This window comes from Brachyhypopomus gauderio, chromosome 1 (assembly GCF_052324685.1).
Source record: "Brachyhypopomus gauderio isolate BG-103 chromosome 1, BGAUD_0.2, whole genome shotgun sequence".
In the NCBI taxonomy this organism is placed as follows: Eukaryota; Metazoa; Chordata; class Actinopteri; order Gymnotiformes; family Hypopomidae; genus Brachyhypopomus; species Brachyhypopomus gauderio.
Window position 1 is genome coordinate 21369061 of NC_135211.1, and position 67891 is coordinate 21436951.

At 40.4% G+C, this 67891-nt stretch overlaps 2 protein-coding genes across 2 annotated transcripts; both read left to right on the forward strand.

Annotated features, from left to right (window-relative positions):
- Positions 1-25680: 25680 nt before the first annotated feature.
- On the forward strand, positions 25681-37368 carry LOC143512120 (myosin heavy chain, fast skeletal muscle-like). The gene is made up of 40 exons (XM_077002060.1): positions 25681-25816; positions 25928-26140; positions 26438-26581; positions 26677-26833; positions 26998-27025; positions 27815-27929; positions 28010-28102; positions 28199-28262; positions 28383-28481; positions 28594-28697; positions 28779-28917; positions 29019-29137; positions 29218-29367; positions 29476-29646; positions 29832-30138; positions 30583-30650; positions 30801-30888; positions 30961-31078; positions 31180-31303; positions 31633-31769; positions 31891-32146; positions 32220-32462; positions 32549-32725; positions 32833-32978; positions 33071-33161; positions 33249-33638; positions 33817-33943; positions 34024-34142; positions 34237-34433; positions 34542-34725; positions 34830-34995; positions 35078-35202; positions 35307-35615; positions 35698-35901; positions 36010-36135; positions 36232-36402; positions 36506-36610; positions 36691-36786; positions 36890-37021; positions 37250-37368. The coding sequence occupies exons 2-40, from the start codon at positions 25940-25942 to the stop codon at positions 37268-37270; spliced, it is 5811 nt and encodes a 1936-aa protein (XP_076858175.1). The 5' UTR covers positions 25681-25816; positions 25928-25939; the 3' UTR covers positions 37271-37368.
- A 7334-nt stretch (positions 37369-44702) lies between these two features.
- On the forward strand, positions 44703-60639 carry LOC143512109 (myosin heavy chain, fast skeletal muscle-like). Its single transcript, XM_077002037.1, has 40 exons — positions 44703-44833; positions 44937-45149; positions 45696-45839; positions 45928-46084; positions 46698-46725; positions 47052-47169; positions 47237-47329; positions 47418-47481; positions 47829-47927; positions 48019-48122; positions 48237-48375; positions 48474-48592; positions 48672-48821; positions 48904-49074; positions 49174-49480; positions 49946-50013; positions 50119-50206; positions 50373-50490; positions 50587-50710; positions 54661-54797; positions 54924-55179; positions 55256-55498; positions 55595-55771; positions 55893-56038; positions 56131-56221; positions 56309-56698; positions 56889-57015; positions 57105-57223; positions 57318-57514; positions 57621-57804; positions 57904-58069; positions 58169-58293; positions 58545-58853; positions 58932-59135; positions 59244-59369; positions 59466-59636; positions 59775-59879; positions 59961-60056; positions 60197-60328; positions 60501-60639. Exons 2-40 carry the CDS (start codon positions 44949-44951, stop codon positions 60519-60521), a joined length of 5814 nt encoding a protein of 1937 aa, XP_076858152.1. The 5' UTR covers positions 44703-44833; positions 44937-44948; the 3' UTR covers positions 60522-60639.
- Positions 60640-67891: the final 7252 nt, after the last annotated feature.

Genomic DNA, 67891 nt, shown 5'->3' on the forward strand with positions numbered 1-67891 from the left:
AGCCAAAACGGTTTTCCTCCATATACCCTCACTAATACTCTGGTTCTGATAGATTGAAGAGACATTGTTCTGTGGGACGGTGCCTTACGATGCTGGCTGGTTGCTGAAGACATCCAAACGGACACGTGAGGATTCGCTGTTGCTATTTTTTTTCTTGCCTTGTTCAGAAGGATCCAAGTAAGAGAGAGAGTGTTTCATACTCTTAATTTTTTTTAGTTTTTTTTTTTTCTGCAGGTATATATATTTTTTAAAGGCCTAAGGACTGCAATTTTTATTGATCACAGTAAAAAGAAAAGAGGGACTTCGCCAAGGTGACTCGTCTGAATACAACTTAATGCTCATTTCACAGACAAGACTGTAGGGAGAAGGGGTTTATTTTTTTTTGTATTGTTACATTGAGAGTAAAAAAAAATAATAATAATAATAATTCCTACCACGGTATGCTCGGGCCTGATAATTCTTTATTCAGAGTCTAAGGTAGTACATTGCTACCTGACCCACCTAAACAAATTTCTCCTTTCCCTTTGTTGTTTACACAAGATGCTTTCAGTGTTCCTTGTGTACTAGGTTACAATTCCACGAAGCGAGTTTATGAAAGCGGTGCTTATTAGAGTGAGCCTCGCTTGAGTTAGCCAAACAATTAACTTCCATCTAGTTCCGTTCCACTAACGAAATTCAGACGCAACCTGTTCCCGCTAATTCAAGCCAGGCTTTTGTAATCAGCGATCATGCGCGTGCACACAGTATTTACACAGCCTCACTAATCGATATTCGAAAAGGCAAGAAAATGTCAAAAGAGCTGAAAGAACGAGCAGCTTTTTTTTCTTCTGCTCAACAGGAGCTACTTATACGTCTTTTTGAGGAATATAAAGACGTTATTATGAAGAAAGGCAACACGTCCTGAATTAATAAAGCCAGAGAATGGCATAATATTGCAGACAGATTAAATGCGTGAGCATATAATTTAATCCATTCATTGGCATTTAAAAAGTGTTATTGTGACGTTCGTGGGTCGGCGAAGGATGAGACACAGAATCCTCTTTGGACTGACGTCACTTTGTTTATTTACAAAGATTGCGCAATAGCGCACGAGCAACATGCAACTCTCACACACACAGCAAAGTGTAAACTTAGACAACGACGAGCACAGGACACTGCGCGAGCGCACATTAAATAGACAGACCACATTAGCCCCACGTGATTACGAGACGATTCACAGGTGAGACAGATTATCACGCGACATAGCCCTCACCACCGGAGTTCCACAGACGCAGACAAAGCACGTGGACTACGTATACACACGCCCAAAAGGGAGGGGCCGGGGTCCTCAACGTGACAGACGCCCCCTCCAAGGGCACTACCCGTCCCGGGGTGCCAACAGGACCGAGTGCCCCGAACCCACGACGATGGGCGGATCCGATGCGCTCAGTCCTGCGTCTGGGAGGTGACTGCCCTCTGTGAAGCGTCCGCCACGGACCGCCTAGAACACCCTCCCTGGGAACACAGGGGAAAAGACGTTAGACAACGGCACGGTCACAAACACACAAACAGGCACACTTACACACATAGACACAAACGGGAAGAGGGGATTAGGTACACATACAGGTAGACTTACGAACACAGGCACACACACACACGAAACAGGCGCCAGGCTGCGCGCCAGGAGGAGAGCGATGAGGGGAGTGAGATCGGGAGCCACTGGTGCTGCAGGCGCTGCGATGGGCGGTGCTCCTCCTGCCCTTGCTGCAAACCCTCCACCGGGCGCAGCACGGCTGGCGAACGCGCCAGGTGCAGCGCGGTTGGCCGACGCGCCAGGTGCAGCGCGGTTGGCCGACGCGCCAGGTGCAGTGCGGTTGGCCCCTCCCCTCAGTGGGCCGTACGGGAAACCCTCTTCGCCCGAGGATCTCCCTCCGGACCTGGCAGTGGGAGTGGTTTCCTCCGCTTCCATCTCCTCCTCACTGCCACGGCTCCAGCTCATGGGCTGCCCCGAGCTGCCACCCCGGGAACAGTCCATGTCGCTGGCTGGGGAGCGCTCGGGGGATGAGCCCGCCTCTGGACTCCTCCTCCTCTTCACCGTCTCGACTGACAGTTCCGAGGGGGGAGGGCTCTCCTCCTCGGTAAAGGAGCCCTCGGACAGAGGGTAATCCCTGTTTTCCTCTTCCTCCCCACCGTCCTCCTCGGGGTAAGCAGAGCACTCCGACGGGGGGTACTCCTCCTCGCCATACTCTTGCTCCTCGCCTTCCTCCACGGTGGTAGAGGGACCTACGGGCGGAGGGAGGTAGTCCTCTTCCTCGGACTCCTCCTCCTCTTCCCCGTAGTCCACCGTGGAGGCGTCATATAACGACGGAGGGTAAGCTTCCTCCTCGTCCTCTTGCTCCTCCTCCTCGCCTGAGGAATCCCCCTCCCCAAACTCACTCTCGGGGGTCCTTTCCACCCCGCAGAGCGCGAAGGAGCCTACCCGCAGGGGTGAGGGCTCCCTGGATGTAGAGGGGTTGTACTCCCTCCAAAGCCGCACCGCCTCCTGGCGGAGCTTCTCCGCGGCCTCGGGGTCGTGGTGCACCCGCGCCTGTCGCAGCAGGGACGCACAGACCGGGTCTGTCTCCAGCTGCTCCTGCGTGGGTCCGATCTTGTGGCGCGGGGAGGAGTCCCCCTCGGACTCGCCCTTTGGTGTCATCCCTGTCCCGTATAGCTCGGGGACGTTAACCCGTATGGGCGAGAGCTCCCGTGGAGGCGCGGAGTGTCTCTCTTGCCACACCCGCGCCGCTGTCTTGCGGTACTCCTCCGCCAACTCTGGTATGGAGGTCTCCCGAGCCGCGCACAGTAGGTAGGCGCACTCGGGGTCCCGCTTCAGCTGCGCCAGAGTTGGTGTAGAGTCGCGGCGCGGGGGGGAGGACGAAACGCGGTGACGCCGCTTACTCGGGCGAGTTGCCTTCTTCGGCCGGGTTGCGTAGCCCGGCATGGTCCTGGTGTCTCTGGTCGGCTCGTCATTCTGTGACGTTCGTGGGTCGGCGAAGGACGAGACACAGAATCCTCTTTGGACTGACGTCCATATATAAGCATTTAGTTCATTTAGTTTAATCAATATCACTATCACTTTTTATTCAGTGGCTGATAAAATTGCCACAAAAAAAAACCTCCTGGGCCTGAACTCAGCTGACATGCTGAAAGCTTTGTGCTACCCCAGAGTGAAGGTTGGAAATGAGTTTGTGACCAAAGGCCAAACTGTACCACAGGTAATGGGTTAATATTTACCAGAGGAAATAATGTTTGAATTATGAACAGAGGACCACAAAACTGTATACATTTTGCAGGTCAATAATTCTGTCAACGCTCTTTGCAAGTCTATCTATGAGAAAATGTTCTTGTGGATGGTCATCCAAATCAATGAGATGTTGGACACAAAGCTGCAAAGGCAGTTCTTCATTGGTGTGTTGGACATCGCTGGATTTGAGATGTTTGATGTAAGTATATGTGAATTTTACACTTAGCATTACATAATATATTCACAGTGTAATATTATCATCCATGTTTTAAAACAGTTCAACACCTTGGAGCAGCTCTGCATTAACTTCACAAATGAGAAACTGCAACAGTTCTTCAACCACCACATGTTTGTGCTGGAACAAGAGGAGTACAAGAAAGAAGGAATTGACTGGGAGTTCATTGACTTTGGTATGGACCTAGCTGCCTGCATTGAGCTTATTGAGAAGGTAAGGGGTGAAAAGACCAATATCTGCACCACTAAGGCTCAGGGGTGGGTTTCCCGAAACGTTCGTAACGCTAAGTACTTCTAAACCTCGTACGTTTCATAAGAGGTTACGAAGTACTTAGTGCTATGAACGTTTCGGGAAACCCACCCCAGATTTACTGTTAAACAAACTGCAGATTATACAAAGGAGTGTGTACTATGACAATGTTCCTGAAATATGAGGACATGCACATATTCACTGGTTAAGTCAACAACCATTTATACAAGTACTATTGAAGTGATGTCAAAATCTGTCACCAACAGCCAATGGGCATCTTCTCCATCCTTGAAGAGGAGTGCATGTTCCCCAAGGCTACAGACACATCTTTCAAGAACAAGTTGTATGACCAGCATCTTGGCAAATGCAATGCTTTCCAAAAGCCAAGACCAAGTAAAGGCAAAGCTGAGGCCCACTTCTCCCTGGTGCACTATGCTGGCACTGTGGACTACAACATTGCTGGCTGGCTGGACAAGAACAAGGACCCCCTGAATGAGTCTGTTGTGGGGCTTTATCAAAAGGCAGCAAACAAACTTTTGTCCTTCTTGTATGCAGCCCATCCTGGTGCTGAAGGTAAGATTAAATCATTGTTACTGTTTTTCTATTTTTTATTTCACTCAGCTTTTTGTTATTCAGAGGGAACTGAAAAGTCTAACCTTTTGAGGTAATTTCTCAAGTTCAGCACAACTGCTCTAGTAATAGTGGACAGACAGGTTACTGGACTGTTGGTCAGTGTCAGCCAATATTCAAGGAATTGTCATTTAATTAGATATTTCTGGTCATTATACTTTGTGATTTTTAATACATTTTAAATAATTAAATTTGTGATTTATTAATGTAACATGAGTTCTCAAGCAAATATATCAGAGTTTTATACTCCAAATAAAAATAATTATATATTTGGATACTAATGCAAACCAACCTAAAACAACGATATTAAATACATCATTCTGATTGTCAGCAGATGCTAAATGCCACTGTATGACATGTTGACATGTAGTAAATATGATACTTCTGGTCTGAAATGCATAATTAATTTGAAACATGAGTGACATCAATTAATTTTAACTCTCTTCACCAAACAGCTGAAGGTGCTAAGAAGGGTGGTAAGAAGAAGGGTGGTTCATTCCAGACTGTGTCTGCTCTGTTCAGGGTAAGAACAATTTTACACAAAAATCTGAAACGCATAAGGCTACATTCACCTTGGAAAGTTGGGCCAGCAGTAAGCACTGCAATATGCATAAACTAATCTATGCAACAAATTATATCTTAAATAAGTGTACGACAATGTCAAACTCCACAGGAGAACTTGGGCAAGCTGATGACCAACTTGAGGAGCACGCACCGTCATTTTGTGCGTTGCTTGATTCCAAATGAGTCCAAAACTCCAGGTCCGTATACTTCTGATTTCTATAAATTATAATTTTACTGCAGACATTGTAATATTACAATGGCCATTGTAGGTCTGATGGAGAACTTCCTGGTAATCCACCAGCTGAGGTGTAATGGTGTGCTGGAGGGTATCAGAATCTGCAGAAAGGGATTCCCCAGCAGAATCCTCTATGCTGACTTCAAGCAAAGGTAATTTCTTTAGTTTCAGAATTCCAGATTCTGTGATTAATTCAATATTGTTATGAATACAGTAAGCTACCACTTAGACTTCACTATCGATTTATAAACAGGTACAAAGTCTTGAATGCCAGTGTCATCCCAGAGGGACAGTTCATTGACAACAAGAAAGCTTCAGAGAAACTCTTGGGCTCCATTGATGTGGACCACACCCAGTACAAGTTTGGACAAACAAAGGTGATCACAACCATCATCTTGATCATCATTATTATTATTCCTCTGAAGGAGAACAATACATTTTTAAAAAACATACTGCTTCATGTTTCACTGAACAGTGTAGTGTAGTGGCAACATAATGTGGATTAAAACATGGCTCTCAATTTTTTTAGTTCCCTTTCTGTGAGTAATATTGTAATAAACCTCTTTTATACCTTTCATACATATTTCATAAGCACTTCTCAAAATTGACATAAAAGGAGAAATGTAAGGAAAAAAGATAAGAACTAGATAAAATTAATTATTTTTGAACGTGTAGATAATTTAAGTCTTTACTAAGTGTGAATGCAGTGAAACCATCCTATTTGGTTTAAATTATATTTTAATAATTATATTTTATTTTGTATTTTAAATTTTATTTTTAATTTATTATTATTTTGGAAGGTGTTGTTACGGTGACAGTCCCGGACCATTCCCTGTGGGCGTGCCGCTACGTTGTCTGCGTGTTGTTATGTCCATATTAGTACTTCCGTGGGTGTGGGTTGTCCGTGAGCGTGTTCGTAGTATCATCTGTGCCTTGTCTCGAGATCACAAGGGTCTGTGTTAGTCACCTATTTAATGTGCGTTTGCGCAGTGTCTTGTGCTCGTCTTTGTCTAAAGTTCATGCCCGTGTAAGCATCTGCGTCAGCGGATACACCACCATGGCTCTTCCCCAGTCCTGCGCCACGAGGTCTCCGTCACCGAGCAGTAGTTGAGGCAGGACCCGTTCTGCACTTACCTGCTCTGCGCCGCTCGCGAGACAGAGGCGAGACAGAGGCGGCGGCGGAACATTTCCGCCGATCCGCGGTACGCGCATGGGAGGAGAGACACCCCCACGCGTTCCTGGAGCTGCCACCCATGGCTGTGGGTAGCAGTATTGAGGAGGAAGACAGCGCACCGCTCCTGGTACTTCCTGGATGAGGAGGAGATCAATGCTGAGCTGACTGCCAAGAAGAGGAAACTGGAGGATGAATGTTCTGAGCTGAAGAAGGACATTGATGATCTGGAGCTCACCTTGGCTAAAGTGGAGAAGGAGAAACATGCCACTGAGAACAAGGTTTGAACATATTATATGATTACTTGTTAATTTTGTCCCTTTTACACATCGACAAAGATTGTGTTGAAATGCTTTTCCACAGGTCAAGAACTTGACTGAGGAGATGGCCTCTCAGGATGAAAGCATTGCCAAGCTTACTAAGGAGAAGAAAGCCCTTCAAGAATCACACCAGCAGACCCATGATGATCTCCAAGCAGAGGAAGACAAAGTCAACACTCTGACCAAAGCCAAGACCAAGCTTGAACAACAAGTGGATGATGTAAGAATTTAAAAAGTAGAATCTGTGCTATATGTTCATGATATTGGAATATTTCAGCAAATATCAGGTGTGATGATCCTAATTGCGCTGGTTCCCATAAAATGTAGCTTGAAGGCTCACTGGAACAAGAGAAGAAACTTCGCATGGACCTTGAGAGAGCAAAGAGGAAGCTTGAGGGTGACCTGAAACTGGCCCAGGAGTCCATAATGGATCTGGAGAATGACAAGCAGCAGTCTGATGAGAAGATCAAAAAGTACAAATAACCTCACATTACAACTGGCACCAAATCTAATCACTTTGCATATTTTAAAATAAAAGTATCTAATTATTGCACATACTGTCATAATATAACAGGAAGGACTTTGAAACAAGCCTGTAGTGGAGACAGCTAAACGCCATTTCACTGTGACACCCAAAATGGAATCCTTTCCCACTGAACTGAGAAACTGACTCACATCTCTTTGGTTGCATGTAAATTTAAAGACTGATTCTTTACACAGCAACAGGCCCCAAAGGACCCACATCCATAGTGGTGTTTACCTCCCAAAAGCCTACAATGCTGACTTTATGATCTCCTGAGCTTGGGAGAGAGGCCATCTAAGAGAGGCTGATCAAAACCAACCTTCGTCGATGGACACTGGGACCACAGTCAGGAAGGACCATAAAACTCTAAATTCCAACCTTATCTGATCACCCACAGTTTAAACCCACTCTATGTCCTGTGTTATAATCCAGAGCTGAAGATACAAATATTTCAGAGATCTCTGTAACTCCAAATCTGATCTGTACACAGAATTGGGCTTCAGCCTACAGGAACCAGCTCGGCGAATGCAGTCTAGAGACACCGAACTTGACTACCTTCCATACAAGGAAAGATTAATTATTCTTGAAACCAGTATTCAGCATTCCAGCCTTAAGAACAAAGGACCACAAGACCATTTAAATGTGAACACTGTGCCATGTGGTTGATATAAAGACACAACTTATGATCTTTCATGTATTCAGTATTAAGTGATCTTATTAGAATACGTGTTACTGTATAAACACACCACATTGATGCATATCTATGTATTAGTTTGTATGTTACTCATCGAATGTAATCATTCTCATGTGTACGTATGTGACCTCACATTTATGCCTGTCTGTGCATTATGTCATTTGTTGTCCAAAAGTGGAAATTGAGAATGGTTCAATGTGTAGACTAATAGAACCAAATTAGTTCTTGTTTAGGCAGAGTATGTAAGACAATTTATTTAGGATTAGTTTACTTTGTCTTCGAATTGTGTTAATCTGTCTTCTTTGGTTAAGTCATTAACTAGACCTGGAAAGACGGGCACTCCTCGCTCTCCCCCTCTCTCTCTCTCTCTTTCTCTCCCCTGTCTGGGCAGAGGTCATGAATATTCATTAATAAAGGCCAATGGTCAATGGCCTGATGAACACGAAAGCGCCTTACAATTACGCCCCTAAAACTTGTTTTAAAAGCCCTAGCTCGAAGCGAAACAAAGAGCTTGGCAGCCTGGTAATTTGGGAAGATTTGGAGAACTTCGCCAGAGTCGCCGAGACTCAAAGACTCGAACACGCCAAACCATCGCGACTGTTCGCTGGACTCACGCCGAACACCGCAGTGTCCAGAAGAGCGATGCCAAGAAACCGCAACTAACGCTCTCACCGAGTCCAACAGAAGATTCTTCTTTATTTTATTTTATTTTCTTTATTCTACGTTTCGTCGTCAAAAGTACTTTTATTTCGTCTAGTCGTTCAAGTCAAGCTCATCATCTTTCTCAGTCAAGTCATCTGCACAAGTTTGTCTGCGCCCTCAAGCTTCGACTGTGACGTCACCGCTAAGCCTCCGCGACCCGAGCCGTCTCACGTGACCTGCTCCGCAGACCTTAGCCGCCTCAAGAAACGAACCGTGAACGCGCACCGGTTGGTCCGCGTAACCACGTCTCTCCTTCGAAGTAAGACGCTCAGTTCATATGCTGTTTTGGGGTTGCCAGCTGCTATTTCTCCCGGAATCCAAAATAGTAAATACTGTTACCATTAACCTGCCCAAACTTCCTCTTTCTTCTTTTCTATTCTCTCTCTAAAGACCTCGTGTCCGTCCCTGGGTCCTACGCTAGTTAGGCAAGCCTTAGGATAGTTAAATAAATAAATCTCATGATCCGACAGTTGTTTATCATTCGCTATTGTTGTTTAATTTTATATTCTTTGTTGTTCACTATTATATCCCTGGTTTAAATTAGTAGATTCACATATAGGTTTAGTTTCAATTTGAGCCAAATCATTCATATGCTTTGTATCAATTGTAATATTAACCATTTAATAAATGTGGACATTTATTCATCTGGTCACGGTGGTAAATGCATATTTTGGTCGATGGTATTAGGTCACTGCGCGGAACCAGAACTTAACCCTTTAGTAATGAGACTGATCAAACCATATTCCACTTAACTCCGTTATCACAATACTGGTTCCTGAGCAATCAGGATGGTGCCCCGTTCATAATCCATAAACTAACATATGTATCCGCTACAAGCCAATTATTAAGCAAGATAAAAGATGAACAGTCAATGGGTGCCCAGCTTCAGAAGAAGATTAAAGAACTCCAGGTGATTCATCAATACAAAATAATGGAATTTCATTAAAAATAATCCAGCAATAAAGAAATCTCTAAAATGTAAAATCATATCCTCTAGGCTCGCATTGAGGAGCTGGAGGAAGAAATTGAGGCTGAGCGTGCAGCTCGTGCTAAAGTTGAGAAGCAGAGAGCTGATCTCTCCAGAGAACTTGAGGAGATCAGTGAGAGGCTTGAGGAAGCTGGTGGTGCTACTGCTGCTCAGATTGAGATGAACAAGAAGCGTGAGGCCGAGTTCCAGAAGCTGCGTCGTGATCTGGAAGAGTCCACTCTGCAGCATGAAGCTACAGCTGCTGCCCTCCGCAAGAAACAAGCTGACAATGTTGCTGAGCTTGGAGAGCAGATCGACAACCTTCAGAGGGTCAAACAGAAACTGGAGAAGGAGAAGAGTGAATATATAATGGAGATTGATGACCTCTACAGCAACATGGAGGCTGTTGCCAAATCAAAGGTGTTTTTAATTCACATTAAGACAAACAAAAAATGTGTTTAGAAAATAACATTCTGATTCATCCAAAAAGTTCTGCTTTATCCACATGACAAATCCAAATGGGCGTGAAATATTGAAAATATGTTACATATATAAATGTTTTGTCCTCTGGTGTACCTACGTATTTAGCTTCACTTGAAGATAACAATTTACTTGTTTGTACTTTATTGTCATGTACTGTATATATTTCTAGGCAAATCTAGAGATGATGTGTCGTACCCTTGAAGATCAGCTGAGTGAAATCAAAGCTAAAGGCGATGAACATGTCCGTCAACTGAATGACATCAGTGCACAAAGAGCACGACTTCAGACTGAGAATGGTAACTAGTCAAAGCAAATCAAGAGATTAAAATGTTGATTTGCTTGACTAATGTAACCAGAATGACCTCTTTTTAAAGGTGAATTTAGCCGTCAGTTGGAGGAGAAGGAAGCACTTGTTTCCCAGTTAACTCGGGGAAAACAAGCATACACACAGCAGATTGAAGAGCTCAAGAGACAAATTGAAGAGGAAGTAAAGGTACTATAAGGACTACATTACTAAATACCATTGGAATACATTTCTTTTCACAACTGAGCAGCAATCCAGTAACAAGTACACTGACATTTGCTAGGCCAAGAACGCCCTGGCTCATGCTGTCCAATCAGCTCGTCATGACTGTGACCTGCTCAGAGAGCAGTTTGAGGAAGAGCAGGAGGCAAAGGGTGAACTCCAGCGTGGAATGTCCAAGGCCAACAGTGGGGTGGCTCAGTGGAGATCTAAATATGAGACCGATGCCATCCAACGTACTGAGGAGCTTGAGGAGGCCAAGTAATTGAATTCAATTAACAGTACACTACACTACAGAGTCAGCAAAACTGAACTAATGATCAAACCTTTTTAGAAAAGCATGTAATAACATCATCAAAATTTCCATAGGAAAATCTCGCCCAGCATCTCCAAGATGCAGAGGAATCTATTGAAGCAGTGAACACTAAATGTGCTTCTCTGGAGAAAACCAAGCAGAGACTACAGGGTGAAGTGGAGGACCTTATGATCGATGTTGAGAGAGCCAATGCATTAGCTGGCAACCTGGACAAAAAACAGAGGAACTTTGATAAGGTCAAATATCTGCCATCGAAAAATGGTCTATGAAATATGAAACCATTAGTTATCATGGTAAGCATGAATATGAAATAATATCTGATGTTCCCTCTACATTTCAGGTCTTGGTAGAGTGGAAGCAGAAGTATGAGGAAGGCCAGGCTGAACTGGAAGGAGCTCAGAAAGAGGCTCGCTCTCTCAGCACTGAGCTCTTTAAGATGAAGAACTCATATGAGGAAGCTCTAGACCATCTGGAGACCCTGAATAGAGAGAACAAGAATCTGCAGCGTATGTTACAAGGACACTTGTTTCAATAACAAGAACACTCAAGAGAAGTGTATAAACAAGCACATTTAATTGAACATCTATTTTCCCCTCAGAGGAGATCTCTGACCTCACCGAACAGATCGGGGAGACTGGAAAGACCATCCATGAGTTGGAGAAAGCAAAGAAGACAGTGGAGACTGAGAAATCGGAAATCCAGACTGCTCTTGAGGAAGCAGAGGTATAAGCCTACATAATGATACCAAATTTGAAAGCAGGATTCGGTCTGTCCTACACTTGTTAATACAACCAATATCATTCTACAGGGCACACTCGAACATGAATCCATGAGTCCAAGATTCTTTGTGTCCAGCTTGAGCTTGGTCAAGTTAAGGGTGAGATTGACAGGAAAATCGCTGAGAAGGATGAGGAGATTGAACAGATCAAGAGGAACAGCCAGAGGGTGATTGAGTCCATGCAGAGCACTCTGGACTCTGAGGTTAGGAGCAGGAACGATGCCCTCAGAATCAAGAAGAAGATGGAGGGAGACCTGAATGAGATGGAGATTCAGCTGAGCCATGCCAACCGCCAGGCTGCTGAGGCCCAGAAACAGCTCAGGAATGTCCAGGGACAGCTCAAGGTAGGACTTGTTTGTATTGGGGGGGTTGTCCAGTGAATGTAGCTTGAGTCATTATTGGGTCATAATTACAGCCCTAATCCCTTTCAACATCAGGATGCCCAACTCCACCATGATGAGGCTGTCAGAGGACAAGAAGACATGAAGGAGCAGGTTGCCATGGTGGAGCGCAGGAATAATCTGATGCTGGCAGAGATTGAGGAGCTGAGATCTGGGCTGGAACAGACAGAGAGAGGACGCAAAGTGGCTGAACAGGAGCTGGTTGATGCCAGTGAGCGTGTGGCACTGCTGCACTCTCAGGTTGGTTATTTCAGCTTGAAACACTGGAGCTCCTTTGAAGGTAGCTGGTAACCAGTCATAATGGCTTTTTTGTTTTGCCTGTTAATAGAATACCAGTCTAATAAACACCAAAAAGAAGCTTGAAGCTGTCCTGGTGCAGATCCAAGGTGAGGTGGATGACACAGTCCAGGAGGCAAGAAATGCTGAGGATAAGGCCAAGAAAGCAATTACTGATGTGAGTGTTAAATACCCACACTGTTTTACCCACTCAAACTATGAATTATAACCATTTACATGATTCATATATGCCTTCAAATTTTGTATGAGTGTGGATCACTACATAGAAACAAAAAATCATGACATTGCTCACACACTAGGCTGCGATGATGGCAGAGGAGCTGAAGAAAGAGCAGGACACCAGTGCTCATCTGGAGAGGATGAAGAAGAACCTTGAGGTTACGGTCAAAGATCTTCAGCACCGCCTGGATGAGGCTGAGAGTCTTGCCATGAAAGGCAGAAAGATGCAGCTCCAGAAACTGGAGTCTAGAGTATGTTACACTCTTTATATTTAGTAAAAATGCAGAACCCCTGGATTTTTTTCTGTAGTTTTGTTTACTAATTCAAATTGTATACATGAAATATGATCCATAGGTGCGTGAGTTGGAGACTAAAGCCTGCTTCACACTACACGACTTTTCAGTCGTCAGGTTTTTGTGCCGTCCGCACTACACGACTGGTTGTGCTGTAATCGCGAGTCTCTCAGTTGTTGTGGCTTTCACACTACATGACTGATCGGCGACGCGGGCTCACGAATTAAACGACTGGGGAGTCGCCGACTCATCTGGCTGCCGTCCAAAAACGCGAGAACACGAAACGAAACTCTCGCGAGAACCAGCAACACCACGTAGACATAAACGTAAAAACAATGTACATGTGCTCCACATTTTCGTTATTATTATTTTTTTTACCGTTTAAACACTCCATAGTCCCAAGTGAACATAAATATAATCAATCGCACTATTTCTCCAGTGCTGTCACAATAACTTAAAACACAGTGTTGTAGTAAAGTTGTAAGAAAGGTGAGGATTTTGTGTGTTTGTTGGGTTACTGTTTTGAAAGTATTCTTGAAAGTTTTTTACATTCTTCAGATATATCTTCAGCGGTGCCGCGGTTCTCTCTCCGCGTTCCCATTGGCTGTAGCTAGACGCTGCTGCCGACTCACAGTCGCCGACTGCTAGATATTAAACATGCTAGATATCTGCCAGTCGTCTGCGACCAGTCGGCGACGGCTCGGTGAGCGTCTTTCAGCAGTTCACACTACACGACTGAGCGAGCGACGAGTGATCGCCGATTCGACTCCGACCACAGTTTTTGTCGGCGATCAGTCGGCAACTGAAAAACCAGCCTAAAATTGTGTAATGTGAACCAGGCTTAAGGTTGAGACTGAGGTTGAGGCTGAGCAGAGACGTAGTGGTGATGCTGTTAAAGGAGTCCGCAAATATGAAAGGAGAGTAAAGGAGCTGACCTATCAGGTACTGCATGAACTCAGTAAATACACAGACCATGTTTCTGTACAAATCAAATTAAAACTAAATCAAAGCCAATATTTGCAGACTGAGGAGGACAAGAAGAATGTGATCAGACTGCAGGATCTTGTGGACAAGCTACAGTTGAAAGTGAAGGCCTACAAGAGACAGGCTGAGGAAGCTGTACGTTTGCCCCTGGGCAACATGCACATGTGCATTTAGTATATGCACAGCATTACATTTAATTGCCACCTGATAATATCAATCAATATTTTACACCATATCACCAACTCTAACTGGGGTCATGACTGATTCTTTACCAGGAGGAGCAGGCCAACACTCACCTGTCCAGGTACAGGAAGGTGCAACATGAGATGGAGGAAGCCCAGGAACGTGCTGACATTGCTGAGTCCCAGGTCAACAAGCTCAGAGCCAAGAGCGGAGATGCTGGAAAGGTAAATTAAACAGCAAATTTTGTTATGCAATTTACCATTATCTTCCAGAGACATACCACTTTTCTTTGTATCACTAAGAAGAGGATACAAATAATTATTACTAGTATTATTAGTACAAGTAGTGCTAACAATACATTTATTCATTATAGGCCAAAGAAGAATAAGAGACAAAGATCCCCCCCCCCCAAGCAATAATAACATGTACTGTATGTACTGTTGAACAAGTGCAATTAAATAAAACTGCAAAGTTACTACAGTGTTTGCATTTTATTCATCTTGCCAAAAGGCACTCTGTAGCAGACATACATTTTGTTAAAATATAATAGAAATGTATTTTTAAATAACATATTGGTGGCATGTTATTTTTCATATTATATTGTTCATACTAAAAAAGACAGACACTGTATGAGCCATTGTACGATAAAGACGTGGCTTACTAATTTTTAATGTATACATCAAGTTTAGGGCAAGGGGTTGGCTGAATAAAATATGAAGACCACCAGGGACACTAACAAGCAGTGGTGTGGATTTCTTGTTAAATGCACATGCACAAATTCAATTTAATAAACTGCTGCAAAAAATATTACAATGTGTATATTTCTTCTACGTCATGAAAATCTGAAAAAGACAAGTTCAGAAAACACAAGCTGTAGCATGAGAATCTGAAGGCATCTTCACCAGTGAGAATGTTTGTCATCTTAACATGAACATTTAACACTAGAGCTCCTGAGAATTCAGATAGATAGATAGATAGATAGATAGATAGATAGATAGATAGATAGATAGATAGATAGATAGATAGATAGATAGATAGATAGATAGATAGATAGATAGATAGATAGATAGATAGATAGATAGATAGATAGATAGAGAGCACGAATTTGTTTTCCTGTCTTTTCCTCTCCTTTTCCAGCCTGCTGTTTAGATCACAACATTTATCAGTGATGCAACGCGACCATGCTAATTTTCGCTAGCAATGATATGGGATTTCCTATATAACATTAGCATCAAGCTAATTGCGCCATATAATTTCTTAGCTTTTCAAACGCGGAAACAGAAAGTGTTTGATTACAACAAATATTATATGGTATAGTATATGAAATATACAAAGAGCAAGATTCAAACAATTTTATTTATTTTTATTGTTTGACGGGACTCATTAGAGAAACTCGTCTCTACGTGCGATTGAATTGTAACTTTTGAAACTCGAGTCTACAAATTTTCCGCTGTTTGTTGTAGTATCGGTAACATACAGTCTGTTTGTAACTTCAACTTTTTCGTGAAGTATCACGTTTGGTTTTTTGGTCATATGAGCTTGGGGGTGAGCCAGCTTGTGCTTTGGCAGGCGTATGAGCTTGGGGGTGAGCCAGCTTGTTTTTGATCATCATACTTACTTTTTTTTTCCTTTCTTACTTTTTGAATAAACCCACTTTTGCATCACTACCCCTCTAATCCACAACATGGGTCAAAAATGACCCGCATATCTTGTTTTCGTTTAGCACAAATCTTCATCTTTATTTTCCTTTCTTACATTATGAAGTAGCACAGCTTTTTTATTTCTACATCAAGTTTACACACATTGGTCAGACACAACCCACATGCATTTACTATTTCATAGCTCAGCACAGCTCCCATCACACAAGTTTTGTTTTTTCAATTGTTCTATTTGATGACCGTTGTGAAAGATAACTGTGCATACTGTAATATTTGTTTAGGTTTAGGTTACCTTGAGAGTGTGTACATTACTTGTCAGAAAGTTACAAGTAATTATTATTTGCTAGCTAACTGCTGAACCTCGAGGAGGCCAGTGGTTCTCTGGTACAACATGCTGGTGTTTCCATCCTCAATGCCTACAACAACTTCACCTGAACAACACCCTGATAAAATGGGTGGTGTGAATGCTCCATGCTGGCTTTTCTTCAAGGAGCTGGGTAAAGAGCCACATACGAAGAGCCACATACAGTGGGGAAAATAAGTATTTAGTCAGTCAACAATTGTGCAAGTTCTCCCACTTAAAAATATGAGAGAGGCCTGTAATTGACATCATAGGTAGACCTCAACTATGAGAGACAAAATGTGAAAAAAAATTGAGAAAATCATTTTGTCTGACTTTTAAAGAATTTATTTGCAAATAATGGTGGAAAATAAGTATTTGGTCAATAACAAAATTTCATCTCAATACTTTGTTGTATATCCTCTGTTGGCAATGACAGAGGTCAAACGTTTTCTGTAAGTCTTCACAAGGTTGGCACACACTGTTGCTGGTATGTTGGCCCATTCCTCCATGCAGATCTGATTTGACTGCTGTTCCAGCACACCATGGGCGTGTCTTGCGTCCAGCTTAATAAACGTAGCCTTTATTTGGACGCACCTCGTCTTTGTATCCTCGACTCCCTCGCGCCCGTTACACATATTTATACAAATACACATATACTCTAAATTATTCCAAATAATTTGCTTTTTATATTTTATGCAGCACGTCATGAACATAATTAGGTTAGTTAGTTAAGACGACTAACCTAACTAGCGCTTATTGACAGCTCAAGCTGGTGTGTCTTCTTTGCGTTACATTTGCTTACCTTGATGTGTTTCTTCATGTTCAATATTTCACCCTCTTTAGGGAGGCAGAGATGGCACTTCATCCTATGGATCACTCGATGTTGAAGGTGTGGAAGGTGCCAATATACAGGCCCGTAGCCAGGGGGGATCGAAGGGTTCGTTCGATCCCCCTCCCCCGCACCCTCCCTCCGTACACACATGCCCCTCAAGATCAGGCCCGTAGCCAGGGGGGATCGAAGGGTTCGTTCGATCCCCCCCCCCCGCACCCTCCCTCCGTACACACATGCCCCTCAAGATAGGTAGGCTATTCAATGAATGAATTGTTAATCTCCGGTGAATATATAGACGAACAAATAAGGACAGCAACAACAGACTCACAACAAACTTATAACCGTGTTGCCAACTCTCACGCAATGAGCGTAAGACACACGCATTTGACCGTTTTCACATGCTCACACGCCATACATCCGATTTCTCACGCTGAAAAAAAAATCTAGTTTATTTATCTCCGATCTACATCTATGATTCAATGAGTTACTATTTCGCTCTGGCGCCAACCACCGGCGATCGATCGCTTTAAGCCAGGTTCACACTACACGACTTTTCAGTCGTCAGGTTCAGTCGCCGACTGCTAGATATTAAACATGCTAGATATCTGCCGGTCGTCCGCGATGAGTCGGCGACGGCTCGGCGAGCGTCTTTCAGCAGTTCACACTACACGAAATGAGCGAGCGACGAGTGATCGCCGATTTGCCTCCGCCGATTTGCCTCCGACCACAGTTTCTGTGGTCTACAAAAAACAGTCGGCGACTGAAAAACCAGCCTAAAATCGTGTAGTGTGAACCGGGCATTAGGCGCAGCATAGACGAAACATATAAGACAACACCCCCGCCAACGTTTGACACACACACCACACCACCCACCCCCGCCCCCAAATCAAATCTCAGTCCTAGTGATTTTGAAAAGTTGGCAACCTTGCTTATAATGAATAAAATATGTGTAAATTAAAAGGTTTGAAGTGTGCTCGTGTATTTAAGGAGCATTGGAGTAGAGAGCATTAAGTCCACGTTTGGGGGGAAAAAGATCCCCCCCATCAGAATGCTGGCTACAGGCCTGCAATATATGTACATTAAAAAGTCAACAAGCTTATTATGCAGCACTTACACTGCTCTTCTGTGGTTATCAAACACGGTACCATCTTTAAATTAGATAAAAAGCGAATTATTTGGAATAATTTTGAGTAGGGGGAGACCGGGGATGGTTGTAACACTTTTTGCTTCAGCACCTGTAACTCACTGAATTTTTGAGCTAGACTTCTCAAACTTTTATACAAAGTACGCCCATTTGTTTACTACAAATGGCACCAATTCAAACTTCAATTGAAATATCACAGCCGTCATGAGTTGATGTCAAATACAAGGTGTTCCCTTGTTACAACCTACCCCACTAGCGGGGTAGGTTGTAACACATGCTGGGGTAAGTTGTAACAATTAGACAAAAGAAGCAAAAACAGAGGCCATACCATGCAAAAATATATATTTTTTAATAAAATAACAATCCAGAACAATGTATCTCTCTCTGTGACTGACCATAACTCATATTCACTTTCTGTTTTACTCAGAAGTGTGTGGGTGTGGGTGTGTAAATTAGTGTACTAGAACAAACGTATTTAACAATATGTATGCTTAATGAACACTAATACAATGTACCTGTGTAAAGAACATGTAGGTCAAATAATAACCAATGTCTGTGTGTGTTACATGGCAGATACCATGTGCCTTTGCAACTGATCTGACTGACTTGCCCTTATTTGTGACCTCATCAGATGCTTCTTTTAAAAACATTTGCAGGCACACCTCTGTCAGTCTTTCTCAAAAATTATAAAAAATCAATAAAGTTTTCTTAGTTGTATGTAAGGTTATGGCTGTAACACGTTTTAAAGCTGTGTTACAACCATCCCCACCCCTGTTAGCCAGTGTTTAACTAGCTGTATTAGCAAGGTGATTTGAAATTAACAGGGGAAAAATGCATCACAATTTACATGAGAAACTACAGTTTAATGTAATATAATTCATATGGTTTTATCTGCAATAGTATAAGTACTAAACAAAATATAGTCTTGATTCAGAAATTTACTTTCTCACCTCAAAAAAAAAAGTTTTTTCACGATGGAATCTGCATATGCCTGTTTACAGCCTTGATATTCACCATGTAGGATCAGGGAGGAATTGGCTAAATACTGAAATGATCAAATGATCCTAACTTATCCGTGATCGGTGGAACTGATGGTGTTACAACCATCCCCGGTCTCCCCTATATGTGTATTTGTATAAATATGTCAATTAAGCTGAAGGTGCTGGAAAATACTGAAGAGACCTTCAAAGTGCTGTATAAGTGCATGAATTCCACCTTGTAACTTCGCACGAACAAAAATCGAGAGGTGCACGACCTCGCGACGCAACCCGCGCGGGGGGCCAACGCCCATGGTCGGAGCCACCGCGATTGTGTCATTTTTGCCGCACAGACCCTTGCGCCAGTTGTGACGTGTCAAGTATACCTAGCTTACGAAGCTCAAGTGTTCAGGGAAGCTGGGCAGCAGAGTGAACGGGATGTGCAGTTTTCTCATAAGCTAACGTGTTATAATTGTAACGAGTAACTATACAGCACGTAAAAAATGTAACGGAGTAAAAGTATAAAACTAATGGAAAATATGTAGTGAAGTAAAAGTGGAAGTAGGAGAAAGAAATAATCTTTACTCCAGTAAAGTACAGACATAGCATTTTAGTACTTAAGTACAGTAGTGAAGAAGTTCTACTTCGTTACTATACATCTCTGCTCCTGACCCAGAGAGGTCACACCACCCTTATCTGACTGAGTTCCATCGTCTCAGTTGTAGAGGTGCTGATTCTCATCCTGTCTTGTGGTATTGTTTGTTCATCCCTGCCTCCTAGTGTTTTCCCCACCAATCTGTGTTCTGCTCACACCCCTCACCTGAGCATCTCCTCCCTCTTTTCATCAGTTCCTCATGCCCTGTTTGTCTGTTTGTATTCAAGTCATGTTTTCTTTTCAGTCTTTGTTGCTCCACACTAAGTCTTGCTGTATTGTAGTCATCATAGTCATAATCTTAGAGCGTACTCACACTAGGCACGGTTTGCTGGTTCCGTGCTGGGGCCCGGTTATCCCCCCTCCCCACTCCCCCTCCGGCCTGCACTCACACTGGCTTCATCAACCCGGCCCGAGCACGCTTACGTCACCACAACGTGACTTTATTTGGAAAAAAAGCGCGCTCGCACAACACTGGAGTTCACGATTCTCTTTTTATTGTATTTTTGAAGTCGTTTTGGGAGTGCAGAAACACGGTGCAAGCACAGATTTTTCGATAATTTAACACAACGATTGTCTGCTAATCGCTTTGCCGCTATGACTGTTTAACGTGAGCGTCGCATCACTAACGTCATGTTTGAGTTCCAGCGAAATGAACCAATCAGACGAGGCACCAAGCGGGCCCGGGCACGGATAGCGCTCACACTAGAAGCGAACCGTGCCCGAGTCCACATGAATCGTGCCCTGGCCCACCTCTTCAAGCGGGCCCGAGCACGGTTAACTGATCCGGGCCCGGGCACGTTTGGAGCGCTCACACTAGCCAAACGAACCGTGCTTCGGCAGGCAACCGTGCCCGGGCCCGGATCACAGAGCCTAGTGTGAGTACACCCTTAAAGTCTTGTCCTTTCCTGATTTCCCTATTTGTCTTGTGCTTCCATTTTCTGTTTTTGGATCTTGCCTATACACTTTATTGGTAATATTGAAGATGATTCATTTAAATTTCCTCTGCCTTTGATGTTGTCACGTTGAGGACCCCGGCCCCTCCCTTTTGGGCGTGTGTCAACGTTGTCCACGTGCTTTGTCTGCGTCAGTGGATATCCGTGGTTAGGGTTATGTCGTGTGATTACTAAGTCTCACCTGTGAATCGTCTCGTGATCACGTGGGGCTAATGTGGTTTGTCTATTTAATGTGCGCTCGCGCAGTGTCCTGTGCTCGTCGTTGTCAAAGGTTTACACGTTGTTGTGTGAATGAGTACATGTTCTTCGTGCGCTATATGTGCTTATCTGTTAATAAAATTAACCGTGATGTCAGTCAGCAAGGATTCCCGTGTCTCGTCCTTCGCCCTGTCCGCACGTCACAGAACGACGAGCCGACAAGAGACACCAGGAAGATGCCAGGCTATACGACTCGGCCAAAAAAGAGTCAGCACCCCAGTAAGCGGCATCACCGCGCTTCTTCCCCTCCACCGCGCCGAGACGCCGTCCCTACACCGGAGCAGCTGGAGTCAGACCGCGTGTGCGCATTCATGCTACGCGGGGTTCGAGTGACCGAGGATCCCGCGTTACAAGAGGAGCTCTACCAGGGGGTGGTGCGCATGTGGAGGAAGCGAAACCCCTCTCCTTCCCGCGCCCTCTTGCCTCAGAGGGTAGGCGCCTGCACCGTCAGCGCCACCGCGTCGACCCCGGAGGAGGAGTTTGGAGAGGGGGAGTCCGAGGAGGAGTCAGAGGAAGAGGAGTACCCCCCTCTACCTGTATGCCCTTCTCCCAGCGCGGGCTACGAGGAGGAGGGGGAGGAAGAAGAGGATTACTCTCCGTCCGTTTACTCCGCTCCCACCATTGACTATGTTGGGGAGGGGGAGGAGGATGAGGAGTACCCTCCGTCCATCTGCGACGACACCACCGTGGACTACGGTGAAGAGGAGGAGGAGGAGGAGTCCGAAGAGGAGGACTACCTCCCTCCGCCTGTAGGTCCCTCTCCTACGGTACCGGAGGACTATTCACCGTCCGTGGGGTCTGGTGTCTCGGAGAGTGACCCCTACACGGAGGATGAGGAAGAGAGCCTTCCCTCCTCCATGGGGATTGTAAAGGGGCAGAGGACTCTGGGGGAGAACGCGTCCTCCAGGTCTTCCAGGGCCAGCCCCATGGACTGTTCCCGGGGTGAGAGCCCGGCGGAGTCCATGGAGGGGATCCTGGAGGGTGAGGAGGAGAATATGGACACGGCAGAGGAGCTCCCTCGCGCTGCACCTGGCGCGTACGACAGCCGCGCTGCACCGGGCGCGTACGACAGCCGCGCTGCACCGGGCGCGTCCGCCCGCCGCGCTGCACCCGGTGGAGGGTTCGCAGCGAAGGCAGGAGGGGGACTGCCCAATGCAGCGCCAGCAGCACCGGATCTCTCTCCCCTACTCGCTCTCCTCCTGGCGCGAAGCCTGGCGCCCATGTCGTGTGTATGTGTTCCAGTGTTTGTCAGTCTTCCCCTTTGTGTACCTAACCCATTTTTCCCTCTTGTGCCACTATGTGTAAGCGTGCCTGTGTGTGTGTTTGTGAATGTTCCGTTTAGTGTGTCTAACGTCTTTTCCCCTGTCTTCCCAGGGAGGGTGTGCTAGGCGATTCGTAACGGACGCTTCGCCAAGGGCAGTCACCTCCCAGACGCAGGACTGAGCGCGTCGGATCCGCTCATCGTCGTGGGTTCGGGGCACTCGGTCCTGTTGGCACCCCGGGATGGGTAGTACCCTTGGAGGGGGCGTCTGTCACGTTGAGGGCCCGCCCTCCCTTTTGGGCCTGTGTCAACGTTGTCCACGTGCTTTGTTTGCGTCAGTGGATATCCGTGGTTAGGGTTATGTCTTGTGATTAATAAGTCTCACCTGTGAATCGTCTCGTGATCACGTGGGGCTAATGTGGTTTGTCTATTTAATGTGCGCTCGCGCAGTGTCCTGTGCTCGTCGTTGTCTAAGGTTTACACGTTGTTGTGTGAATGAGTACATGTTCTTCGTGCGCTATATGCGCTTATCTGTTAATAAAATTAACCGTGACGTCAGTCAGCAAGGATTCCCGTGTCTCGTCCTTCGCCCTGCCCGCACGTCACAGATGTTTGCATTTGCACTCTGAACATTGTGTGTGTGATAAAATGACAAATATTTTGCAAAAACTAAAGTTACTAAAGTAACTACTTAAAACTAATTATTATAGTATTACCTTACTTTATTTTATATCACACTTGGATGAAGTGTGTAAATTCGATGTTCTATTATAAAAACTATTTTTGTTCATAAAATATTAAAGTAAAAATGAAAATAATGATAATAGATTTCAAAAGACAGAACATAGAAAAACCCTGCCAGCATTACATAACACTGGAAATGAATGCGGATTAATTTTGACCCATGTTGTGCATTAGAGGGGGTACGCATATGTTGCACATCAAACTGTTAAGAGGAAAGCTGACTGAAGACGAGGAGACACACCTCCTTTCTTGGAGGAGGGTGGGGCCCTTGGGTGGGGGCTCAGTCATGGTAGGCCGGGTCAGCCCCACAGGGGCCCACTTCACATTCCACACATTCATCAACATAGCCACTCCAATTCACCCTCATACACATTAATCACGGGCTCCTGTTCCTCATCACCCTCACTCCCTACTTCAGCCCACAGGTCCAGCCAGTCTTCGCTGTGCATTCCTTGAGCCTATAGGAGTGAGCGTGTGTGCATCTTCATCTGTTGCCGTCCTCCGAGTCACGGACTCTGCACCTACTGCGCTTTGCTTTGTTGTGCCTTTCGCTGTGTGCATCTGGCTTTGCTCTCTTTCTTTGAGTGTTATTGTCATTGTTGTGCTATGGACATTAAAGATTCCATGGCACCATACTCCACATCTGCTGCTTCTGTTGCCCCATTACAAGTACAGTAGCTGGACCACAATCTTAGCAAGGCAAAGACCCAGATACCACTAAAGAAAATAAATAAAAAAATTACACTGATTACACATCTATCACACCCTTCTATCCTGTCTTTCATGGATAAGTATCCCTAACTAAACAACACTGATTCTCTCTGAACTCTTTGAATTTCAGAGTTTAACCAACCAACTTGGCATAAGATCCAAAAAAAAGATCCAAAAACATGAACAACCACTGCATACCAGAAGCATTCCTCCATCTAGTATGCCTGCCTTTGTTCAGCCTTCTATTAACTATTATCCTACTCCTATTATGAAATGGAATATGTTGAGAAAAAAATTCAACATCATGGCCAGCGGGAGAACATAAAAACAATGAGAAACACAACTATAAAATGTTCAGCAACAGCAGTCAATTATTTTGAGCTTACTCATTACAGTTCAAAAAAATTCAAGAAAAGCATGGAAACAAACCGTGATGATCACACATTTATCTTCTGTATCTTTTCTTCAATCATCTATCCTCACAAGAGAAACCTGTAATAAATACTGTACTGCACTTCATCTTGTTTTGTCTTTCTATTCTTAAAGAAAAAACTACTGGTTTTGGTTAGTTACATGTGCTCTGACTGGAATACTAATATTGTAAAATAATGGTACACTAAAATATTTTCATGTTTAAAAGGGCATAACTTTAAATTAACAAAACGTTCACATTTAAATGACAATATATCCAATATCAATAAAGTACATCATACTATAGGACTATTTATTGTTGGAGAAGTGTCATAATACATGCACAAAAGTATAGAAAAGACTTACTTCAGAGACTGCCCTTATAAGCATCTGGAAAACTCTTTGTGGAGCTGGCTATACTTTTATATTGCCTCTAGAAGTGGACTAAAATTCTCAACCTCTGACAGCATGGTAGAATCGTTTCTATATTTGCACTAATTCCAAATAGGAAGATTATGCGATGATATTGTGTTTCAGAATTTCAGTTTATGAATGTAGCTCATCATGGGCATCAGCATTTGTGCTTTTATTGCCAACAAATCATCTGCCAAGAGTATATTATCTTTCATTTGGAAATAAAGGTTAGAATCTTGCATTAATAATAAATCTTAATCTTTGCATTATACTCTGCTTGCCAAAACAAAGAGAACCCAGTGGAGTAAAATATCTGAGTATTTCAGATGGGTTACCTTATTCTAGCTTTTTTGTCTTTAAATAAAACGCTTTAAATAAAACACTATGGACCTGCTTAAATTCTATTATTGTACACATCTAAGATGAGAGCTGAAGGCAGTAATAGAGATGATGTATTACACACTGTATGTATTTGTCGTGCTTCTAGATTTTGTTGCTAGCAGTTTATTTTATTTTCATTTTTATATTTGACAGTTTATTTTGACATGTGCCCAAAAGGCTGATTCTTGTATTTGTCAAAAATATCACAGGAATATATGAAAGGGTTGCTTTTTTAAAGGTACAGCATGAAAAGGTTGCAGTGACATGATATGCAGTAACAGAACCCCCATGACATAAAACTATCGATTTTTATTCAGAGCATTGATACATAGAAAATAAAACACTTCTTGTGATGTTTTAGAAATGCAAGATAAACAATCTTTTCAAATTTGTAATACACACAAACTTAAAAATAACACTAACTCATATACTTGTCATAACAATTACTTTTTACTCTGATATGGAAATGTGTGGAAATTTTAAAACTGACCAAAAACATTGACACGTTTTGCTTACATATAATGTTTAATTATTAAAAATTTTATTTTGATACTCAAAATTCTACTTATTTTCAGAACCACAAAACCTGTGAGAACGATAGAGTGGACAACGATAGACGATAGAGTGATACCTGAGAATATTGTGATGATGTCCAATTAGGGAGGAAATACATGAAGACATGAATGTGTGTCCAAATATAGCCTGATGCTTCTGCTGAGTGAACAGTAATAGTACTATATAAGCTTCCCCAAGCACTAAGACTACCACAGACACCCTGCAGAGGTGAGGAAAATTTGCCGATCCTTTTGAAATGTTGTTTTTCCAAATCCTTAACTACTATTGAAAATGACTGACTAGATGTAATTAGTGAATGAAGATTCTATTCACATGGGAAACAAAGTTAATTTGTTGCAAACTTTTATTCCTCAATCAATACTGATCTCTTTAATTCTAACTTAATTTCCACACAGTGTCTTAACTATTTTTCTTCTTTTGTAGTAATCTCAAACTACCAGCCCTTTTCTGCCTGCAGTTTCCTAGATTCGTAAGATGTTACTATTTCTCTTGTGCATACAAATCGAGTTACATTAAATATTTAAAATAAAAAATGTATGACATTTACAATCACTGACAAGAATGTCATTTGACTCCATAGTAAAACACCACCATGGGGGATGGAGAGATGGAGTGTTTTGGGCCAGCGGCCATTTACCTCCGCAAGCCAGAAAGGGAGAGGATTGAGGCCCAGAACAAACCTTTTGATGCCAAATCAGCAGTGTTTGTGTGTGAACCCAAGGAGATGTACCTCAAGGGTACACTAAAGAGTAAAGAGGGGGGCAAAGCCACTGTTGAAACACTGTGTGGTAAAGTAAGTGGAAAAAAAAACACTTGAGCACTGCTCAACTATTTATTATTTAATTATTTATATTGTGATAGTTGTCAAAAGGTTGTGCACATCAAATGTAAATATTCAAATGTAAACCAATGGTTTTTATTTGTACAACTTTAAATTCAAGAATTTCAATGTTCTAAATGATCATGTCCATTTAATGTCAGTCTTTAGCTTTTGCTGTGCAGTTCTATGTAATAAACAGTTCTGAATCTCAGGGAGCCAGTAGAGCAGCAATAATTTCAAAGTGAACTGCACTATTGTGTAATTTCACAGACTCTCACAGTAAAGGAAGATGAAATCTTCCCCATGAACCCTCCCAAATTTGACAAAATGGAGGACATGGCCATGATGACCCACCTCAACGAACCTGCTGTGCTGTTTAACCTCAAAGAGCGTTATGCAGCATGGATGATCTATGTAAGCTGAACAAAGACTCACTTAATTACACATTAAACAGATCAAAAAAATTCATCATCAAAATAATGTCTAAAAATATCTCTTAAACCCTCTAGACCTACTCAGGGTTGTTCTGTGTCACTGTGAACCCCTACAAGTGGCTCCCAGTATATGATGCAATTGTTGTGGCTGGATACAGAGGCAAAAAGAGAATTGAAGCCCCGCCCCACATCTTCTCCATCTCTGATAACGGCTATCAGTTCATGCTCACTGGTAAGATACAGTTTGATAATTTCATGGAACAAGCCTTGCAGCATTTCTTAAAGGATTTACATAAAACAATAAATTAATTAAATAAGACTGCCAGTCTATCACAGAGACTGAACAAAATTTTATGAATAATTTATCATATTTAACAATTCTCACTTTTCCTTTAGATCGTGAAAACCAGTCTGTCCTGATCACGTAAGTCCTGACTCACATCACTGGGGAATTTAATTTTACATTAGTTTACCTTTTACAATAGTTTATGTCTTAAGTTTCTAAGCTGTATTTGTCAAATTCACCAAAACCTTAATGTGAAATAAATGTCTTCCACCATAGCAATTACCTATGCTTGAGTAAAATCCTGGAAAGGAGTTTTACTCTCTGAACCTGCAATGCCCACCTCTGCTCACAAGTCAGATTATTGAGATGCTCCAGTTAAAGAATAATTTCATCACAGCTTGCTCTCGCCCAATGTATGCGACCGTTGTTTACTTACCTCAGTTTCTAGTGTTGCCTCTGCATTTCAGCAAGATGGATTCTCTTCCTGTTTTTATCACAATTTTAATTCCCGTGATACATAAACTACTTGTTGAGCTAAGAAATGTGTTAGCTCAGTAGCTGGCTAAACACAACAATAGCTTGAGGATTCAAAGTCCGCTGGCATAAATGCTAGTCTACTTCACTGGTACTGACTTTTTAGAGAACAAGTCAGCCTTTTGCTATTTGCTATGTATCTTTTCGGTTTACATTTTAATAGCTGTAAGTCTACATTTAATATATGCAAGACTTTTGGTATGGAGGAAAAGAACATTATGTTATTTGAGGAGTATTATTATTTAATATATGGCAATAGTTATTTTTCAGCAATTTGTAATGTACATCTAAAGTTGAATGCTATTAGTGCCTGTGTGACATTTCGGACATTTGGTAATTGCCGAGCAGTTGTACCTATATGCTAAGATATGTGCCCATTGTTTCTACCACCAGTGGAGAATCTGGTGCAGGAAAGACTGTGAACACCAAACGTGTCATCCAGTACTTTGCGATGGTTGGCATGACTAGTGGAGCAAAGAAGGCAGAGCCAGCTGCTGGTAAAATGCAGGTACCTGAACAGTGTACAGTGTGTACAGAGGAACAATCTGTGATCAAAGTCCTCTCATTAACATCTCTTATTGTCCACAGGGTTCGCTGGAAGACCAAATTGTAGCGGCCAACCCCCTACTAGAAGCTTATGGTAATGCCAAAACTGTGAGAAATGACAACTCCTCTCGTTTTGTAAGTACACAATAGTATACAAAAGTTTTAACAATGCAATTAAAAAAAAGATTAACATTTAAATTCAGGTATATTAAACATTTCTTGAATTTCCAGGGTAAATTCATCCGAATTCATTTTGGTCAAACTGGCAAGTTGGCCTCAGCTGATATTGAAACCTGTAAGTTTTAGTCATAATGAGTGCATCCAATAGGTTAAAAAATGAAAAAATTAAAAAAAAAATTCTGTATCAGAATTAGTGGCATTGAGATGACAAGTTGTATTGCAAATGAAACAACAGATCTGCTGGAGAAGTCAAGAGTCACTTTCCAGCTGTCTGCTGAGAGGAGCTACCACATCTTCTACCAGCTCATGACTGGACACAAACCAGAGCTGCTTGGTATGATTTTACTCAACCATATTGCTAAGTAGTTATGCTATCCCAATTCTGCCCAAATAGAAAAATTTTAATAACATATATTTCTAAATGTTTAATTTTTCAATTCATGCAGAGGCCCTGCTCATCACCACCAACCCATTTGACTACCCTATGATCAGCCAGGGTGAAGTCACAGTTAAAAGCATCAACGATGTAGAAGAATTCATTGCCACAGATGTAAGTACAGCTAAAACTATGAGAAGAAGTTTGAAAATATGTCTCACTTTCATTTGTCATCCACTCCTTTTCACCACACAGACTGCTATTGACATTCTTGGCTTCAGTGCTGAAGAGAAAATAGGCATCTACAAGCTGACTGGAGCTGTGATGCACCATGGGAACATGAAGTTCAAGCAGAAGCAGAGAGAGGAGCAGGCTGAGCCTGATGGCACTGAGGGTAAATATCACAACTCGTCACCAGATTTGTTCAATTCCATTATAAGTAACATATATAAGCATTTAGTTTAATCAATATCACTATTACTTTTTACAATTCAGTGGCTGATAAAATCGCCTACCTCCTGGGTCTAAACTCAGCTGACATGTTGAAAGCTTTGTGCTACCCCAGAGTGAAGGTTGGAAATGAGTTTGTGACCAAAGGCCAAACTGTACCACAGGTAATGTAATATTTGCCAACATCGGAGATACTTTTTCAATAACCTCCTGCAGATCAAAAGTCTATGTATGAATTTTCCAGGTCAATAATTCTGTCAGCGCTCTTTGCAAGTCTATCTATGAGAAAATGTTCTTGTGGATGGTCATCCGAATCAATGAGATGTTGGACACAAAGCAGCAAAGGCAGTTCTTCATTGGTGTGTTGGACATCGCTGGATTTGAGATCTTTGATGTGAATATTTGCTGATTTTACACACTTTTACATTACATATTGTAAAATGTATATAATATACCATGCATCAATAAGTACATTAATATTAAAATCCATGTTCTAAAACAGTTCAACACCTTGGAGCAGCTCTGCATTAACTTCACAAATGAGAAACTGCAACAGTTCTTCAACCACCACATGTTTGTGCTGGAACAAGAGGAGTACAAGAAAGAAGGAATTGAATGGGAGTTCATTGACTTTGGTATGGACCTGGCTGCCTGCATTGAGCTTATTGAGAAGGTAAGGGGTGAAAAGACATTAAGACTTGGACCAACTGGATTGACTGTTAAACAAACTCCAGAAAGGAGTATGTACTATGACAATGTTCCTGAAATATGAGGACATGCACATATTCACTAGTTAAGTCAGACAACAACCACTTATACAAGTACTATTGAAGTGATTCCAAAATCTGTCACCTACAGCCATTGGGCATCTTCTCCATCCTTGAAGAGGAGTGCATGTTCCCCAAGGCTACAGACACATCCTTCAAGAACAAGTTGTATGACCAGCATCTTGGCAAAACTAATGCTTTCCAAAAGCCAAGACCAAGTAAAGGCAAAGCTGAGGCCCACTTCTCCCTGGTGCACTATGCTGGCACTGTGGACTACAACATTGGTGGCTGGCTGGACAAGAACAAGGACCCCCTGAATGATTCTGTTGTACAGCTGTACCAGAAGGCAGCAAACAAACTTCTGTCCTTCCTGTATGCAGCCCATCCTGGTGCTGAAGGTAAGGTCACAGTTGGGGGAAGGGATTCAATTAAGGCTATGTACCTAATAAGGCCACATTTCTGCTTTATTTTGAAATAAATACAAAGAATCACAGATAGCTATTTGCTGTTGATGTTGTATTACATCGTATTTACAGCTGATAAATAAATGTGAACTCTGTAACTAACACCTTTAACACCATCAGGATAATATTTCAAACACCTTCATTATCACAATGTAATTCTGGTACATTATTTTGCTGCCAGTCCATTAAGTATATGATGGCTAAACAGTGTTTGTATTTTTTCAGGTATGACAGGGAAATAAAATCCCTAATAAAACTAAACTGGATAATTACTAACAATATAAAATAATAATTGAATGAATTGCATTGTCAGAATATGATGTTTACTGACTATCAACACAAGCATGTCTGTAGATGTGTAATTATTAAAACCTACAGCTGAAGGTGGAGGAAAGAAGGGTAAGAAGAAGGGTGGTTCCTTCCAGACTGTGTCTGCTCTGTTCAGGGTAAGAACAATTTTACACAAAAATCTGAAATGCATAAGTCTACATTCACCTTGGAAAGTTGGGCCAGCAGTAAGCACTGCAATATGCATAAACTAATCTATGCAACAAATTATATCTTAAATAAGTGGACGACAATGTCAAACTCCACAGGAGAACTTGGGCAAGCTGATGACCAACTTGAGGAGCACGCACCCTCATTTTGTGCGTTGCTTGATTCCAAATGAGTCCAAAACTCCAGGTCCGTATTCTTCTGATTTCTATAAATTATAATTTTACTGCAGACATTGTAATATTACAATGGCCATTGTAGGTCTGATGGAGAACTTCCTGGTAATCCACCAGCTGAGGTGTAATGGTGTGCTAGAGGGTATCAGAATCTGCAGAAAGGGATTCCCCAGCAGAATCCTCTATGCTGACTTCAAGCAAAGGTAATTTCTTTAGTTTCAGGATTCCAGATTCTGTGATTAATTCAATATTGTTATGAATACAGTAAGCTACCACTTAGACTTCACTATTGATTTATAAACAGGTACAAAGTCTTGAATGCCAGTGTCATCCCAGAGGGACAGTTCATTGACAACAAGAAAGCTTCAGAGAAACTCTTGGGCTCCATTGATGTGGACCACACCCAGTACAAGTTTGGACACACAAAGGTGATCATAACCATCATCTTGATCATCATTATTATTATTCCTCTGAATGAGAGCAATACATTAAAAAAAAACATACTGCTTCATGTTTCACTGAACAGTGTAGTATAGTGGCAGAATAATGTGGATCATAACATAGATCTCAGTTGTTTTAGTTCCCTTTCTGTGAGTAATATTGTAATATGCCTATTTTATACCTTTCATACATATTTCATAAGCACTTCTCAAAATTGACATAAAAGTCTATAAAAATAGAAACATGTAAAGTCTTAGCTAAGTGTGAATGCACTAAAAGCATCCTATTTGGTTTAAAAGACATATTATTTTGGAAGGTGTTCTTCAAAGCTGGACTGCTGGGTACCCTTGAAGAGATGCGAGATGAGAAACTGGCTAATTTAGTGACTATGACTCAGGCTCTGTGCCGAGGCTACCTCATGAGGAGGGAGTTTGTCAAGATGATGGAAAGGAGGTAAAGAATATGAGCATAGAATATGCGGTATCATATACAACACAAAATTAAATATTTATGTTGACATGAATAAAACATAATAGATACAAATGGAACTTAACTGGTTCAATTTGAATTCTAGAGAGTCCATCTACTCTATCCAATACAACATCCGCTCATTCATGAATGTGAAACACTGGCCATGGATGAAGCTGTACTTCAAGATCAAGCCTCTACTGAAGAGTGCAGAGACAGAGAAGGAAATGGCTGCTATGAAAGATAATTTTGAGAAGATGAAGGAGGATCTGGCAAAGGCACTGGCCAAGAAGAAAGAGCTTGAGGAGAAGATGGTTTCTCTTCTGCAGGAGAAAAATGACCTACAACTGCAAGTGACATCTGTAAGTACATAAGACAAGTACATATGTCTCTGCAGATGTTGCAAAAAATTAAACAATCCATTAAAATAAACAGGAAACAGAGAACCTCGTTGATGCAGAAGAAAGATGTGAGGGGCTGATCAAGAGCAAGATCCAGCTTGAGGCCAAACTCAAAGAGACAAATGAGAGACTGGAGGATGAGGAGGAGATCAATGCTGAGCTGACTGCCAAGAAGAGGAAACTGGAGGATGAATGTTCTGAGCTGAAGAAGGACATTGATGATCTGGAGCTCACCTTGGCTAAAGTGGAAAAGGAGAAACATGCCACTGAGAACAAGGTTTGTACGTCATAGTACATGTATTACTGATTAATTCTGTCCCTTTTACATAACTACAGAGAATGCTTTGAAATGCTTTTCCCCAGGTCAAGAACTTGACTGAGGAGATGGCCTCTCAAGATGAAACCATTGCCAAGCTCACTAAGGAGAAAAAAGCCCTCCAAGAATCACACCAGCAGACCCTTGATGATCTCCAAGCAGAGGAAGACAAAGTCAACACTCTGACCAAAGCCAAGACCAAGCTTGAACAACAAGTGGATGATGTAAGAATTTAAAAAGTAGAATCTGTGGTATAAGTTCATAATATTTGAATATTTCAGCAAATATCTAGTGTGATGTTCCTAACTGCACTGGTTCCCATAAAATATAGCTTGAAGGTTCACTGGAACAAGAGAAAAAACTTCGCATGGACCTTGAGAGAGCTAAGAGGAAGCTTGAGGGTGACCTGAAACTGGCCCAGGAGTCCATAATGGATCTGGAGAATGACAAGCAGCAATCAGATGAGAAGATCAAAAAGTATGATGAATTTCACAATATAAACTAAAATAAAATCTACTTTACATTTGAGTACAAATCTAAGTCTAAATGTGTAATGTATTATACAACAGGAAGGATTTTGAAACAAGCCAATTATTAAGCAAGATAGAAGATGAACAGACAATGGGTGCCCAGCTTCAGAAGAAGATTAAAGAACTCCAGGTGATTCATCAACACAAAATAATGGAATTTCATTTAAAATAATCCAGCAATAAAGAAATCTCTAAAATGTAAAAACTTATTTTTCAGGCTCGCATTGAGGAGCTGGAGGAGGAAATTGAGGCTGAGCGTGCAGCTCGTGCTAAAGTTGAGAAGCAGAGAGCTGATCTCTCCAGAGAACTTGAGGAGATCAGTGAGAGGCTTGAGGAAGCTGGTGGTGCTACTGCTGCTCAGATTGAGATGAACAAGAAGCGTGAGGCGGAGTTCCAGAAGCTGCGTCGTGATCTGGAAGAGTCCACTCTGCAGCATGAAGCTACAGCTGCTGCCCTCCGCAAGAAACAAGCTGACAGTGTTGCTGAGCTTGGAGAGCAGATCGACAACCTTCAAAGGGTCAAACAGAAGCTGGAGAAGGAGAAGAGTGAATATAAAATGGAGATTGATGACCTGTCCAGTAACATGGAGGCAGTTGCTAAATCAAAGGTGTGTTAATTTCATGTTAAGACAAAACATTATTTTGCATATAACAAGGATTTTATTTAAGTCAAATGTTGCTCTATATCCATTTATATGCTATAAAACATTCTGCTCTCATCTACATATTCACCAACTTCATAGCAAGGTAACAATTAGTATTTTATTGTCATGTATGTATTTCTAGGCAAATCTAGAGAAGATGTGTCGGACCATTGAAGACCAGCTGGGTGAAGTCAAAGCTAAAAGTGATGAACATGTCCGCCAACTGAATGATTTAAGTGCACATAAAGCACGACTTCAGACTGAGAATGGTAATTAATCAAAGCAACTAAAGAGATCAAATAGTTGAAACTTTGCTTGACTACTGTAACTAGAATTACCTTTTTTAAAGGTGAATATAGCCGTCAGCTGGAGGAGAAGGAAGCACTTGTTTCCCAGTTAACTCGGGGAAAACAAGCATACACACAGCAGATTGAAGAGCTCAAGAGACAAATTGAAGAGGAAGTCAAGGTACTATTAATATTACATTACTAAATACCAATGGGATACATTTCTTTTCACAACTGAGCAGCAATCCAGTAACAAGTATATTGATATATGCTAGGCCAAGAATGCCCTGGCTCATGCTGTCCAATCAGCCCGTCATGACTGTGACCTGCTCAGAGAGCAGTTTGAGGAAGAGCAGGAGGCAAAGGGTGAACTCCAGCGTGGAATGTCCAAGGCCAACAGTGAGGTGGCTCAGTGGAGATCTAAATATGAGACCGATGCCATCCAACGTACTGAGGAGCTTGAGGAGGCCAAGTAATTGAATTAAATTAACAGTACACTACACTACAGAGACTGCAAAACTTAACTAATGATCAACCCGTTTTAGAAAAGCATGTAATAACATTATCAACATTTCCATAGGAAAAAACTCGCCCAGCGTCTCCAAGATGCAGAGGAATCTATTGAAGCAGTGAACTCTAAATGTGCTTCTCTGGAGAAAACCAAGCAGAGACTACAGGGTGAAGTGGAGGACCTCATGATTGATGTTGAGAGAGCCAATGCATTAGCTGCCAACCTCGACAAAAAACAGAGGAACTTTGATAAGGTCAAATATCTGCCATCGAAAAATGGTCTATGAAATATGAAACCATGAGTTATCATGGTAAGCATAAATATGAAATAATATCTGATGTTCCCTCTACATTTCAGGTCTTGGCAGAGTGGAAGCAGAAGTATGAGGAAGGCCAGGCTGAACTGGAAGGAGCTCAGAAAGAGGCTCGCTCTCTCAGCACTGAGCTCTTTAAGATGAAGAACTCATATGAGGAAGCTCTAGACCATCTGGAGACCCTGAAGAGAGAGAACAAGAATCTGCAGCGTATGTTACAAGGACATTTATTTAAATAACCAGAACACTCAAAAATGAATCCCATTTAACTGAACTTCTATTTTCCCCTCAGAGGAGATCTCTGACCTCACTGAACAAATCGGAGAGACTGGAAAGACCATCCATGAGTTGGAGAAAGCAAAGAAGACAGTGGAGACTGAGAAATCAGAAATCCAGACGGCTCTTGAAGAAGCAGAGGTATAACTATACACAACGACATTACATAATGTTATGATATTTCAAGGCACAATTAGGTCTGCCCTAAACTGCTTAACAATGAATATCCCAATAACGTTCTTCAGGGCACACTTGAACATGAAGAGTCAAAGATTCTTCGTATCCAGCTTGAACTCAATCAGGTTAAGGGTGAGATCGACAGGAAACTGGCTGAAAAAGATGAGGAGATTGAACAGATTAAGAGAAATAGCCAGAGGGTGATTGAGTCCATGCAAAGCACCCTGGACTCTGAGGTTAGGAGCAGGAATGATGCTCTTAGAATCAAGAAGAAGATGGAGGGAGACCTGAATGAGATGGAGATCCAGTTGAGCCATGCCAACCGCCAGGCTGCCGAGTCCCAGAAACAGCTCAGGAACGTCCAAGGACAGCTCAAGGTAGGACTTGTTTATTTCTTGAGGAACTGTCAATTGAATGTAGCTTCAATCACCCAATTACAGACATCAATTTCAACATCAGGACGCCCAACTGCACCTTGATGAGGCTGTCAGAGGACAAGAAGACATGAAGGAACAGGTTGCCATGGTGGAGCGCAGGAATAATCTGATGCTGGCAGAGATTGAGGAGCTGAGATCTGCCCTGGAACAGACAGAGAGAGGACGTAAAGTGGCTGAACAGGAGCTGGTTGATGCCAGTGAGCGTGTGACACTGCTGCACTCTCAGGTTGGTTATTTCAGCTTGAAACACTTGAGCACCTTTGATAATATCTGCCGATCAATCAATCATGATGGCTTTATTGGCTTTCGTTTGTTTTCTTTTGCCTGTCAACAGAATACCAGTTTAATCAACACCAAGAAAAAGCTTGAAGCTGACTTGGTACAGGTTCAAGGTGAGGTGGAAGATACAGTCCAAGAGGCAAGAAATGCTGAGGAGAAGGCCAAGAAGGCAATTACTGATGTAAGCGTTACATTAAATAAATATACCGGTAATCGCTTTACCCACTTAAACCATGACTGATTGTAGACATAACAAATTACCTGATTCACACACTAGGCCGCCATGATGGCAGAGGAGCTGAAGAAAGAGCAGGACACCAGTGCTCATCTGGAGAGGATGAAGAAGAACCTTGAGGTCACGGTCAAAGATCTGCAGCACCGCCTGGATGAGGCTGAGAGTCTTGCCATGAAGGGTGGAAAAAAGCAGCTCCAGAAACTGGAGTCTAGAGTATGTTACACTCTTTATATTTAGTAAAAATGCAGAACCCCTGGATTTTTTTCTGTAGTTTTGTTTACTAATTCAAATTGTATACATGAAATATGATCCATAGGTGCGTGAGTTGGAGTCTGAAGTTGAGGCTGAGCAGAGACGCAGTGCTGATGCTGTTAAAGGAGTCCGCAAATATGAAAGGAGAGTAAAGGAGCTGACCTATCAGGTACTGCATATGCTAATTAATACAGAGATTATAACTGCATACAAATCAAATCTAATCTAAATGAATGCCAATCTGTTCAGACTGAGGAGGACAAGAAGAACGTGATAAGACTGCAAGACCTTGTGGACAAGCTGCAGTTGAAAGTGAAGGCCTACAAGAGACAGGCTGAGGAAGCAGTAAGCTATAAACCTCACACTTAATGGCTTTTTCTAGCCTATTTTGCTCCTATTTTCACTAATATTCATTCATTAATTGGAGTGACGACTGACATTCTCACAGGAGGAGCAGGCCAACACTCACCTGTCCAGGTACAGGAAGGTGCAACATGAGATGGAGGAAGCCCAGGAACGTGCTGACATTGCTGAGTCCCAGGTCAACAAGCTCAGAGCCAAGAGCAGAGATGCTGGAAAGGTACATTCCATTTTTGATTTTTTCAAATGGATATTTTCTTTGACATCCTACAAATAAATCCTAGTTGTACAGATCTCTTATTTCAAATTACTTTGTATTCAAAATATATCAATGCCACTTGCACACCCTTAAATCAAAAGAACGTAAAAACACAAAGAAATCATTAGACTTTGTAAAGTACAAATTCTAATTAATTCAAATTAATAATGACATGTATATCTATTTTAGGGCAAGGAGGTGGCTGAATAAATGATGACAACCAGAATGGATGCCAACAAGCAATGATAAAATATGTGTTAAATGTCCATGCATAAATTGAATAAAACAGCAAATATTATTTGCACAAATACCTGCAATTTATTTAGCAATTATTCAAAAGAAAATACAGTATCCAGTATTCAAATACTGACAGACCTTTAGGAAATTAAGAAAATCGTTGAAGACAGTGGCGCAAAAAGGGGGTATACAGCGTATGCAACGCATAGGGGCGCTGCACTAGAGGGGGCGCCAAATCGATATAATACTGAATTTGTGTCCATCTTATGTTCGCCACCCCCCCCCCCCCCCCCACTTCTAAATAGACATTTTCTAATTGATTTATATAGAGACTTAATTACTAAATACACGGATGAAATTGGTTCATTTTACGTACGAGTCTAGACACTTCTCACAAGGGCATGGATTTATCTGATTTTAGAAACAAATGCTAGCTAACGCTAAATATCTGTATTTCACAGCATTTGGCTATTACGTTAGTTAAACACAGCTAACTACAAAGTGACGACGGTTAGCATTAGCTAACTAGCTAGTAAGTTAGCTTCACAAGGCTAGCCTGACAGGTTAAGCTAATAGCCTACCTAAATGGTTGAGTGGTGAGACGGTGTTAGACTTCATTGTCTCTCACTGACATTAACGTTTTTGGATGTTCTTTGACACATATTTATAATTCAATGTTTACTCAATTTATTGAGTAACTTCCTATTGAAGTCAAAAGTGAACTTGTGCAAATCTGGCTAGCTACTTTAGATACTAGTTTTAAGAAAACACGGGTGCACCTACTACGTTCAGCAATCTCCATAGCAACGAAATTAGCTGACAACACTGCTATCGATATATTTGATAATTATCCCACAATTATCCTGTATTTCACAGAAATGTGGATATTTCAGGAGGAAAGGCTGATAAATCACATAGAACCATATTTATATCCAATCAAACAAGCAATGCGAGAGACGTTTGCTCATTTAAGCAATATAGGAATTAATGAGCTGGTTTTGCATTAGGCCCAGCATTACTCGTGTCAGTATATATACGTCTCATAAGGGTTTATTTAGATTAATAACTTTAAAATGCGAAGATGAAACCATGTTGAGACCAGTTATCACATTACAGTGTTTAATAACTGTAATTTCATGCATGTCACAACATTAATCTTTTAGTCTCTTTAGGTAAATTCACAAATTGGCGCAAGACGCTATTAGCTCTTTCAAGGTTGGAAAGAATCTCACATTAATTAAACATCATCAGACTCATGTAATTTTCAAGCAGGTTTTATTGAAGTAAGAACAATTTAATGTTGTGTGCAGAAGCGGTCTTTGCATAGAGGCGTGGCTAGGCAACTGCCTTGGGCCCCTCCCACTGCAGCCCACTGTAGGGGCCCCCAGACTAGCTAAATTATTTCTCGCATATTAATGTTGATGGGCCCCCTAGCTAAATTCGCCTTGAGCCCCCAAATTGCTAAGTCCGCCACTGGTTGTGTGTAAATTTCAACAGCATTTCCCTCCTAACGAGCATGAGGTATTTGGCTGGCTACACGACACAGAATCAATGCAGGATGTAGTGTAGTAAAATAAAATAGAAGATTTTTTAAAGAGTTAAAACTGCAGTATGGTGTTCTTCAATTTTCATACCCTTGGGGATGTAATTTGGAAACATATTTCCCAATTTCATCTTCATGCTGCTATGTCCAGCCACAAGTAACAACACAGATACACTTTATGGAGGATTGACTTCCATCATCTAAACTCAAAGTAAGATAGTTTTTTTCAGACCATGATGTACATACAAAGTGTAAAAGTATGTTCAGGTCTTGTTAGCCTGCCGCTAAGCAATGGTGCTAGCCAGCAGTAAATAACACAGGGTTGCCAACTCTCACGCATTGAGCATGAGACACACGCATTTGACTGTCTTCACACGCTCTCACGCCACACATCCGATTTCTCATGCCGGAAAAAAAAATCTAGTTTATTTACCTCTGATCCACATCTATGATTCAATGAGTTACTAGTTCGCTCTGGCGCCAACCACTGGCGATCGATCAATCACGATACAATACTTAATTTGTGTCCATTTTACACCCCGCCTGGTAACAATTTACACCCCCTCCAGGTTCAAATCTCACTCCAAGTGATCTTGAAAAGTTGAGGGGGGGGGGGGGGGGGGGGGTCGTGAGAGTTGGCAACCCTGGTGAAGGGGGACTTTAACCTCAAGCGTGTAATGCCAAATTAAATATCAACACATCACCTGCCCAACCAGAGGTAAAAGTACACTAGACCTTTCTTACATTCCAATAAAATATGGCTACAATCCACAGTTTCATCTACCTCTTGGGAAATCGGACCACGCTGGACTATGATGGACCATGCTGGACCTAAGTACACAAAGGTTGAAAAAAGCTCCTGCTCTGAGGGAGGTTTCTCTCTGTTCCCTTGTGCCAGTACTGCCTGCAGTCCAGATGCAGAAGCATCCTTTAGTACCAGAAACTACCGGGAGAAGTAAAGACTTGGCATCACTGGTGAGGTACATGGGTATCCCTTGAAACCTCCCTCACACGTGTTTGCCCTTTGAATTAGGTGTAGTGCTGCTTCTATCATAAGACAGGTCACTGGACCAGCTAGGGAAGCAAATTGCAAGATCTAATGGAGATACCATCATACTAGTCCCAGGAACAATTGCTCTTGACTTTTAGTCCTTGAATGGAGACTTATTCTTAATGCCAGACCCTACTGTTCCCAAATATAGCCCACTTCTGTTGGTTTAGAGTCAGACCAGCCTTGGTAATGTTCCCCAGGACCCAAGACATCTAATGTGGCACTGTGGATATCTACATCACCAATGTGATGTAGTACTGCAGTCTGCACACTACTGCAGCAAAGGGGAATCAACCACTGGAAGGCCAGTATGACATGACACAGGCTAAAGGTCATGACTGTATTGGAAAAGCCCCAACATCCTATGACTCATGCTCCATTGCCTCTACCAATATCCTTTTGCTAGGTAAAGTATGATGAGACAGCCTTAACAATAGGCTCCAGTAGATTATTTGTGCATGGAATGAAGTCAATGCATCAAAATTAGATACCACTTAGAGCTTTCTCAATTCTCAATTTCTCAATATAGTTTCCCATGTACTAAATATATGGAGGAATCCATACTTCATTTAGACTTTGATTGGTCTGCTCCACTCAAAGAGGTCTCTATAATTCTAAGCTCTTTCAGTATAAAAATTACTGTCTTCAAATGCTCCACTAAGCTCTCTGTTCCCAGATTGGACTCCTGCTTGGGTGGTTTTTCAATAAAAGGTGGACCAAGACAATGAGAGAAAAGAGGAGAAAGGAGGGAAGGAGAGAAGGACAGGAAGGAGAAAAGCTGAGAGACATAATAAGACAACGATCTTAGAGATGCTAGAAGGATGTTAAGCTTATATAGTACTTGTTAACATTCTACAGATGCTAAAAAGTGTGTGAAGCTTCTACTTGTTAATGGTCTAGCAACACTAAACAGCATGTTGAGCTTGTAGTTCAACATCTTAGAGATGTTAAAAGCATGTTACACTCCTGTAGCATTATTCAAATCAAATCAAAGTCTGTGTGTTTACAAATTCCTTGTTAACTTAAAAGGCTACTGTAAAGGATAAGTCTCTGGCTACCCTGATAGACACAGGTAGATGTTTAACGTATTTTGGGTGGCTCGTTAGGTATTAGTGTTTATTTTTAAGCATGGAGACTTGGTGCCATTTTTCTTTGGTTCAACTTTTCTCCTGTTTTTGATTGTGGAGTTATGGTACTTTATGTCTTCTCTTTTTATATTATTTTGTGAGGTCAAGTGTACGATTTAGGATGGAGTTCAGATTTCTTTTTTTGTGTTGGTAGGAAGCTCACATCAATGCTGATTATCTCATTACTGTTGTATGCTTTATTTACATGATCTGTTTTATTGTGTGATTACAGTAGAATGACATTGGAGATATTTGAAGTAACAAAAACAGTAAGGGAATTCATGATTTACTGTCTGTGATGCTCAACCTGATCATTCTGACTTTTTGTTCATCCTATAATCTGTCTGCCCCTTAGTTAGAATTTCTCTTTTCCTTCATGTTCCCTGTTTATCTTGTACTTTTCCCTTACCTCCACATCCAGTCTGACTGTCTCCACTATACCTCCTAACGATAAAGACAACACCAATCATACAGCTCTGCCTCAAACAGGTTGTAACAATGAGACATGCAGCCTCCAGTGTCCAGTAAAACATATTATCTGCCCATGTGCAATATTATACATTGAAGAGGCCCCATTTGACGTCACAAAGCCCTGAGAGCTTATGCTTTTGTACAGGATTGACAAAGGCTTTATGGCTGGGCTGTTGGCAGTAAAAACACATCAGTGTCTCTGCCTCTCTTGGTCCTCCTTACTATTCTCTTCTCAGCCTCCAAATGTTTCTTGTAGTGATCTATAAGCTTCTTGCACTTCTCAGCTGGTATTTTCTCCCATTCTTCCTTTGCAGTTTGTTCGAGCTCTTGAATGTTTGCAGGGTTCTTTTTCCCAATGGCAGATTTCAGCTCACCCCACAGATTTTCAATGGGATTGAGATCAGAACTCAATGCTGGCCATTTTAAAACAGTCCATGTCTTCCTTTTTCATGTCTGCTTTTGGATGTGTGCTTTGGGTCTTTGTCTTGCTGGAGGACCCATGATCTTCGACTCAGACCAAGTTTTCTTACACTGGGTAAGACATTTTGCTCTAAAATCTCTTGGTAATTCTCCAATTTCATGATTCCTGAGATACGGAAGAGGCCCACAGTACCAGACTCAGCAAAACAGCCCCACAGCATTATGGATCCTTCACCATGCTTAACTGTAGGTAGGGTGTTATTTTCCTTATACTTATTCTTATACTTACCTATCCAGGTCTTTGGATGTTTGACATTGTGTTTTTTCCACCAATCACTCCAACCTTCGAAGACATCTCTCATCAATTGTCCTCCTCCCTCCAGAAATCCAGGTAGGTTCTTAACTGTTCCATGCTTGGCAATCTTCTTAATAACATTTCATACCGTTGAATCAGGGATACCAAGGTCTTTGGAGATGGCCTTATACCCTGTGGAGGTCTTGCTAATAATAGAACTTCAGATGTTCTCAGACAGTTCCTTTATCGACAAAGGAACAGGGAATAATAACATGTGGCTTTTTAAAACACTGAAGTCATCATTCATAATTAATGTCACATGGGTACTGATAATTTATCACAGGTGATTCTCATTTATGATTTAAAACAGGTGAGTCAAAATGTGTTTCCATACTGACTTATTGTACAGGGTGCCAATACCAGTACCACAGCAAGCTTTAGATTTTTCAATTTTTTCTCTCACGTTTTAGTTTTAATTGTTTATCATTTGCTCTTTTGTATCAAGCACAAGTTCTATATAGAAAAAAGCTGTTACATTTTATTCATTTTTTCCCATGAGATATTCCACATTATGTACTTAAACTTCATGGGTGCCAATAATGGTGAGCACACAGATGGATAACAATCAGAAATACTGAAATTTTAAGATGAGACTCAGTTGTGTGACACAGATGGATAACAAGAATCAGAAACACTGAAGTTTTAAGATGAGACTCAGTTGTGTGACACAGATGGATAACAAGAATCAGAAGGTGAGACTCAAGATGTATGACATAGATGGATAACAACAATCAGAAACACTGAAGTTTTAAGGTGAAACTCAGATGTGTGACACAGATGGACAACAACAATCAGAAATACTGAAGTTTTAAGATGAGACTCAGATGTGTGACACAGACGGATAACAAGAATCTGCCAATGGGATAAATAGGCTATTGGGAGACAAAGTCAAATTTTTTAAAGTAAATTTTTTTACCTGAAAAGATCATCACATTTCAGATCTATTATCTTTTTTATTATTAATATTAATTGAAAGTATACAAAACTCAAATTGACTGGATCAACTTCTTGAGATAAAGGAATTGAGAGCAATCCAAAGCTTTTGTTTTCTAATCCTCAGATGGAAAATCATAAAGCCTTCTTAACTATTAAGACTTCTACAAGGACAAACTCATACAAGAACTAATAAATATTTTACTCACTTTAAAACTAAATCTAAATCACAAGAGATCACTACTGTCAATTTTCAATTGTCACGCTGCACAGATGGACTAGCTATTGAGTACCAGGGGAAGATTAAGGACACAAAACATGCATACCGTACATACACATATATTTATATATAACATATACCATACTTTATCAATTTATCAAACAATTTCCTCTAAAAACACTAAAAACTACATAAAATAAAAATCAACAATACCACTTACTTCACAGACAGTACCTTCCAAGCAACTGGGAAACTCTTCAGTGATATGACTAAACTTTTTTTTATCCTACTTTCAGAAGATTAAAATTCTGGAGGCCAATAGCATACCAATGAGAGCACTGCTGAGCTAGCTTCTATATTTGTATTTATTCCAAATAAGAACATTACAGATATTGTGTTTCAGGTTTTCATTTTGTGAATGCAGGTTATGACATCCAGCAGCCTGTGAACTTTAACAGCCGAGTAACCATCTGCCAAAAGCGGATTATGTTTCAGTCTGTCTGTTATTAACAATTATATTTTGACACTGTTTAAAACACAGAGAGCACTCAGAGGGCTTACTGTGTTGCAAATGAACTGCTTTGTAGAAAGATATGTCATTTCTGGGTATCTACATTTCCAGGAACAAAAATAGTTCTGAGCATTTAAGGCCTGAGTAATAAGGCATCTTACACTCTACAAATGTTCTCTAAATTGTCAGTTTTAAAAGGGCACATGAAGGTTTTACCAGAGATTCAACACTTGTTCTTTCTTAAAATAAACACAGAAGAGGAAGACAAATATTCATAATTATGTTCAAAATAATAATTATTCTTAACCATCTATAACCATTATTTTAAGACTAAGAAGTTATAAATAATTTGAATAACAAGCTGTCTAATAAAATATCTTAGATTAATGAGCTGCTTGGATAAAACCACAACGTGGCTAAAGTTGAGGAAAGAACTGTAATTGCACAGCAGTATCAACTTCTCTTTAGTGGAATCACATCTGTAATGTTTTGTTAATTGTTAAAATAATAAGAGTTGCTGTGACCCTATAACAGGACACCCGGCTGAAGAAGCATGACATTCTACACGTGGATGTTGTCTATATGGCAATGTTTCCACCATGACCATGTCGGAGCAGAAATAAAGCTCATCAGGCAAAAACACATGACCAAATGTGGCTTGCTCATTATGCTGGGGCAACATTAATAGGACTATATAAGAAGCCCTGCTGGCACTGGGGATCCAGCAGTCACGAGGTAAGGATGATGAACGTCTGTGTCTTATTGTAATCCTGAACAAATTAGCCTTCTCCACATTGTTCCAAATAATTTAACTGTGCTTAACTATTTAATTGGGATTTTTTTCAGGTCTCATAATCTATCAGCCATTTTCCTCCTGCCATTTAGTTTACCTGATATTTAAAAAGGTATGTTAACAGTATTTCATGGTGTATTTATGGCATTTTGAGTGGTCATGTTTCATTTTCATGAACATACAGCAGAAATTACATATTGAATTTGACTCCGTAGCAAAACACCACCATGGGGGATGGAGAGATGGAATGTTTTGGCCCCGCGGCCGTTTACCTCCGCAAGCCAGAGAAGGAGAGGATTGAGGCCCAGAACAAACCTTTTGATGCCAAAACAGCATATTTTGTGTCTGAGCCCAAGGAGATGTACCTCAAGGGTACACTAAAGAGTAGAGAAGGTGGCAAAGCCACTGTTGAAACGCTGTGTGGCAAAGTAAGTGGAGAAAACACTTTTGAATACTGCTGATTGTTAATGTAACTATACCATTTATATTTATCTATTTAAACTTCTGCTTCTGAATGTAACCACCAAGGATATTTGATGTTTAGTTCTGTTTTTTTTAAGAACAGATATCAAAGGCCACCAAGCTTGATAGAATTTACCATGGGACCACATTTGTTTATATAATAAATAATATATAAAATATATTATATAAAAATAATAAACACTAACTGCCCAGATAAATGTAAATGTTTAAACATAATTTCTTTGGATGGCCTAAGACATTTGCATAGTTCTAGAGTTAATTTCTATATATGATGGAGTCATTTTTACATTCTAACTCTATAACGTAACTCTATAATTAAATATTTAGACTGTCTTGTGACTCATGATCAAACTTAAAGCAAAAATTGTAATGTAATTTAATGGCGGGTATTAAGTAACTACTGTTCAAATCAGGTCAGCAGCACATTCACCTATGCAGTGTAATACAGAAAACCATATATTAATCTAAAGTTAATCATTTTCAATTCACAGACCATTACAGTGAAGGAGGATGAAGTCTTTCCCATGAACCCTCCCAAATTTGACAAAATTGAAGACATGGCCATGATGACCCACCTCAATGAACCTGCCGTGTTGTATAACCTCAAAGAGCGCTACGCAGCATGGATGATCTATGTAAGCTTATCAGTCATTGAATTATATGCCTGGTAAATGAGGTTGTACTATCATGAATACATGTAAACAAGACCGTTTTCTCCTTCAGACCTACTCTGGGTTGTTCTGCGTCACTGTGAACCCCTACAAGTGGCTCCCAGTATATGATACAGTCGTTGTGGTTGGATACAGAGGCAAAAAGAGAATTGAAGCCCCGCCCCACATCTTCTCCATCTCTGATAATGCATATCAGTTCATGCTCACTGGTACGATGATGTTTGACTGCCTGTATTTAAAACTATTGTCTCCTGAGTGCTGCAACAGAAAATCACTCACCGTGTCATTGCGGATTTGATGGTACACGCCTTGTGGTCTGGTTCACGCCTTGTGGTCTGGGTCACACTTTGTGGTCTGGTTCACGCCTTGTGGTCTGGTTCAGGCCTTGTAGTCTGGTTCAAGTCTTAATGCTACCACTGCCATCCATAGCCAGAAATCTACGGAAGCAAAATTGGCCCTGCTCTGTGAATGGGACAGATGGCGTTACTAACCCTAACCCTAGCTCTGTCAATCACAGCAAGACTAGACGTTTGTGCCTGTGTGTGTACTTGCACTTGCTGAAGAGGGCAGTTATTGCTTTCCCCTGAGTCCATCCAGCTGTCTGTTGTTGAAGTATTTCTACAGCTTAAAATGTGTTTTGGCTTCATGTCTCAGAAGAACCACGTGTTTACCACACCCTCCATATTGTATGACAGGACAAAGCTAGATACTTGTCAGTGATAGGGAATTTGCATAATGCCTAAACCATTTTTAGTTAGTTTTTTTGTTTTTTCACAATTTCACAAGTATTGTCACAATTAACAATTCTCAATATTTTTTCAGATCGTGAAAACCAATCTGTCCTGATCACGTAAGTGCCTTGCCTTGTGATATGATATATTTTATTTTAGGATTTTGGCCATATATACTTTCACCAGTAGGAATAGTTGGCTGGTTTCTGAGACTCTAATTTGTCATAAAACATTTGTGATGTATGCCAACTCATTTGACAACCACAAAAAGAGTGGGTGTTGATACACTTATGGTTGATCTTAATATAATATAAAGGGACAAAGTGCATAGAACATATATAACAGATTTACCATTATTAATGTAAGACAGTGACTTAGATGTAATGATGTCAGACACCTGTAGTTATATTGTGATGCACATAACTTGCACTGGCTTTATCCTCAGTGGAGAATCTGGTGCAGGAAAGACTGTGAATACCAAACGCGTTATTCAGTACTTTGCGATAATTGCAATGACTGGTGGTGGACAGAAGAAGGCAGAGCCTACTGCTGGCAAAATGCAGGTAATCTATATATATATGATTAATCATTGGTCAGAATCCTTTCATTAACCACAGCTGTTGTCCTTAGGGATCACTGGAGGACCAAATTGTAGCTGCCAACCCCCTGCTGGAAGCTTATGGTAATGCAAAGACTGTGAGAAATGACAACTCCTCTCGTTTTGTAAGTGCACTCAATTCATAAAATATATAGAATATTCAAAATAGATAGATGCAGATTGCACTAATTCACACAAATTCTGAACTTCCAGGGTAAATTCATCAGAATCCACTTTGGTCAAACTGGCAAGCTGGCCTCAGCTGACATTGAAACTTGTAAGTTTGTCACAGTGGTGCATTCTTCTATTAGGTTTATCTCCAAAATTATAATTGTGTATATACAATGGCCATAATAGTGCATATACAAATGAGAATTTGTAATGGAATTAGGATGGGCGGATCCACACTAAATCTAATCTATTAAGTTCAGTTAATCTATTTTTTGTTATAATCTATAATATCTTTTGCACATGGAATTAATATTTTATCTTCTCTGCTCCCTTCAATCCATGACTCAACTAAATGAAGGTTTTCCCCTTGAAATAAATCCATAAAAACAATGAAATATAATTAATTTCAGCAAAAACTAAATGAATTACATATGTAATTACATGACCAAACAGATCTGCTGGAAAAGTCGAGAGTCACTTTCCAGCTGTCTGCTGAGAGGAGCTACCACATCTTCTACCAGCTCATGACAGGACACAAACCAGAGCTGCTTGGTATGGAATCTATGACCTATTGCTACCATAATGTTTTACTATAATAGCTCTAACACTTGTCAAGTCTAAAGATTTCTTATATTTCACACAGAGGCCCTGCTCATCACCACCAACCCCTTTGACTACCCTATGATCAGCCAGGGTGAAGTCACAGTTAAAAGCATCAATGACGTGGAAGAGTTCATTGCTACAGATGTAAGTACACATTCACTAAACTTGCATTTTGTATGCATTTAGCAAAGTATGCAAAGTATGCATTTTGAAAAGTATCTCATCTTAATTTTTCCTCTACTGTTTTTCACCACACAGACTGCTATTGACATTTTGGGCTTCACTGCTGATGAGAAAATAGGCATCTACAAGTTGACTGGAGCTGTGATGCACCATGGGAACATGAAGTTCAAGCAGAAGCAGAGAGAGGAGCAGGCTGAGCCTGATGGCACTGAGGGTAAATATCACAACTCTTCACCAGATTTGGTGGGTCTTATCACTGTACATAACATCAACAGGTTTAAATGAGGATTACAATCACTTCTCACATTGCAGTGGCTGATAAAATCGCCTACCTCCTGGGCCTGAACTCAGCTGATATGCTGAAAGCTTTGTGCTACCCCAGAGTGAAGGTTGGAAATGAGTTTGTGACTAAAGGCCAAACTGTACCACAGGTAATGTAATATTTGCCAACAGAGGAGACAATTGTTTTAATAACCTACAGCAGATTAAGTCTATGTATGAATTTTCCAGGTCAATAATGCTGTCAGCGCTCTTTGTAAGTCTGTTTATGAGAAAATGTTCTTGTGGATGGTCATCCGAATCAATGAGATGTTGGACACAAAGCAGCAAAGGCAGTTCTTCATTGGTGTGTTGGACATCGCTGGATTTGAGATCTTTGATGTGAGTAAACACTGTTTGCATTACACTGTTTAACATATGAAATAATTAGTACACTAATGCCAACATCCTTATGATAACATAGTTCAACAGTCTGGAGCAGCTCTGCATTAACTTCACAAATGAGAAACTGCAACAGTTCTTCAACCACCACATGTTTGTGCTGGAACAAGAGGAGTACAAGAAAGAAGGAATTGACTGGGAGTTCATTGACTTTGGTATGGACCTGGCTGCCTGCATTGAGCTTATTGAGAAGGTAAGACTCAATAGATTACTACAGTAAAGCAGGAGTACTGTCATCACCAATAATGAAATAATACCATCAGTGTTGATTATGAAAATCTGTCACCAACAGCCAATGGGCATCTTCTCCATCCTTGAAGAGGAGTGCATGTTCCCCAAGGCTACAGACACATCTTTCAAGAACAAGTTGTATGACCAGCATCTTGGCAAAACTAACGTCTTTCAAAAGCCAAGACCAGCCAAAGGCAAAGCTGAGGCCCACTTCTCCCTGGTGCACTATGCCGGGACTGTGGACTACAACATTTCTGGCTGGCTGGACAAGAACAAGGACCCCCTGAATGAGTCTGTTGTACAGCTGTACCAGAAGGCAGCAAACAAACTTCTGGCCTTCCTTTATGCAAGCCATGCATCTGCTGAAGGTAAGGTCCTGGTCGTGGGATGTGATTCAGTGAAGGCTAGGTACCTTGTAAGCCCATATTTCTGCTTTATTTTAATAATAATAATAACACAATAAGAGATAAAAATAAAAACAGAAATAATTAGAGATGTTAGCTATGTGTTTCAAAATAAATGCTCAAAGTTGTCACTGTATATTACATATTATTTGGATCTGATAAACAAATGCTTAGAATGACTTATATGGGTAATATGTACAAGGAACCTTGAATACATTACTGTAGTAATCTAGTTTAAATGTAGCTAATGCAAGTAACAAGTACAGATACTACAAGTTTACTAAGATGCTTATTTTTCATTATAACTCTAAAAGATCTTTACGGTCAGTACATTTTGACCTTGTTAATAAAGGAAATACTATTAAATACAGCAATCATGAAACATCTAGTTAGAAAGTAACCAAATAATTTAAAATATCTACTAAACAGCTGAAGGTGGAGGAAAGAAGGGTAAGAAGAAGGGTGGTTCCTTCCAGACTGTGTCTGCTCTGTTCAGGGTAAGAACAATTTTACATATGTGTGAAACGCATACAGGTTGATAAACACAAAGGTTTGCACAGATGTAGTCTATGTGAAATACCAACAAATGTCAAATTCCACAGGAGAACCTGGGCAAACTGATGACCAATTTGAGGAGCACGCACCCTCATTTTGTGCGTTGCTTGATTCCAAATGAGTCCAAAACTCCAGGTCCGTATTCTTCTGATTTCTATAAATTATAATTTTACTGCCAGGTGTGTGGTATTGTTATTTTCAGAAATTTTAAAGTACTTTATAATACAAAAATGTAAACAAATATGATAACTTCAATTTGCCACACACCAAATACAATACAACGATGTATTGACCATTGTAGGTCTGATGGAGAACTTCCTGGTTATCCATCAGCTAAGATGTAATGGTGTGCTGGAGGGTATCAGAATCTGCAGAAAGGGATTCCCCAGCAGAATCCTCTATGGTGACTTCAAGCAAAGGTTTTGATTTAGTATTCATAGTTCAATGTGATGAATCCAACATTGTTATATGTTAATCGAGTTACCACAGTTACTAACTTATTGATTTAAAAATAGGTACAAAGTCTTGAATGCCAGTGTCATCCCAGAGGGACAGTTCATTGACAACAAGAAAGCTTCAGAGAAACTCTTGGGCTCCATTGATGTGGACCACACCCAGTACAAGTTTGGACACACCAAGGTTTGATCAGTTTTCTGAAAACTATTTTGGAAAATTACTACATTTTAAATACACATTTTCTCCAAAAAGACAAATATATATATATATATATATATATATATATATATATATATATATATATATATATATATATATATATATATATATATATATATGTGTGTGTAGAAACATAAAAAGAATAATCAATCAATGATTATGACTTTGGACAAGAATCTGTACAGTTACTTTTTCCTTCCGTGCTTATATGAAAGAATATTCTTTTTTCTATTAGTAAAAACTGTTTGGTTTTTGTACCATAGTAACCTAATTTAATCATATATATATATATATGTATCTCAGTGGGGAACCATCAGGGCCCTCTACGTCCTCTCAGAGGGCCTAAAATATTCTTAAAAAATTAATATACATAATTTATCCAATTTTATTTGATCTACTTACAGTTTGATAATCGACGTCTAAACAATTACATAAATATAAGCAAATAAATTATTCAACCGTGTCTATTCAATCTGTGTTGGAAGGTGAGGGGTTATGTTAAGTGGAAGCCTGTGAGCCTGTGTCTCCCCCTATCAGGACTGTGATGCCCGCTCTTCGTTTACAGAGGGCCAGGCAGTTATAATTCAGTGCAATACCAGTTTCAAATGACAGTAAAATTGACCAATCATATCTTTCCTCTTAGTGGGCAGCTTAACTGTATGATAATTTCCGCCCGCTGTGGCGACGCTAGCTGGCGTTAGCGTACCACCGCTAGCTAGTTTCGATTCATTCCTTTGACACCATCGTGCGTGTTGTTTACATATTCCGCTTCCGAGGAACACGGAGCCTTATTTTGTTGGAACCTTATTGTGCTTAAGAAGTTATCTAGTACAGATATTATTGTTTATTGCGTTTCTAAAGCTGTACTGTTGTCTCAGTTTTTTTTTATTTATTTATTGCAGTTAATTAGGAAAGGAAAAAATTTTTTTTTTCGGGGGTGGGAGCGGGCCCAGGTTTAATGGTCATGGTTCGCTACTGATATATATTAGGGGTGGGACAGGATCAAAAAAATGTATCGATATATATAATAATTAAAAGCTTTGTAATTAATTCATTGAAATTAATTGGATTTTAATCGCATTTCAATATTTCACATGAGAAATATTAATTTAAGTTTGAATGATGAATGAATCAATGAACATAATCATAAACCTCAACATCTTGTTTATTTTTCCACCAGTCTACTACACAGACCAATATATGAGTGCAGAAAACAGAGCAAACAGTTTTCAGAACACAGAAATTCTGACCAAAAATTTGTTTTGCTCAGGATCAGTGTTAATTTCGTTGACGAATAATTTTCGTCATAGTTTTCGTCAACGAACCTTTTTTCATGACGAAAACGAGACGATAACTAAATTAAAACTATACGAAGGGATAAAAACGATGACGAAATTAAAGGACATTTTCGTCAACGAATAAAAACGAGACGAAAATATTGTCCAGCGACGACATTCAATCAGACCTGATTTAGTTTAGTGAAAGGTAGGGATAAGTTAAGAAGAGATCCAACCGTAACTACTTTAGCGTACACGGAGAGGCGGGACAAACCGGGTAACCATCCAATCAGAACTAACGTCTTCACATCGCGCAGAACCCGTTAGGACAAAACCAGCGCGTGAACTGTGATCACTCATGAAATTAAACTCGAAGTTAACTCGACAATGTCAGCAGGGAGAAAGATGAGCGGCGATATATGGACACATTTCTCCTTTGACTTTGAGAAAAACAAGATGCTGTGTAAACCATGAGGAATGATGATGTCGGGACAAATACGACAAATGAAACGACATCTGCGGGCTATGGCATTGTTTTACGGCGCCCAGTTTTATATAGAATGTAATATGCATTGTTCATAAACTCCATATGTTTTCAGGTAGAGCGGACCTACTGGTCATCAATGTTTTGTTATTGTTATGCTCAGTAACTATAAGTTCAGGTCAATAGAGTTGTTTGGAAATTTGTTTTTGTATATATTGCACATACAAAAAATAATATTCTGTAACTGGTTAATAAATGTTTCATTTTGTGCAAGTGTATATAATGACTACTACACCATTTATATTTTAGTCAACTAAATTATTTTGATATTATTCGACTAAATTCTAATGATAATTAGTCGACTAAAACTAGACTAAGACTAAAAACAAATCAATGACTAAATTATGACTAAAACTAAATTACATTTTAGTCAAAAGACTAAGACTAAAACTAAATCAAAAATTGCTGTCAAAATTAACACTGCTCAGGATATTGGAAGAATAAGAAGAACTGAAGTAAATCAGAAGATGTTTTTTATACCATTTTAGATGGTAGACTTTCTTTAATTTCCCAGGCCTCTGCCACAGGCATCTACATAGTGCCTAGAAGTGGTCTTCTGCATGCTCAAAGCAAATGACTGGATCTTCCATTCATCATTTATAATATGAGCTGTCACACCAAGATAATTCTTGTTGCTAACAGAGGTCCAGTGATCCCCAGTCAGAGACACATTTGTGGCGCTCTTCACAATAACCTGTTTTACTTCCCTTTCCTCATCATACAGCTGCTGGATTTTCTTTGACATTGTATTTCTGGATGGCAGTTCATAACTTGCATCAGCTGACACAATTTGCAGCACTTCTTGTAAAGCCTGGATTATACTTTCGCGAGTGACCGTAGAGCGACTCCGCCCACCTCACGCGAACCTCCGCGAACGGTGGAGGCGTTTAAACTTGCCGCATCTTACTTAAGCCTTCGACCACAGAGAGCGGTCTACAGTCCACAGCAATCCATCTCACCACTGAATTGGTCAATTTGTCTGACGTGGACTTTGACATTCTGTTTCTTAATTTGAACCCGACATGTGGTCGAGTGTTTACTGGCGACACTGTTTGCTCGTACTAGGAATACATTTATCAGCTAAGTTATCATTACTGACCTGGGCGTTAGCCCCAACTTATTTTGCGTTGAGGTGGTAAAGGGTGGAAGTGCTCCTGTGATAAGCGAACTCCTTCCTACATAAAGTGCAAATAACACTATTTGTGTTTGTACTTCCATCTGGAAGTTTCTTATATTTAAATTTCCCATCCACCGCTGTAGCCTCTTCAGTCATCTCCATCATGATCTTATTGTGCGTCCATATAATCTGTATGCCTGGAACTCGTGCACTGAGAAACATTCCAAGTGTCTCATGCGTTAAATGCGTTAAAATGCATTAAATTTTTTAGTTCGTTATTTTCCCTGTAATTAATTAATCGAAATTAACGCGTTAAAGTCCCACCACTAATATATATATATAATTTCGATTAATTAATTACAGGGAAAATAACGAACTAAAAAAATTTATGCATTTTAACGCGTTATATATGCATATATATAATGCAGGGTTGCCAACTTTTGACGTTCGCTTGGAGTGAGATTTTAACCTGGAGCCGGTTGCGAGTGTATTTTGTTGGGGGGGGGTGGCAAACGTAAAATGGACACAGATTCAGTGTTATATCACCGGTGGATGGCGCCAGAGCTAGCGAACTAGTAACGTATTGAATCATATATGTGGATCTGAGGTAAATAAACTGGATTTTTTTTTTCGGCGTGAGATATCGGAAGTGTGGCGTGAGAGCGTGTGAAAACGCTCAATGCGTGAGAGTTGGCAACCCTGATATAGTGGTGGGACTTTAACGCGTTTATATATATATATATATATATATATATATATATATATATATATATATATATATATATATATATATATATATATATATATATATCTTGAATCTCACACATGTGTGTGCGTGTGTGTGTGTAGGTGTGTGTAGGTGTGTACACACGTGTGTGTGTGTGTGTGTGTGTGTGTGTGTGTGTGTGTGTGTGTGTGTGGAAGATTTAAAATTTCTCTTTGACTACAAAGCATGTTATTCATCTTAAATCGGTAGGTGTTCTTCAAAGCTGGTCTGCTGGGTACCCTTGAGGAGATGCGAGATGACAAATTAGCAATTCTAGTGACCATGACTCAGGCTTTGTGCCGTGGCTTCCTCATGAGGAGAGAGTTTGTCAAGATGATGGAAAGAAGGTATATTTACATATCTGCATATAACCCTAGGTTACTTATTGTAGTGAAATACACAAAGTTTCAAGAGAAAGTGTTTATACGTGCAAAAATGCCAATGAAACTAATCTGGGTTATGTAAATTTCTAGAGAGTCTATCTTCGCTATCCAATACAACATCCGCTCATTCATGAATGTGAAACACTGGCCATGGATGAAGCTGTACTTCAAGATCAAGCCTCTACTGAAGAGTGCAGAGACTGAGAAGGAAATGGCTGCCATGAAAGATAATTTTGAGAAGATGAAAGAGGATCTGGCAAAGGCACTGGCCAAGAAGAAAGAGCTTGAGGAGAAGATGGTTTCTCTTCTGCAGGAGAAAAATGACCTGCAACTGCAAGTGGCATCTGTAAGTACTTAAAATATACAGTTGGGACTCTGTAAACTCTTCAAGAAATCTCTAACAAATCAATTTAAATACACAGGAAACAGAGAACCTCTCTGATGCTGAAGAAAGATGTGAGGGGCTGATCAAGAGCAAGATCCAGCTTGAGGCCAAACTCAAAGAAACAAATGAGAGGCTGGAGGATGAGGAGGAGATCAATGCTGAGCTGACTGCCAAGAAGAGGAAACTGGAGGATGAATGTTCTGAGCTGAAGAAGGACATTGATGATCTGGAGCTCACCTTGGCTAAAGTGGAGAAGGAGAAACATGCCACTGAGAACAAGGTTTGAACATATTACATATTATATATTATATGATTGCTTATGTATTTTGTCCCTTTTACACATCGACAAAGATTGTGTTGAAATGCTTTTCCACAGGTCAAGAACTTGACTGAGGAGATGGCCTCTCAAGATGAAAGCATTGCCAAGCTCACTAAGGAGAAGAAAGCCCTCCAAGAATCACATCAGCAGACACTTGATGATCTCCAAGCAGAGGAAGACAAAGTCAACACCTTAACTAAAGCCAAGTCCAAGCTTGAACAACAAGTGGATGATGTAAGGATTTGACAAGCACTGTCTTCACTATATTTACAGTAATGTTTATTTACAGTAAATATTTACAGTAGATGTGTCCTGGTGTGGTGTTCATATATGAACTGGTTTCTGTAAAATATAGCTTGAAGGTTCACTAGAGCAGGAGAAGAAACTTCGCATGGACCTTGAAAGAGCTAAGAGGAAGCTTGAGGGTGACCTGAAACTGGCCCAGGAATCCATAATGGATCTGGAGAATGACAAGCAGCAATCTGACGAGAAGATCAAAAAGTATGATGAATTTCACAATATAAACTAAAACAAAATCTACTTTACATTTGAGTACAAATCTAAATCTAAATGTGGAATGTATTATATAACAGGAAGGACTTTGAAATAAGCCAATTATTAAGCAAGATAGAGGATGAACAGACAATGGGTGCCCAGCTTCAGAAGAAGATTAAAGAACTCCAGGTGATTCATCAATATAAAATAATGGAATTCCATTTAAAATCATTCAGCAATAAAGAAATCTCTAAAATGTAAAAACTTATTTTTCAGGCTCGCATTGAGGAGCTGGAGGAGGAAATTGAGGCTGAGCGTGCAGCTCGTGCTAAAGTTGAGAAGCAGAGAGCTGATCTCTCCAGAGAACTTGAGGAGATCAGTGAGAGGCTTGAGGAAGCTGGTGGTGCTACTGCTGCTCAGATTGAGATGAACAAGAAGCGTGAGGCCGAGTTCCAGAAGCTGCGTCGTGATCTGGAAGAGTCCACTCTGCAGCATGAAGCTACAGCTGCTGCCCTCCGCAAGAAACAAGCTGACAGTGTTGCTGAGCTTGGAGAGCAGATCGACAACCTTCAGAGGGTCAAACAGAAGCTGGAGAAGGAGAAGAGTGAATATAAAATGGAGATTGATGACCTGTCCAGTAACATGGAGGCTGTGGCAAAATCAAAGGTGTGTTAATTTAACATAGGACAAAAATTAAGACATTAAAATTATAGGTTGTACTGTTTCTACATTTTATCATGAACTGAAAATATGAGATGAAATCTTGCTTAAAAACTGTTACGTCTTTTTGAGCCAATTTACACAACGGTGCATTCAGTTAAATTTTTGCATTGTCTGAATTTGAAACTCTTTCCAGGCAAATCTAGAGAAGATGTGTCGTACCCTTGAGGACCAGCTGAGTGAATTCAAAGCTAAAAATGATGAACATGTCCGCCAACTGAATGATTTAAGTGCACAAAAAGCACGTCTTCAGACTGAGAATGGTATATACTCAAAACAACTCAAAAGGTAGAAGAACTACATGGTTGAAACTTTGCTTGACTACCAACAGTAGACTTACTTTTTCTTTAAGGTGAATATAGCCGTCAGCTGGAAGAGAAGGAAGCACTTGTTTCCCAGTTAACTCGGGGAAAACAAGCATACACACAGCAGATTGAAGAGCTCAAGAGACAAATTGAGGAGGAAGTCAAGGTACAATTAGGGTTACATTGCTCAATACCATTGCAATGCATACCTTTTCACAACTGAGCAGCAATCCAGTAACTAGTATATTGACATTTGCTAGGCCAAGAATGCCCTGGCTCATGCTGTCCAATCAGCTCGTCATGACTGTGACCTGCTCAGAGAGCAGTTTGAGGAAGAGCAGGAGGCAAAGGGTGAACTCCAGCGTGGAATGTCCAAGGCCAACAGTGAGGTGGCTCAGTGGAGAACCAAATATGAGACCGATGCCATCCAACGTACTGAGGAGCTTGAGGAGGCCAAGTAATTGAATTTAATTCACAGTACACTACAATACAGAGTCAGCAAAACTGAGCTAATGATCAAACCTTTTTAGAAAAGCATAACATAACCATAAAAATTTCCTTAGGAAAAAACTTGCCCAGCGTCTCCAAGATGCAGAGGAATCTATTGAAGCAGTGAACTCTAAATGTGCTTCTCTGGAGAAAACCAAGCAGAGACTACAGGGTGAAGTAGAGGACCTTATGATCGATGTTGAGAGAGCCAATGCATTAGCTGGCAACCTGGACAAAAAACAGAGGAACTTTGACAAGGTCAAACATCTGCCATTGAAAATGGTCTATGAAATATGAAACTGTTATCATGGTAAGGATAAATATGAAATAATATCTGATGTTCCCTCTACATTTCAGGTCTTGGCAGAGTGGAAGCAGAAGTATGAGGAAGGCCAGGCTGAACTGGAAGGAGCTCAGAAAGAGGCTCGCTCTCTCAGCACTGAGCTCTTTAAGATGAAGAACTCATATGAGGAAGCTCTAGACCAGCTGGAGACCCTGAAAAGAGAGAACAAGAATCTGCAACGTATATTACTTATTAACAAGCCCATCTGTTTAAACAACTGACACTATAGCAAAGCATGAAATATATAACATACAAGTGCATTTTTTATCTCACCCTCAGAGGAGATTTCTGACCTGACTGAACAAATTGGGGAGACTGGAAAAACTATCCATGAGCTAGAGAAGGCAAAGAAAACAGTGGAGACTGAAAAATCTGAAATCCAAACTGCTCTTGAGGAAGCTGAGGTAAACTATACTGTACATAACATTCTTAATGAATAAAATAGGTTGATAAATTGCGCTAAATTGATTAAAAAAAATCCCTCACTCTCCAAGGACTCATGGGTGTATGCTCTTTCCTCTTATCACAAATGTATACGTTTACCAAATATTTCCTTGTACGAACTGGATAACTGCTAATAAGCCTGAAAAGGGTTAACAGTGGATTAATTCTTCACGGCTTAATAAATGGTTTGATATTTGACACCATTCTTCAGGGCACACTCGAACATGAAGAGTCCAAGATTCTTCGTATCCAGCTTGAACTCAACCAGGTTAAGGGTGAAATTGACAGGAAACTTGCTGAGAAGGATGAGGAGATTGAACAGATCAAGAGGAACAGCCAGAGGGTGATTGAGTCCATGCAGAGTACTCTGGACTCTGAGGTTAGGAGCAGGAATGATGCCCTCAGAATCAAGAAGAAGATGGAGGGAGACCTGAATGAGATGGAGATTCAGCTGAGCCATGCCAACCGCCAGGCTGCTGAGGCCCACAAACAACTCAGGAACGTCCAGGGACAGCTCAAGGTACACCTCCATTTTTTTGTGCATAGTGCAAGTTATCTGGCGTAAGACGTCTTTTAATAATGAATGATTTCACAACAGGATGCCCAACTGCACCTTGATGAGGCTATTAGAGGCCAGGAAGACATGAGGGAGCAGGTGGCCATGGTGGAGCGCAGGAATAATCTGATGCTAGCAGAGATTGAGGAGCTGAGATCTGCACTGGAACAGACAGAGAGAGGACGCAAAGTGGCTGAACAGGAGCTGGTTGATGCCAGTGAGCGTGTGGCACTGCTGCACTCTCAGGTTGATTATTTCAGCTTGAAACACTGGAGCTCCTTTGATAATATCTGCCGATCAATCAATCATGATGGCTTTATTGGCTTTCGTTTGTTTTCTTTTGCCTGTCAACAGAATACCAGTTTAATCAACACCAAGAAGAAGCTTGAAGGTGAACTGGTGCAGATCCAAGGTGAGGTGGATGACACAGTCCAGGAGGCAAGAAATGCTGAGGATAAGGCCAAGAAGGCAATTACTGATGTAAGCGTTACATTAAATAAATATACCGGTAATCACTTTACCCACTTAAGTCATGACCGATTGTAGACATAACAAATTACCTGATTCACACACTAGGCCGCCATGATGGCAGAGGAGCTGAAGAAAGAGCAGGACACCAGTGCTCATCTGGAGAGGATGAAGAAGAACCTTGAGGTCACGGTCAAAGATCTGCAGCACCGCCTGGATGAGGCTGAGAGTCTTGCCATGAAGGGTGGAAAGAAGCAGCTCCAGAAACTGGAGTCTAGGGTATGTTACACTCTTTATACACTGAATATTTAAAGAACCAGCAAATTCAAATACTTTTTAGTTTACCAATTCGGCACTAATATTTTTTATTAGTGCCGATAAAAATTACTAACGTAATTTTTACTTTGTCTGCTCTAGGTGCGTGAGTTGGAGTCTGAGGTTGAGGCTGAGCAGAGACGCAGTGCTGAATCTGTTAAAGGAGTCCGCAAATATGAAAGGAGAGTAAAGGAGCTGACCTATCAGGTACTGCATGAACTCAGTAAATACACAGACCATGTTTCCGTACAAATCAAATAAAATCTAAATCACAGCCAATCTCTGCAGACTGAGGAGGACAAGAAGAACGTGATCAGACTGCAGGATCTTGTGGACAAGCTACAGTTGAAAGTGAAGGCCTACAAGAGACAGGCTGAGGAAGCTGTACGTTTGCCCCTGGGCAACATGCACATGTTAATTTAGTATATGTACAACATTACATTTAATTGCCGCCTGATAATATCAATCAATATTTTACACCATATCACCAACTCTAACTGGGGTCATGACTGATTCTTTACCAGGAGGAGCAGGCCAACACTCACCTGTCCAGGTACAGGAAGGTGCAACATGAGATGGAGGAAGCCCAGGAACGTGCTGACATTGCTGAGTCCCAGGTCAACAAGCTCAGAGCCAAGAGCAGAGAAGTTGGAAAGGTAAATTCCATTTAGTCAAAGAAATGTTCTCTAGCAGTTTACAGTGAAATAGTAGACTAAAATAAAATGTAGAATACATTCTAAAATAATAAGTCATAAGAAATATGTAAAGTGCATGTCAAAAGAAGTTTATAACAACATGAATAAAAATAACAATTATCTATTTTTTCAGGGAAAAGAAGTTGCTGAATAAAGGATTAACATCATATGGGACACCAACAAGTATAATAACAACAACAAGTAATCATATAATATGCATTTCTTGTTAAAAGTCCAAAGTATGCACACAATAAAAACCCCCTGTATCTTCATTATACTCAAGTGTGCTCTTTTTAAGTCAGTTGCTCAGACTACAATGGACAAATTCAGAAAAACTCCAGAAATCCCTGTTATTTTACATGTGATAAAACCAATGCCTACAAATGTAAAGTACAAATGTAGCTGATTAACCTGAGAACTTGTATAGTTTTTCTTTTTAAAAATCCTATATACAACATCTCATATTTCATTTGTGAAACACAAGGAATTTGTCTTATAACATCAAAAGTTTTACCAAACGTTGAACATTATGAAATGTTTGTACTTAAGGAGATATTAAGGAGAAATACTTGGCCCATAACAAGCACCACTTGACTCAATACTTTTAAAAACACACAAAAATCACTTGGTAAAATCAAGGACATATTACAGATGGATGCGATATCCTGTACCACCCACTCTATGCATCCGTAAGGACACCAATACTATAATTTTGACTTAGACATTTTTTATTTGATTTCCACTTTAATTTAGATTAATATTACACAGTAGTTAGAGATGGAATAATTATTTTGATAGTAAACACGTTAAACATCATTAATTGTGGTTATGAACTGATATTTAGCAGATGAAAGTTTACATAGTCACTTTAAAGTGAACATTTTAAATCACAATAACAGTATATTAATATAATCTATACATGTAAATATACTACAAATAATCACTAGTTAGCAAAGTATTACTGTTATGTTGGGACAAGCTCTGACTGCCCACATCAAAACATGAAATAATTACTTACAAAACAGACAGACTCAGTTCCATATAAAAGGAAGAGTTTCATTATCAAATGCATTTTATACAATTTAGGAATGTTATCTTTTCTCTGTGGAAAAAAAACCAGGTAATGATTTTTATGATAAACAAAAACGCAGCTAAACTCTTCTGAGTGCAATTCAGATAAACATGAATTCAAGAACAAAAGATCAAGAGATACAGAGCCAAGAAAGCATTTCTTTCTTAATCAGTCAACCATCATGATACTCCCAGTGTCTGTCCTGGCACTAAGAATGTCTCAGCATGTGCATCTGACATTTCACTCAAATGTCTTATGACTTGGTGACAACTTACATTCTTCTTTAGAGAAAGGTCAAGGTTGTCTACAGCCAGGGGATGCTTCAACAAGTCTTAAATCCAAATAAAGAGTGAAAGAAATATTTTCACTGTATAAGACATTTACTATTAAAAATACACAACCACATCATTATCCCTTAATAGTTTCAGAATATAATCTCAAATTTTCATTCATTTAGATAAGACCATCTAGATATTAAATAGTGTTGTAGCAAACAATTACTTCTATAGTTTTAGTGTTTTATATTTTTCTGATCTACAACTTCAGCTCTTCAGCAGAACAGTTCACTGACACTTGTGAGATATAAATATCATCGTGTTCACAGGTTTACAGAATCTTTCCTTCTTTGTCATATAAAAGGCTCCCAAGACATTTGGATCAGTATTCAAGTGACATCTGAGAGCTTTTCCATGACTAAACTGAGCTCTGCCCTAGTGCCAAGGTGCATTAAGGAGATTAGGCTCATCATAAGACCTAAACAATGTCTGCACTCCAGAAAATGATACCCTTCACACAACAAACACCCACTCAAGAGAAATGATGCCACAAACCATATAGGCCTACTAAATTATATAGTACACTACCTTATTCTCAAATATGTTATCATATTAAACATTTACAGAAGGTTCAAGGTCTTAAAATCTTAGTAAAGGTGCATAAATATGCACAAATAAACAATAAATAATCACAAATGTAGCATGTCAATTTGCTGAATAGGCATTTCTCCTTATGATAGGGTTTATGTCTCTCTATAAATGCCACCTTAGACTCTACTAACAGGCACACAGCCCAGGTAAAAGTAAATGGACATACCTAGGTTCTAATTCTGCTACTGTCTGAAATGCTACAAAAGGTTGGTTACTTAATGTAAAAAGTGTAAAACTAAGTTGAATTCCCCCTTCACCATCTATAACCTGCAACACATTTCTCTCCACAAAGGCAAAGAGGTAAAGCGTGTTGGATATTATACTGATTCTTCGAAACAATATCTGATTTATTAATCGTTTTGCATATGCTAATGGTATTTGCATGTAAATAGTCTAAGATGATTAGTGCAGAAGCCTTTTTGCATGTGCAGATGAGGTCACCAATGACTTTTAGTGCTTTTCATTTAATTAATATGAATTTTAAGGAGTGGCACTATTGATGTTCAAAATTAGCAGTGGGGGTTATGCAAATTAGCAATCTGCAGAGAATTACATATGTGAACTGATTGTGATTATGATGAAAAGTGTGATTATTTGATCGTCTCTCATACCTTCTCACAAACCATGCTGTGGCTATTATCAAAGAGATGTCAGTGGAGACTATTTCACCAGTAAATTACTAATAGTAGGGCCTAATACTATTTCCCAGCCCGCTCTTTCATTTACCATGTCAACATTTTTGAGGGCAGTGATGTGTGGGACATTATACACTCAAGAGACTCTAGCAGAGGTAGGTTTATTGTGTATGACGTTTATGTAATACACAGTATTGAGTACAGGGTGTCCTCGACTTACGACGTTAATCCGTTTCTTCATCGCGTCGTAAACCAATTTTCGGTGTCTTAACATACGTACATACTGTACGTAAATAACATACTGTAAGCACTTGTCCTATCCTATCACCTATCGTCCTCTGTCCCGAGCCGCGTAACCGTGTATTCTTCCGCCGCGCACACCAAACACGAAGTTCGCGTTATGACGTTTACGACGCGAAACCGAATAATAGTCGAATAATAAGGTTTTATACAGTAAATGGGAGATGTGTTGTAACCACGAAACATTGTAGCTCGGTACTGGCGTAACCCGATGACCCTGTATATAGAAATTACCATAGTGTTAAAAATACATCCTTTATAATGAACAATAATTCTACCTTTACAATGAACAATAATACAATAATTAAGTCATTGCTACATTGGTCAGTATCGTAATGTGTATGTGAGCCGGTAGGCACAAATACTGTGTTTATCACAAATATTATGAATAAAACACAGATACAGTATAACACAGTTTGTTAATGTCTGTGAATTACATTTTTGTAAAAATAAAATCCATTAATGGAGTTATGCAATAACCCATAATGCTGTGTAAAAATTCTCAACACCGCTATGTGGTGTTGGGGAAAATTTACTTCAGTGACACAACTGCTTTGAAAGTAATCCAACTCACAAGTAATACCCAGTCAGCACTGGTTCTGCAGTCATCTGAAAGGAAGCTAACACAGACTGTGTTGAACAAACTGCAATGCATATTTGGATATATACCATAATTTGTATATGGAAAGAAAATTTTTCCATATTGAGTGAATTTACATGTTTGTGCTATCTGTAAATTGCATAGATACAAAGCATCAAATGCATGTGTCATCCCAGAAGCTTTAAAAACTCTTGAACCCTGTTGATGTGTATGACACCCAATACAAGTTTAGACACACCAAAGTCATTACAAATGTCACGACTTGCGCCTCAGACCTTCACTCTCCTAGCTCCATAGCCCCCTCTAGAGGAGTAGCACCGACACAGTGTCAGATCCCTGTCACCGGAATACTACTCACCTGGTCCTCATTACTATCTCTCCTCCCCTATACCTAAGTCTTAAGCTTGCACTTCCTCTTTGCGACGTATTGCCGACCATGTTGCGTACTGAGCGTCTCTTTCTCTGTGTGATTTATCTGTGTATCGACCTGTGCTTCTCCCCTAGATTATGCATCCAGCCTGTCCCCCTTACGGATCTTGAGCCCTGCCCTCTTGGACTGACATCTGACTGCTTCTCAGGGTTGCCAACTCTCACGCATTGAGCGTGAAACACACGCATTTGACCGTTTCCACACGCTCTCACGCCACACTTCCGATATCTCACGCCGAAAAAAAATCTAGTTTATTTACCTCTGATCCACATCTATGATTCAATGAATTACTAGTTCGCTCTGGCGCCAACCACCGGCGATCGATAGATCGCGATATAATACTTAATTTGTGTCCATTTTACGTTGCCCCCCCCCCCCCCGCCCCCCGTAAATAATCTACACTCGCCACCTCTTCCAGGTTCAAATCTCACTCCAAGCGATCTTCAAAAGTTGGCAACCCTGGCTCCTGTCTCAGGTTTAACTTGCCAGTTGCCTTTTCTGCTCGTTCCTGATTTTCAGCTAGTTCAATCCATCCTGTACTAACTAGTGTAAATAAATACATCTCTCTGCAACAAGATCACTCTGTGTCGTGTTGTCTTCCTGACATTACAACAAAATTCTTAATCTTAATATATTTATTATTTAGAGGAATTGTTTGATTCAATAACATTATTAATCTTACAAAATTATGTAATCTTCCAACTGCTCAACTGGACTAGGGCTGTGCACTGCTCTGGACAAGTGTTCATTCACAGCCTCCTAGTGTTCACTTGTATGTGTGTGTGTGTGTGTTCTCACTGCACAGATGGGTTAAATGCATCAGATGTGTGAAAGTCACATTAGCAAATTTAATTTACCTTAACTAACTTAACTCAGTTTCACAGCTGATCTACTGTGTACCCTGAGAGAACCAAGATGATAAACTGGCAGATTAGTGACTAGGAATCAGTCTGATGCATGACTACCACATGAAGAGGAAATTTGTCAAGATAATGGAGAATGGAGGTACAATGCTCACATGGCCATCAAATATTTTATTTTTGCTGACAGTAAACTGACTTTGAAGGAGCAAGTCACCACCTTATTATGAAGAATGGAAAGAAGCCATTCCAAAAACTGAAGGCTAGGGTAGGTTGCACTCTTTTAAAAGAGAGATCCAATGATTTTGTAATCACACTGTTTGGTTATCAGTTTGCATTTGAAATCCAATCCGTGATACAGGTGCATGAGCTGGAAACAGAGGTTGAGCAGACACGGGACTGCTGATATGGTAATCTTTTTTACTAGAGTTATTTGGTGTGAAATGGTCATAAAGATTTTGTTTCAACCAACATACCATGACAAATATTGGAAAACGAGCACAAACTCAAAATATGTGAAGCAGTGACACAAAATACCAACAATTACTTTGAACTTATTGCTGTTTAAAACCATGCAAATTCACAGTGGTCCAATTGTTTACCATTTAATAATGCTTTATTAGACATATAAGAATTTAATAATGTAGTTAACAAATTGAATCGAAAAAGCAATCCAGCTGTACCAACATCCGTAATATTACATTCTTTATATTATATCAAACCCCTGTAGTTATGAAGAGTGAAACCAATGATCAGAATATCAATCTTTTAACACTACTACTTTAATATGGTGAGAGCAAACTGAGACAATGCAGAATCACTGATGCAACAATCTGACCAATAAGCTACCATGGTTATACTACTGCAATGCTACAACTAATACTACTTAAAGTTCACATTTTTGTATCAAAATCCACCAACTTATCTATTCAATTCATTTATTAGATCTAGATGTCTAAATTCAGACTGCAGCTCTGATCCTGTGTGGTAGTGGTTTCATTGTAGTTTAGAGGTGATACTATCAGGCACAACATAATGTTTTTACACATATACACATCTCAGTGTGACTACTAGATGACACATATTTCAGACAGGTTTAGGACTGAATCTAACACACTTGCCTCTAATTCTATGAAGGCCTTGCTTAACTGGGTCAGGTGAGAACCTAAATTAGGGCTGGAACCAACCTTTGCAAGGTGATAGTTCTTACACACTTGGATGACTGGCCTGTACTCTCTAACCGCATACCCTTAAGGTAGGTGTTTCTAAAAATATTTTTTTTTAAATGCTGGTATTTACTTTTGTCATTATTCTGCTTCTACAAAAGGCATCTACAAGAGAGGGATGCTGAAAAAAAATTCAGGCAGTATGGTATGTGTATGGTATGTTATAGACTGTAGGTGTCATTGCTCTTTAAACTACCTGCTATTACTAACACTCAAATGACTTCATACATATGAACAAAATAGTTAAGTCAAAACACTTCTTTGTATAAGTTAAACTAGGACAATCATAATCAAGACTGGAATGCAACTAAAGAGTAGGACTACCAGTATGGAAAGAAGGCTAAACCTTTTTAAAAATCATCTGGTTTCATGACATGCGTAACAGTAACTCCAAGAACCAAGCCTTTGTGCTGAATATCTGTTACGTAAATATATTTATCTGTGTTTGTTATGATATTGCTATGAAAATAAAGTAAAAGTACTTACGGAATCTTATGTGCTTGGGGTTGCTTCAATTGTGTGCCACTGTGGAGGTCGATTTGGTTATGATGCTCAGGTTCTTCAGTAACCATGTCACAATTAAGCTCAAATACTCATGCCAAACAGTGCTGCTGTGAGATCATATCTATAAACAAGAAGGTAGTAGTATTTTATTTTCTTCAAAGGCTGCCAAACAGATGACTATCAAGTATCATCCTTGTATTAGTCATAAAGCCATATTCTAGTCCAGTTAGGCCTATACTAAAATAAACCGACCTCTATAGTCATGTTATAAATTCTTCACACAAAAATAGTATAGAAGTTTAACAAAGAAAGTGTAAAATACATTTCAGACTTAATGTTTTAGTGTCAAGTACAGGGTCAACTGCTCTGGGTGGAGAAACACACTAAGAACACTATTGTTCTTAAACTCCTCTAACATAGCTTCTCCAATAAAGAGTTTTCTGTTCATGTAGTTTAATGTAAGGCTTGCACTCTCTTTCCGCTTGTATGCTGCTACATAAAGGTCTGTTGATATGAAAGTAAGGCCTTTTACCTTAGTAAAAATGCAATGCAAGATTCTCAGAGTGTTTAGTAACCATGTCACAGTGAAGCTCAAACACTTGCGAAACTGATGATGTGAGTCTAAGATATACAGCAAATAAATGCTTGGCATGAGCATTGATAAGCACTGGTCTTATTTTTGGTTTCCCAGGGCCACAGCACCCATACAAAGCCGAAATTATATGAAGGAATCACATTTTTGCAGCATTTTCCAACCCTGTCATCAGGAACCCTACACAGTTCACATGTTTTAACCCTGTTCCCATTACACTTGTTTTAAGTATTCTGGAAGTATTCTGTTGCTGAGAAAAAAATCTGCACAATATATGATTAAAGCTTCACCAAAGAATTATGCACTGAAGCACTAAACACATTCCTAAATCATGACATAAATCTTCAAATTTAACCTTTAACCTTTTTACCTTGCAGT

What these genes read in the sequence shown, in the direction of transcription:
- LOC143512109 (XM_077002037.1), top strand. Translation starts at nt 44,949, where the DNA reads ATGGGGGATGGAGAGATGGAATGTTTTGGCCCCGCGGCCGTTTACCTC. An exon ending in GTCAAGATGATGGAAAGAAG is followed by an intron (nt 54,798 to 54,923) that starts GTATATTTACAT and finishes GTAAATTTCTAG; the next exon opens with AGAGTCTATCTTCGCTATCC. An exon ending in AGAGAACAAGAATCTGCAAC is followed by an intron (nt 58,070 to 58,168) that starts GTATATTACTTA and finishes TCTCACCCTCAG; the next exon opens with AGGAGATTTCTGACCTGACT.
- LOC143512120 (XM_077002060.1), top strand. Translation starts at nt 25,940, where the DNA reads ATGGGGGATGGAGAGATGGAGTGTTTTGGGCCAGCGGCCATTTACCTC. An exon ending in AAATGAGTCCAAAACTCCAG is followed by an intron (nt 30,889 to 30,960) that starts GTCCGTATTCTT and finishes TGGCCATTGTAG; the next exon opens with GTCTGATGGAGAACTTCCTG. An exon ending in AGAGAACAAGAATCTGCAGC is followed by an intron (nt 34,996 to 35,077) that starts GTATGTTACAAG and finishes TTTTCCCCTCAG; the next exon opens with AGGAGATCTCTGACCTCACT.